This window comes from Aythya fuligula, chromosome 23, assembly GCF_009819795.1.
Source record: "Aythya fuligula isolate bAytFul2 chromosome 23, bAytFul2.pri, whole genome shotgun sequence".
Classification (NCBI taxonomy): domain Eukaryota; kingdom Metazoa; phylum Chordata; class Aves; order Anseriformes; family Anatidae; genus Aythya; species Aythya fuligula.
The window spans coordinates 4,269,286-4,337,063 of NC_045581.1; the positions used below are offsets into that span (position 1 = coordinate 4,269,286).

At 51.5% G+C, this 67,778-nt stretch overlaps 4 protein-coding genes across 8 annotated transcripts in view; 3 read left to right on the top strand and 1 right to left on the bottom strand.

Moving 5' to 3' along the window:
* Positions 1-13,555: 13,555 nt before the first annotated feature.
* Positions 13,556-18,118, bottom strand: UTP11 (UTP11 small subunit processome component). Its single transcript, XM_032202192.1, has 8 exons — positions 17,944-18,118; positions 17,781-17,842; positions 17,243-17,345; positions 16,990-17,103; positions 16,162-16,255; positions 15,743-15,873; positions 14,382-14,492; positions 13,556-13,790 (listed from the first exon to the last, which is right to left on the bottom strand). The coding sequence occupies exons 1-8, from the start codon at positions 18,004-18,006 to the stop codon at positions 13,707-13,709; spliced, it is 762 nt and encodes a 253-aa protein (XP_032058083.1). The 5' UTR covers positions 18,007-18,118; the 3' UTR covers positions 13,556-13,706.
* Positions 18,119-18,833: 715 nt separating this feature from the next.
* FHL3 (four and a half LIM domains 3) lies at positions 18,834-46,573 on the top strand. Of its 3 annotated transcripts, none has more exons than XM_032202066.1 (6): positions 18,834-18,922; positions 43,264-43,448; positions 43,529-43,703; positions 44,310-44,479; positions 44,801-44,987; positions 45,357-46,573. In XM_032202066.1, exons 2-6 carry the CDS (start codon positions 43,293-43,295, stop codon positions 45,506-45,508), a joined length of 840 nt encoding a protein of 279 aa, XP_032057957.1. In that variant the 5' UTR covers positions 18,834-18,922; positions 43,264-43,292; the 3' UTR covers positions 45,509-46,573. The 3 variants fall into 3 exon arrangements, with proteins under 3 accessions (XP_032057957.1, XP_032057956.1, XP_032057955.1); XM_032202065.1 differs by lacking the exon at positions 18,834-18,922 and adding an exon at positions 21,396-21,437; XM_032202064.1 differs by lacking the exon at positions 18,834-18,922 and adding an exon at positions 30,471-30,581.
* A 4,202-nt stretch (positions 46,574-50,775) lies between these two features.
* Positions 50,776-58,088, top strand: SF3A3 (splicing factor 3a subunit 3). The gene is made up of 17 exons (XM_032202399.1): positions 50,776-50,903; positions 51,004-51,051; positions 51,164-51,216; positions 51,692-51,797; positions 52,289-52,361; positions 52,757-52,848; positions 53,306-53,388; positions 53,734-53,872; positions 54,186-54,254; positions 54,601-54,668; positions 55,009-55,116; positions 55,424-55,493; positions 56,162-56,326; positions 56,436-56,546; positions 56,957-57,047; positions 57,159-57,214; positions 57,825-58,088. Exons 1-17 carry the CDS (start codon positions 50,808-50,810, stop codon positions 57,900-57,902), a joined length of 1,506 nt encoding a protein of 501 aa, XP_032058290.1. The 5' UTR covers positions 50,776-50,807; the 3' UTR covers positions 57,903-58,088.
* Positions 58,089-65,471: 7,383 nt separating this feature from the next.
* Positions 65,472-67,778, top strand: part of INPP5B (inositol polyphosphate-5-phosphatase B) — a 16,992-nt gene continuing 14,685 nt past the window's right edge. For 2 of the 3 annotated variants that reach the window (XM_032202411.1, XM_032202410.1), the window contains exons 1-4: positions 65,494-65,551; positions 65,987-66,084; positions 66,472-66,501; positions 67,236-67,346. In XM_032202411.1, the coding sequence (XP_032058302.1) occupies positions 66,012-66,084; positions 66,472-66,501; positions 67,236-67,346 (214 nt within the window). In that variant the 5' untranslated portion in view covers positions 65,494-65,551; positions 65,987-66,011. Of the gene's footprint in view, positions 65,552-65,986; positions 66,085-66,471; positions 66,502-67,235; positions 67,347-67,778 lie in introns of all 3 variants that reach the window. The other variant, XM_032202412.1, reaches the window with a different exon arrangement.

The window sequence follows — 67,778 nt, forward strand, 5'->3', positions numbered from 1 at the left end:
GCAGCCCAGCAGGGCGCTTGTGCCCATGCCATGGTCCCAGCTCTGCCCGAGGACACCGGTGGAGGTGGAAGCAAGCACCTCATTATTTCCCAATGCACCATATAAACCACCCTGCGCAGCACCAGGACGTCCCTGGGGCGGACGGAGTGTCCCCTGCGGCGGTGGCACTGGGGACAGCGCGTGGCGGTCAGGGGAGCTTTGTCGCGTCTGGGCTTGGCAGAGCACAGAGATCCCAGCCATACATCATGGGGAAGAACGTGCGCTTGGGTAACACATTAGAATAATACATTATTAGAGCACTGTTGCCATGGCGATGTATTAGGGCAATATATCATTAGGTACCTTCCATCGATGATGTATGGCTCCAAACATGGCTCCTGCCAGCACCGGCACAAGGGCCACGGGGGAAGCCTTGGCTTTCTGCAGGAACTCCACCGCTTCCCCAAGGAAAAAAAATCCCATGTAGTGGCTTCGTTAAGGGGATGCGGGGTGGGAGCTGACCTGGGGCACCCCTTCCTCTCCCCAGGTCCCATACGGCAAGGGTCATGCTGAGCTGAGCTTCTTGCTGTGCTCACCACCGCTGGGTGAGCAGCGCCCTGATGGGCCAGGGCTCTCCCTGGGTGCAGGATGGGTGCAAACAGTCTCTGGCTCATGATTTCTGGGCCCACGGGATGTGAGCTGAGCGGGTGCTGCACTGATGCCCTTCCTCTCAGCTGGGGAAGCCTGGCCCCAGCCCAGCATGGCCCCAAGGAATAAAGCCCAGAGCACGGAGTCCCCAGATCTTGGGCACCCCCAGCTCCATGGGGCTGCACCATGCTCAGCCCAGCAGGTGAAACAAATTTCTTCAGTGCCGAAGATTTCAGAAAGCAGAGCAGGAACGCAGGCAGATCTAGCTGCAAAGTACGCAGCGCGCATCAGCTATAATTTGATTTTAATTAGCAGAGAAGAAAGTAGCAGAGTTAATAAAGTACGCACTGCACCTCCTTTTGCGGAGGTGCCAGCACCGAATGCTTGAAAAACGCACCCGAAAAGACAAGCACAAGGTGAGCAAAGGCTGGGCAGCAGTGGGGTAGGCAGTGTCAGGAGAAGTGCCTGGTGGTGTCCTGCTGCCAGGCTCACTGCGTGCACAGGTCCTGGCGTTTGCACCGGCAGAGCACGAGCTGTCACTCGGCGTGGCAACACCCCAGGGCTGCATCCTGACGCCCTGGGACACCAGCAGCACCCAGGGACTTTTTCCCCTACACTTGGAAGGACCTCAGCACCTGCCCCTTCCCTTGCAGGGCTGGTTGTGGTGGGACCGATCCTGCATCGCCCTGCTCCAGCAATACCAGGGGACGCAGCTGCTCGTACGCAGCTCGTGCTGGGGCTGCAGGTCTGCCGGGCACCGTGCCCGGCCGCGGGGGCTCGTGGTCAGAGCACTTCAGAGCCGGCTGCCCCCACACGGCCCCGCAGATGCACACTTCCTTCCCTTGAACTCTCCGTGGGAGCGCAGCCCGCCCACCGAGGGCAGAGGGGGCAAGAATAAGAGGTTGTTTGTGCAGCCTTCGAGGACGATAAATAATATTCCCCTGGAGCTGCCCTGCTGCTGGTTCCCGTTCCTAATAACGACGCGGGAGGCACTCTAAGGGAGCAAGGCTGAGTCTGCCCTTGGTGCCAATGCTTTTAAGGGTTCAGCACGCTGCCCTGCTCCCAGGCACCATCTGCAGCGCTCTAAGCCAGGGCTGCTTTTAGCTTCTCAATCAATCGGATTCAATTAAGCGAGAACGTGAGCTTTGGGCAGGAGAGTGCTTGCTTAGCCCTTAATCAGCAGCTCCTGCCCAGGTGGGGCCGGGTGCTTCGCCACCCAGAACCTGTGCAATTAGGGCTGGGAGAGCCCTGGCCTGCAGCCTCCTGCCCTGGTTGCCCCATGGGTGGTGGCACCGTGGCATGACACAGGCTCAGCTGCTGTTTCCCCTAAGGACAACCAGAGCTGGGCCCCGAGGTGAGCCCCGTGCCATCGGGGTGCAGCTGGGCAGAGCGGAGCAGCGGTGCCGTGCCCAGGCTGGCAATGCTCAGCGCTGCTTGCAGAGCCAGCACTGCCTCGGGAAGCAGGAGTAGGGTTATTTAAAGCACTCTCTTTTTCACCCTGTCCCTGGTGCTGTGTTTCGCTGGGAGATGCTGCCGGCAGCCTCCCCAACACATCTGGGAGCGAGCGTGTCCGAGAGGCCGTGGGCAGCTCGGGCGAGCAGAGCCGGCTCCGTGACCGCGGGATGCGCGGTGCTGCGAGGGATTTCAGCCATCAATAAACATCAGTGTCAAAAAGGACAGGGAAAGGTTATTTATCAGAAAGCAAGCCAAGGAACAGAGATGCAGCAGAGGTGACGTGGGCTCAGGCCACCCTGCCGGGGCCGTGCCCGGTGGCCGCTCAGGGGGTCAGAGCCGCCCAGCTGATGGCCGTGGCTCGCCCAGGGCCAGGCTGTTCGCTGCTGCCACCAGCCAGGACAGCAGCCCGATGTTTCTCGTGCTTCCTCTGGAGTAATTAGGATGCTGGAGGAGTGACAGTCTCCTTGGAGCAAGCCAGGCTGGGGGGACTGAGGTTTCAGAGTGAGCTCTGCAGCCCTACAGCGCTCTCCCGGCTGCTGGGCTTGGGGAGCTGCTGTTTCTGTTGCCAGCACGCTGCAGCAAACTGGGGGTTGGGGTGTGTGTGAACTTATTTAACATGATGGAGGGTTGAGAGAAGGGGGTTTGGCCCAGCTGGTGGTGGGGAAGACCTTGCAGACCTTGGCTGGGGAGCAGTGCAGGGCGCTAGTGGCACTCCTGGTGCTGGTCCCTGCAGGAGCACGCATTGTACTGAGGTCTCAGGGATGCAGCGAGCAAACCCCTGGCACAGCAGGAAGGCTCTGCATCCTCCAAACTTGTCCCGATGCCACAATTCAGGCCAGCAGAGCTAGAGGTAAATGTATGGCCCCAGCGCGATCCCCCCCGCGCCGCCCTACATCACCGTCCTCTGATTAGAGCCTCGGAACAAACCTGCTAATGCCTTTCCCAAGCTCTCGCCCCCACACTTTTGCCATATAAATCACTGTAATTAAAGTGTTTGGAAAATGCTCCGGGAGCCCAGACAAGCATCCCCACATGCTCCACACCCAGCTCGGCAAGCCCGACTTCCTGCTGCACCCACCCCGCGGCCCCGGGCGCTGCATCCTTCCCTCCCCAACGCCCGGCGGGACCGAGAGGGGACAGTTCCCAGGCTGGGCTCGCCCAGCTCCCAACCTGTCCTCACGCCCCATGCCCTGGGACAGCCAGGAGGCTGGGGCACGGCCGCAGCTCCCCAGCTTCAGCTCCACGCTGCAGGCACAGGTCCCAGCCCATCCCGAACCGAGGTGTGAGGAGCCTGCAGGGTTTTGGCCCCTGGGCTTAGCTCGCAGCACGAGGGTCCCTGGGGAGCTGTGCGAGCTGCTGCCTGCAGGAGGAAAGCCATCGCTCAAGCCACGGGCAGCAACGTCCACAAAACATTAATTTTTAGCAGCAAGCCCCTGGAGGGAAGATCAAAGCAAGTGTGTGAGCAGGGAGAGGCAAAGGGAGGACGAGGAGCAGCCGGCGTGGAGATGAGAGCTGCTGGGGTGGGCTCAGCACGGTGCTCAGCCACGTGTGGGGGCTCAGCCTTGGGGAAGGGGCTCTCAGGGAGCCCCAGGAGGCAGTGTGGGCACATAGGGGGCACTTCACTGGCCCTGGCTTGGTGGCTGCAAAGGACCTCGACCCTCAGGCAGAGTGCAGTGCTCTGGGGGCTGTACGCTTGCTGAGCCCACCTGCAGTGGCTGGGCTTTGCAAAGCCCTTTTCTTCTCTCCCTCTGGACCAGGAAAAGCTGCAGCTCCTGCTCTCACCTCTGCAGGACCCATCGCTGCCCGGTGGCCCTGTCCCCAGTCCCCTGGCTTCCCACGGGTGCTCCCAGCCCCTTGTCCCCGGCTGCCCCAGTGGGTCCCTGCCCGCGGGCTCTTCTCCAGCTGCACTCACTGGGTTCCACTGCTCCCATGCCAGGAACCTTTGAGTCACCCAGACTTTCCTGTTCTGTTCCCAAGGGCCCTGCTGCCAGCACTGCCACCTGGGAGGATGCCACAGCAGGTCCCGGGGGATGCTGCGAGCCACTGCCCACACCAAGGGCTGCCCTCTGCTGCTTTTTTCCCCTCCCCAGCATGAAGGGCTCTGCAGCCCTGCTCTCCATGCGGGCAGAGCTCAGCCTCTGCTTGTGCTCAGCGTGTGTTTTTCACCTTTTAATGAAAGCAGCCCAACCGTCTGAAGTTGCCTCTCGACTCTTCGCTGGGGCTTGGGCTGCCAAGAAATGATTGACGTGTTTAATAGAGGCAGTGGGTGCAGAGGAATTTGGCAGCAGCCCAGCCTCGTGATACACAAAGGACACTGCCGATCCCGCTCAGGTTTTTAGGAGCGCTCTCTCTCTCGGGACAGGCTGTCCTGAGCACCCTCGTGGCTCTGCTTGTGGCTGGAAAGCAGCCCCAGCAGTGGGGCAGGGGCTCATCCCCAGGGTCAGGGGTTAGCCGGGCAGAGGGAAGGTTTGGGGAAGGCAGAGCTTTGCAGGGGCTGCGGTGCTGAGCATGGAGTGAGGAAGCCAAGGCTGTGCCTGTGCCTTTCTGTGCTTTTTTACCACTGCTTTGCAATGTCAGAAATCCTGCATGGCCACGTGTGATGGATCCCTGTGTGGTTTCGCACACATGTGTTGTGCATTAACCTGTTTTTTCCTTCACTTCATGGTAAGAAGCCTCCCACCCAGCACAGCCCAGTCTGGGAGCAGCCTTCATGGGCTGTGCCCAGCACCCATCCCCTGCCTGCATGCTCCTAAACACACTTGTGTGCACAAACAGGCACAAGTGCAGGTGTTCACCCTGCACCCAGGTAATTGGGCAGCTGGGACGTGTGGTGTGACACTCGCATCCATGCACGTGTGGGTGCCACCAGCTTGTTAGGTGGCAGTAAATGGCAATCGGTCCTTGGGGCAGGCAGGTTCCCTCAATAAGGACACACTAAAAGGTTTAGGGCCAGTAGGACGTGATGGCTGACATTTCCCCAGCCTTCCAGGCAGGTATTGGAGGGTGACCCTGAGCCACGAGAAGAGCCAGGACCAAGGCCACAGGATCTGCCCCCGGCTTAGCTTTGTCCAGTGAGGCACCACGCAGCCAGGGCTGGTGTTGCTGAAATCCCCCTGCAGCAGAGGATATTTCCCGGGACATTTCCCTGGGGTGCTCAGAGGGGCACCCCCGGCACCCTTCTCGGCTGCACCTAGTGAGCAGCTTGGAGGAGCAGGCGGGGTAATGGGTTTCCTGTGCGTTCGCTGCGTACATTGCTCATCCCCTGGAGCTTCCCATCTCCTACAGATATAAAGGGCAATTTGTGAGGCTTACACAGGCTTATTAAAATATCATTGTGAAAGGGTGACATAAGTACCTGCGCAGGAAAGAATAGAAAAGATTTGTTCCATTAACCGGAGACTTACGAGGTGTTTCCTCTTCCTTGGGCCTCCTTCCCACCGGAGTACAACAGACATTGATTATCACGTGTGGGTACAAAACAAAAAAAAAAAAAATTGGCTTTTTGGAGGCTGTGCTGGTTTCTCACCACATCTGACGGGCGATTTGACGCAGGCAGGCTGGCGAGGAGAGCGTGCCTGGTGCTCGGCTGCCCGGCACATTCCTTCAAATAATGCCAAATGAGCAGCATTCCCCTGAAAGCCGCACGGCCTGAACCTCGTTTGTGTGGCCATGGCGAGTGTGGGCTGGAATACAGCTCGGGCTATTATCATGTAATGAACACAACAATTACTCTGTAAGGGGGAGAAGGGGTTAGGGCCAGATAGGGCCTTAAGAATAAAGGCTTGTTTGGGGGAATTATTCGCTGGGTCCCTGCTGTAGGTGGACGGCAGCAGATTAGAAGGAAACATTATCTCTCAGGGCAAGTTCAGAAGGACAAATGAAGCCAAACTGGCACGGGCTGAGAGTCTCAATACATTATTCTCTCTGCTCTACAAATCTGGGAGAACAAAGTGCTCAGTGTAAATGCTCACCAGGGCCTTTTCTTCCCTTGCAGGACCACAAAAGTTCAGCATGAGACGAAGGGCCACGTGTTGGCTATTAGTCCACTACAAAGAGCGTTTGAGGCTAGAATTTAGAGTCTCATAAAAACATTATTGTCTGCATCCTGGGACATTTGTTTGCTGGGGCAACACAGGACTGAAAAAATGTGACCCCCCGCGCAGCTGTGCGCCTCACCGCGCCTGTCACACGCCAACCCACCTAAGGGCCACCTTGGGCCACCTGCAGAAGCCCCCAGGTCCCCTTCTGCAGCACCATGGGGACCTCTACAGCCATCCCACCTGGCCATGAGCTCAGTGGCTGCCTGGGCTATGATTCTTCATCGAGCAGCCCTGTGGCACTGCGAGGGAGCAGGGAGCTCTGCCTTGCCTGCAGCAGGAGGGCAGAGTAAGCCCATCTCCTGCTCTGGGACCCTGTCCTGTTGTCTCCACAAGTGAGGATGGATTTTTGCCCCAGTGAGCTTGGGTTTTGGTGGGATGGGAGGCTGTACCTCACCCAGAGGCTTTCTGTGCCAGGAAGCAGTTCCCTGAAGCCTCCATCCACCGCTCCTGGATGCTGCTCACGCGGCTCCGTGGTTGAGGTGCTCACCAGGTGAGAGGCGAGGAAGGAGGCTATGCCCAAGTGCAAATGCCAAGCACTGGAGAGGCTTTTCCTTTCTCCACCCTGGAGGTCACGGTTTGGCTGATGGCATCGTTCCCTCAGTGCAGCAGGAGATGGGGGCTCAGCAGGGCTGCCCTGGGATGGTGCCGTGGGCTGCAGGAGTGACCCAGAGCCTTCTGCCTCCCCCCAGACCTTTCCACCTGGGCTCCCAGGGCAGCCTGCACACGGCAGCCACCGCTTCCCCCGCCTGCGCTGCGAGGAGGAGCGCCAGCTTCTTCAAGGCAGAAGAGAGAGGAATATATTATCTGTTCACAAAGTCAGTGTAAATATTAAAAAGCCTGAGAGGGGAAATGTCTCTGATGATGTCTTCCCAGTCAAGCGGGTGAAAAAAAAATCCATCTAAAGGCTCTGTTGAGGGCTATGGCCAAAAGGCAGAGGCAAGCAAGGCTTTGAACTTGCTCAAAGCCCCAGGTCAGCAGACTTCGTGGGGCTGCCATGGGAAGCTGCTGCCCACCTCTCCTCGTAGCCGGCAAAAAGGTCACTGCGGCAAATCCACAATTTAAATAAAAGAAAGCAAATCCCAGAGAGAGCCATTTGAAAATGAAAGGCGTCAAACATGAAGATAGATGTGGCACGGCCGGGTGGCAGGGGACAGGGGGAGCGCAGGAACCTCGTCCCTGCTGTCCCGGGAGGGCATCGGGAGGGCATCGGGAGGTGTCTGGGGGGGACTTGTCCAGAGGTCTCCTGGGCTGGGCTGGGGAGAAGGACATGGAGGAGATATTTTGATTGATAAAGGCAAGCAAAACAGTCCGTGGTGTTATGTAATGCAGCGCTGTTGAAACTGTGCAGGAAAATCGCCGTGCGCCAATAAATCAGGCGGCGGCCACGGAGGAGCAGATGTGAATCACACCTTGCTTCATATGCCCCGCAGTGTTTTCACTTATTGTTCCAGTTTTAAAGATTAATGGCACTCAGAGAGGAGTATTATCTATGCTTCCATTTCATCCTCGTTATCAGAAGGGCTCCTTTCAGCATAATTAGCGTGGATCAAATTTTCCAAGTGGCTCGGCAGCCTCGCAGGGACGGCCTGCTGCTGCCACAGGGCGTGCTGACCCCAGGATCCCACAGCACCCTGACCCCACACTGGGGATGTGGGTGCTGGGGGCACCCATGGGATGCAGCCCCCACCTCACTGCCAGTCCCACAGGGGCAGAGGGGCTCTGGCTCAGCAGCAATGCCCGGGAGCACAACGGGTGCTGCCTGCACCGGGGACAAGGACAGGCAGGGTGCCTCCACCAGGACACGCATCCCCCATCTCTGTCTTCAAACAGGAGGAGAAAGGGAACCCACAGACCTCCTGGGCCAGGTGCTGGCACTTACGAGCCCCAGCAGCCCAATCAGCCAGGGCAGCAGAAGCTTTAAAGCCCCTGCCCTGGGTGCTGGGATCAGGTAAGGTGTAGGGAAAAGGGGTTTATTTATTTATTTTTTTGTGGTGCTTGAGGTCTGGTTGCTCTGCAGAGGATTTGGGTGTGGGGTGCCTGGTGTAATGGTGCTGGGTTCCTTGTGCTGGGGATGGGGATCCTGCTGGTATCTCCCACCTGCCTTATCTAGGGCTGTGGTTTGGGGTTAGTGCACCCCAAGGGGCTGCCTGCAGTGTGCTGGGGGCCAGGGGGAGCTGGGGGTGCTGGGGGTGCTGGGGGAGGGCTCCCCCCGGCTGTGGAGGCCCAGGGAGCACTGTGCAGAGCTCCCTGCTCCCTGCGATCAAGCTGTGATCGTTTCTATCATGAAGATAAACTGGCCATTGTTGCCAAAAATAAATGTTAGTGTTCCAAATCCACACTTCAATAGCACCAGCTCATTAGAGATGCATATCATTTGGCTCCAGTCCCACACCTTCCAGCTCGTTATAAATATGCAGTTGCTGCTGGCTCTACCCCAATCATCTCTGCAATCAGAGCTTTTAATTAGGTTAATTAAATTGTATCAAACCTCGCAGGGACGCAGTTCACTGATGCTGATGAGGCAGCCAAAACAGACCTTAACTCTAGCTCTAATGAAGGCCCTGCTGCCTGCTGCAGCTAATGACAATGCATAATAAATTAGAGCTTCCCTAGAAAGGTGCATCAGGGCTTGTGCTTCGGTAAATGATAATCTATATGCACTAACTTACTATTTCAGTCCTTAGGTCTGCCAAGCCAGGGACATCCTGGGAATATGTTCTCACTAAATAATGGGCTCCTTCCTGCTCAGAGCGGTGCTGCTCACCTGGCTTCTCTCGAGGCTCTGAAAGCTCTTGGTACGTAACCGTAGAGAAGGCAAAGCAAATATTTGCTGTTTTCACCTTGGAAGGGCTTGGCCTGTTCTTATGCTGGGCTTCTCCCAGCAGAGGCAGCAGGTTTGTATTTAGGTGATCCCCTCTGTAATTGGACTTGGGGAGGGATGCGGGGGCTGCGTGCAGGCTCTGGGGCAATGCCTCAACCAGGCAGGGATGGTCTGGGTGGGCAAGGAGCCTCTGGAAAGGAGAGGTTTAGGTGAGCTGCGTGGAGCAGCAATTAGTCCTTCCTGATTTACATCCTGCTCTTCCCACTCCCTGCTGTGAAGCTGCTCCTGCTGGGCGAGGAGCTCCGCCACCCTCTTCTCCTTCGTTCCCTTGGGCCAGTCACCTCAGCTGAACCTCGCCGTGGGACAGCAGAGCCTGGTGGCAGTCGGGGCAGCCGGTCCTGCCAGCTGGAGATGCCCACGTCCCCACGCCTGGGGCACCATCCTGCAGCAGCAGCACCTGGATGGGGCACGGGGCCAAGCAGCTTTGAAGTGTTGGAGCTTCGAGGGACCCCATCCTGCCTGGTGGCTGGGCACAAGATGGGTGATGCTGCGTGGGACGCACCAGTTGGTGTGGGTGGTGGGGTGCTGGGATGGGAGCCTCCTTCCTGGGAGCTCAGAGTAGGGCCCTGGGGTCCGAGCATCCCTCCAGATGCTGCAGAGCACCACTGCTGTCACAGAGCCATCAGTAGCCCCGCGAGCATGTTGGCTGCTGGCTTTGCTACCTTGAAAAGGGTGAGACCCCACCATGCTGCTCCCCAGTCTGCTCCAGGCCCCAAAATTGGGACCTCCGGGAAACAAACCTTGAAGCTGAAGGGCTGCTGATAGGCCTCCTGCTAGTAATATACTGTTGCAGCTGCCTAGAGATAATTCTACAAGCATTTTAATGTAGCCTGCTATTAACTTTTATAGACAGTCATTATCAATTGAGTTCTTCAGCATGAACAAGGAATTACATGAAATTATTATACGGCACAATATTATCCTGAGTCACCTGGAACCTGGGCTGTGAATCTGTGGGGTATTTTGATATCTGTATCTTGCAAGCTGCGGGGAATCACCTTGCTAAAGAACCTGTTGGTTTGGCTTTTGATACTGTAATTACCACAAGCAGAAAATAGCTGCAGGCTGTCCTGGTCATCACCCACCGGGGCCCCGCTAGAGGACGGTGGGAACCTGTGGGGTTCTTCAGGTCTCACGTTGTGGCCACGTGGGCAGAGAGTTTGGGTAAGGTATTGGGTTTGGGTCAGGTACTGGCTCTTCCCAGTCACTTGCGGAAGGATTTCAGTGCTTTAGGATGACCAAGGGGAGGGCTTTGGGTGTCATCAGGAGCAAGATCCCGGTGGGTGCCCTGTAGGGCAGGGCTTGGTCCGCTAGGGCAAGCTGCTGGGCCTGTGGCTGACCCAAGTGTCCCATAAGCCCTCATCACAAAAGATGTGCTTGCTTATCCAGAGGCTTTTCCAGAACTCTGTGAAAACATGATTTCCAGCCCAAATTTGTTCCTGGGCAGTTCCAACATGCTTGTGTCGGTGACAGGTCTTCTTGCTGCTGTACACTTCATGCTGTTTGCTTCTTAAGGCACATGTATTGCCTTTACCTTGCTTGGCTGAAAGAGCCAAGCCCTAGCCTTGTTTGTAAGGCATACCCACTGCCCCCCTGCATCCTAGCAGCTCTTTCATCCACCCCAGTGTGAGTTAATCTTGCCTGAGTCTGGACAACCTGCGTACTGTGACCCCAACCAAGTGTCATGATAGGCCTATAAGATGTTTCTAGTATTGCCTGCCTGATACATGGATTCTTTTTTTTTTCTCTGGCAGCCTGAAAAAAAAAAAAAAAAAGGTCTTGGCACCAAAAGATAGCATTTAATCTGCGATGCCATTTTCAGCAGTAACAGCCTGAACGTTTCTCTGGACACTGAGCTACAGCACTGCTGTGAAACACAAAGACAACTGTTGGATGCCCATCATAAGAGGGTTTGCTCTTTGAGATTAGTTTATTTTTTTGGTGGGAAAAGATGGTAGGCTTTGTGGGGCAGTAGGTGCGGGTCAGCCCTATCTGTTGAGGTGGAAGCTCTCTGGTCATCACCCACAAAGTCCTGCAGGCAGTCAGTGATCTGTTCATACACTGGAGCCAGCATCTCCTTTCAGTCTGTGACCACACAATGATGAGCTGCTCTGCTGGTGGCTGCGTTTGTACCCAGGCTTTTGTACTCAGGGTCCATCAAGAAGTCTGCTTGGATGTGACAGTGCCGGAGTTGCTTTTTAAGACTTTCATAGTTTCACAGGGAAAAGGAACCCAGAACAGGCACCACTTTTACTCTGTAAATCCTGTAGAGACCATGAAGTTATTGCATTTTTACCTAAAGCTTGCAGCTCCTGCATGCTGGCAGGCAGAGAAGGAATCGCACCAGAACTAGGGTTATGGCACTCGCCCTAGGATTTGCCATGGTGAGGACTGCTCAGAGCCTCACAGCTACCTGATGTATCCTGTAATATCTCTCTCCTTTACTGGGAGGCGATGGCTCTCTTCCAGGAATTAGGTCATTTGTGCCCATTGCAACACTTGGTCTACCAAGGGGATCAGAGCACAGCAGGCACTTGGAGCACCAGGACAAGCACCAGGGCATCAGCTGTTCCCCTTGCTGCTTTTCAGCTCCTGCCTGGCAGCAATTCCTTCACTGTCTTCCCATGGAATTGCTATTTTTCTTTCCCATCCTTTTCAGCAACTCTCTCGATGTAGGTAAAATTAATCAGGGATAAGGATCAAATGGTTCTTCACTTAAATCTCAAAGATTTTACTTCAAAGACCCCCAGCCAGTGTACTCGGGATGCTGGTGTACATTTTCAAAATAACTAACAGGTCCCAAAACCATAGGTGAGCTCTATTTTTATTATTTTTTTTTTTAATCTATCATGCTTTTCATTCCTCTGAATTTTAACTTAAATTTTCAAGGTCAAGAAATTATGCTTATAAAACCTTCAGATTTACCAAAAATAACAAAGCAACTAAGCCTGCTCTTCTGTTAGCTGCTCTGAGTAGGCTTGGAGTCTGGAAACCTTAAAATAACGAAACCCGGCTGTTCTTTTGCCAGCAGCAGCTGGAACAAGGTGTTTCCCTTAACTCCGGAGCAGGGCTCGCAGCTCCGGGCAGGCACCTGCTGGAGCAGGCACCGGTGGCCGGGGGGAGCCCGGCCCCTGCCGCGGGGCGCTGCTGCCCTCTGCCGGGCTCCCCCTGCTTCCCTTCGCGTTCTCCCCCAACGAAGAGACATAATTTTCAAGGGGGAAAAAAAGCTCCTCGGCTCTCCTACGGGTGCAATTTCTTACGAGGAAGGAAAAGGAGAAAGCTTTTTTTTATTTATTTATTTTAGGGGTGTAGTGTTTGTGGTTTTTCTTCCTGCTCGATGCTAGTCGTGTTACGGTGTTATCAGTGAAACTTCATGTTCTGTATGGAAGTGTCCTAGCTGCTTTTAAAGAGCAAAGCGTAGCCCTTCCCAGACTGCTTCCCTGGGGAAAAAGAATATTACCCCACGCTTCTCACTAGCTTTGGAATCTTTGCAATGGCAGCAACAACATCTGCTGCTGCCACACCGAGGCTGTATTTCAGCACCTAAAAACTAGTCATGGTTAGCTAAGGGAAGATAGGAGAACTCCTGAATGGGAAGGGCTTGAGAAGAACTTTTTTTCTGACCATCTTGCATGGGCATGTGCTTATTATTGGCAGTTGTACCACAAGTGAGAGAGATAAGAAAAGGAATGTTTACGCCCAGGCTCTCTTAACTTGCCTGAACTGCTCCAGGACACTCAAGGCTGTGTCTTCATTGTTCTCAGCTGAACCCCCCTTCTAACTACCAGCATTGCAATAAGTGTAACATAAACAAACAGGACAAACTTTTGTCCTACATTTGGCTCTTGTATTGTCTCTCCCTGTGTATAAATCTCAGTATTGCTTCTCTGGTCAGACTTAGTAGTCACACTTGAAATCTGGCGATGTGCAGGCACTGCCCTCTTGTAAGGTACCAGAGAAGATAATCACAGCTATGTGCACTCAGCTACAAAAATTGTTCATCGAGGATGAGTTGTTTTTCTCTTTTGTACACTGCAAAACCAATTCCCTGCTTCTAGCATCATTCCAGAAGTCTTTGGCTAATAATGGTGCCTAAAATTAGCAGTGCCTTTCACCTCCTAAGTGAAATACTTTGTGCAGGTAGATAAAGCAAAACAAATCAAAGCAGGATGTGGGGCAAAAATAGTGATTAAAAAGATAATTGAACTTTAACCTGCTTGAAAAGATAGCTTTAAGAAAAAAGCTGTTCTGAGATCTTGTGGTTTTGGCCATGCCATGGTCCACCGGCCCAAGATGTGAAAGTAACAGAAATCCTGGCACACCGTTCCTGTTCATGTGCAGCTAATTTCCTGGTCTCTTCATTTTGACCTTGACTTTTCAAAGATTGTTTATGGTAAGTATTACTAGAACTGTTAGGCACCTCTTGTGGCTTCCCATTGTAAATACCACGAGAACAAACTCCTTGATTTATTAATCAATTAATTAGATAAAATATATTTATGGCTACTGCAGGCCCACAGTAATTTATTTTAACAAAGCACTAGGCTGCAATGAAAACCGAACTGATACTGGCAGTATATCAGTACTTCTTCTTATGGAGAGTCCTCTTTCTAACCAGAGACTGTAATTTTTCAATGAAATGGTTAACGTTTCCGTTGATATTTGAATTTGTAAATAGCTGGACTATTCGTTGTCTCTTTCTTCACCTTTACTTTATGAGTTTTGTCCTGGAAGAAAAAAAAAGGGAAAAAAAATTACTCGATCTGCTGTCATGTAACAAGGGAAAAAAAAATCCTGAAGTCCCTGTCTGGGACTGACAAGTCATTAGTTAAAAATGGTCACTTCCCACTGTTTAGGTGGGAATTTTATTTCCATCTGCTCTTTCTGTCTCTAGTCTGTCAGGCACAATCTGTTTTGTTCACAAGCACCAGTGAACAGCAAGCCCCATTGAGACAAATAATTTTTTTGGTCACTGGGTTTTTAAGATCTTGTAACCTAGAGAACTGCTTTCTTCCCTCTGCTGCTTTTTAATACTTGAGAGGTGACAACAACAACAGTATTTTAGAAGAGACTGTACATCATTTCAAGAGCTGAATCTTTGTTCTTGCTGATGTGATAGAGCTGGACTAGCAAATACATCAGACATGTCACAACTGGAATGCTTCATGGAATCATCTCCTTGCTTTCTCCATTTTAAAAGAAGATTGCTTATTTTTAGGAGTTGCCTAAAAGTGTCAGTATAAATAAAAGAAACTCAGGTATAGAGCTAGACCTAGCAACTTTAACAAAAGATCCAAAGAACCAGTTAAATCCCTCACCAAAAGATCTTTACGCGTCTGGATTTTCTGTGCAATAACGAACATGCTCTTTTCTCGCTCAATGCGCTGCTTCAGGAGGTCATACTGGTTCTTCCTTTGCTGGTCTAATTTCTGGAGAAGAAAAAAGCATTTTTAAGAGAGAGGAACAAGACGCTACAGTTTACAGCTGACCTATTCTGAGACCTCACAAACATTTTTTACATTTCAGCCATATAAAACAATTCTGCTTTAGTTCTGTGGTCAGATTTCAGCAAACCATATAACATCTTGATTCTCATACTAGCTGTTTTCTAGTTAGGACTTCATTCTTCATACTTCTTTTAATCTCCTAAGTCCAAACTAAAGAAAAAAGCAAGCAAAGAAAACCCACCACACATCTTTTAACTTAGCTTTGGAACTCTGTTTAGTAAGCAGCTGGAATTTCAGTTTCATAACTCCTCTTAATTTCAGTGTTGAGTGCAAGACAGCACTTAGCTCCATAAGGAAAAGCCACAAATGTTTATTCAGAGGAAAAAAAGGCCAGAGACCAATTCCTGAAGTGCTTAGAAATTGCACAGAGGCCTCCCAAAATGCAGCTTGTTTGATCATGTTTACCTACTAAGAGCTGATGGTTTTCCCAGCACAAAAAATGGTATTATTGCAGGTGTGATTTAAGTAATTAAATTAAGGAGAACAGATCCCAACATGCTTACAATATGACTCAGACATTTAGAAGAGAAAACTCGTCAGCCTACAACTCGTCCAACTGCTTTACTGACAAGCCAAACCAAGAAAGTTGGCAAAATGGAAGGGACCACAGGGTGTTTGTTATCTGACATCTGATTCAGAAAACAACAGGTTACAAATTTACCAATCGGCAGTTTAAGACAAGTTTATTTTTACCTTACACACACTGACTTCAGCTTAAAGAACTGCCCAATATCTAAACTAATTAAGATGTATTTATGGTGTTAAAGCCAAGCTTAGCTACTTCTAGGACAGAGGTGCTGTAATATTAAAACATTAAAACCAAAGCTGATTGTGTAAGCAGGAGGTAGGGAACTACCTCATCAGGTATATACCATGCTGTTCTGGCCCAACCTTCGCAACTCTTGACTTATAATCCACAGTGAGCTGGGATACAACTGAACAAGTTCTCTGCATTGGTCCAAGAGAAGATTCGACTGCAGTCTCCCGGTACTTGATGGTTAAGTGATGTCCACTACAGCCTTGTTTCACCAATAAAAATTGGTGAAAGACAACATGTTTTTTTTCTCTTGCACAGTGGTCCAAATAACCCTTCTTAGTGCTTATTGTATATATATATAAAAAAAAAAAAAAAAAAAGATGTCTGCAGTAAAATAGTGGGTAGCACAAACTACCTTTAAATGGACAGGATCAGTAGCTCCTTTCAGTGTCTCTTTCTGCAATGTTGCAATGGTCGGTCGGTTGTAGACTCTATCTACTAGTTCTGGAACAGTGTTCAGATGAGTTGCAATATCAAACTCTTCAACTATAAATAATAAAAAAGGAATAAACTCAAGACTTTTTGGACTGATGCTCAGCAAACCTTCCCAGCATGTAGCATATGTACAGTCAGCAGCAGAGAGAACCCCAGCAACATAGCTCCTGCAGAACTGAGGTCTTCTCTAGGTATCAATTTACAGAGCACCTGAAATATTAATCCTGAAATAAAAAAATCTTTTATAATAATAGCATAAAGAAAGCACCTTACTGCTTTATACTTTTTACACAGCCTGAAACAAACAAAAACGTCCAGTAGAGCCCATTTAAATCTTACCTTCTTTTTTAGTATCAAAAAAGAACACGTGCTTGTTGGGCTGCTTCCCCTCAGCATCCAGCAGATGGAGCTCGGACTTCAGCCTTTCGATTTTCTGCAGGAAAGAAAAGGTAACCTCAGTTTTGCCAAACATGTAACAAGGTGAATGATATATCCTTGAAGTGAATTCCTGTTTGCTTCTCAAGTTTACGAGCATCTGAATACTTTAATACTTCTTAAACCAGATGCATTTAAAAAAAATTTATATACATGTCCTCTTTTCAAGTCAAGGTAATTTCTGATATTGCCCAACCAAATATGTACAAACCAATTTTCAAAACAACAGTATGTTATCTGTATGGCAGACAAAATTGAAAGGATTTCAATTCAAGGATTACTTTGATTTTGATTAGCGAAGATATGAAGGAATATCCCAAGCTGACTTTAATTCTTTATTTGTAGTGATAGCGTATGAATCAACATTAGAGCATTGTTTAGAATGTTTAGCTGTTTAGAAGTCAGATTTCTACTGTTTACCCACTTCAGCAACAATAATCCTCAGCTCTATATAGATGAGAAACAAGGTACATGTTTAGTGTCTGAAATTTACATTAAAAAATGCCATGTTTTATAATAATTTACAGTATAGTTTTTAGTAGTTTTCTGTACGTTCTATACACCAAGCTCCACTGACATTTCCATCTATAATTTCAAGTATTACATAACCCAGACTTCTCTGAACATAAACACAATATCTATCACCATCAGCAACCCCTCCCCAAAGGAAGGAAAAAAATAGTGAAAACAATTCTGGGCAAAATGGAAAACATTGAAAAAGTGAAGTATTACCTTGGCTTCTGCCACTCTTTTCATTTCCACATACTTAATATCCTGTGTCTTCATCAATTTTGCCTGTTCAGGAGTCACTTCATCCTTTGGCTGCTTAATTACATGAACTCCGTCCTAAAAACAGATGGAACACAGTACTTAAACTTCCATGGCACCAAGGTAAGTCTGTATTTTGTTTACTAATTTGTAAATTAAAAAACATAACTTGTCCCTTGGAGCCACAGTGTAATCCCACCTGAAGGTAGTTTCTTACCTTGAGCCGTGTGTTTATCATCTTAAAATAAAACTCATCAGGATTCTTGTCCAGAGCTTTCTTCTGAAGCGCTCTGAGGGCATTTTGCTTCTTGTGATAGTCCCTGGAAAAAAAAGCAAGAGCAGTTCAGTGTTTCCCGATGTCCACGTTCCCTGAGGAGATGCTGAGTCCCTCAGAGCAACGCTCAGCACTGTGATACAGCAGAAAAGGCTCCCTGTACCAAGCTGGACACCAACAGACTTCAACCTGACAACTTATTCCTCAAAAAAGCTGGAGACAAATGGTGTTGAGCAGCAAGTGGTGGAGGAATAACAGGAGCACATGCTGCCCAACTGTCCAGCTTAGCCCTCCTGGGCCTTCTGTGGGGTCAGCCATTAAAAACAGAAAACAAAACTTGTAATTCCTTTGTCATGTGCAGGGATAACGACGTGAGGACTTGCCACACGTCTCACTGCCTGTGTGTGGAGGCTCCGGCCACCGTGCAGCCCCCGGGGGGCTGCTACCCTGGGGGGCTCCCTCCCGGCTCTCCCCGACTCACTCCGCTCGCAGCTTGTAGTCCTTCTTCTTCTCCAGCAGCCCCAGCTTCTTCCGAGAGGCGGGCTGCGGGGAAAAACAGGGCAGAAGGTGAAGGGGCCGCCGGCAGCGAGGCCCGAGGGGCCGCACCGGTGCCCGGCGGCCCGCAGCGGGGGGATGGCGCTCACCTGGGCCCGCTCGCGGTGCTGCCGCTGCCGGGACTTGGCGGCCTTCTTGAAGGCGGCCGACATGGCGGAGAGGGGACGGGGACGGTACCGGGGGGCCGGTGGTGTTGGTGGCGGTGGCGGCCGCGTGAGGAACCGGAGCCGGAGCGGGCGGGGCAGGGCCTAGGCCGCAGGCTCCACGCGTCACGTAATGGCGGCCGCTGGCGCCGTCTCCATGGAGACAGCGGCGCCTGCCCGGGCCCCACGGCCTCACAGAATCACAGAATTTCTAGGTTGGAAGAGACCTCAAGCTCATCGAGTCCAACCTCTGACCTAACGCTAACAGTCCCCACTAAACCATATCCCTAAGCTCTACAGCTAAACGTCTTTTAAAGACCCCCAGGGATGGTGACTCCACCACTTCCCTGGCCCAGCCCGGTCCCGGGGCTCGTTTATTGCCCCCTCCGGGACTCCTCGCCCTCGGGCCGTGATGGCCGCAGCCCCCCCGGTTCTAACTCCTCGCTGCCACCGAGCTTTGCTTCCCCGCTATCACCGCCGCCACCGCCATCCCCGGTGCCCCGCAGGCGATCGGTGCCATGGGGGCGACCCCCGTGGAGGAGCCGAGCCTGGCCCGGGGCAGGGGGGGGCTCCGCGGGGCATCCCCCCGGTGCTGGGACCTCCCGTGCTCTCCCCGTCCTCCGCCTCCCCGGGGGGCTCCCATAGGTTCCGTAGGGCGCACCCATGGGTGCTCCCCGCCGGTTTCAACCGGGGGCAGGGCGGCTCCGTGCTGCTGAGCCCACCGCCCCTCGGCACGGCTCGGCTCACCGCCCCTCGGCTCCGCTCCGCCCCGAGCCAGGCGGGGCTGTGCTGGGCTCCGCCGCCGGTTGGGGAGCGGTGCCGAGCCGTGCCGAGCCATACGGAGCCGTGCCGAGCTGTGCCGAGCCGTGCCCAGCCTGCCCATCGCCGGGGCGAGCAGCGAGCGCGGCCCCGGGGCGCCGAGCAGGTGGGGAGAACCGGGGCTGGGGGGGCTCCGAGGGGCTCCGGGGCACCGGGGGAGGGCTGGGGGGTAAGGGGGGACCGGGACCGAGCATCCCCGCGGGACCCCGGCCGGGTTTGCCCCTGCCCGAGGTGGGTCCTGCTCGGAGATCTTCACTGGGTTTTGCTCGAGGAAGCGCAGCGAGTGTCGTTTCCTAAAAGAAATTAAAGAAAGAAAAAAAAAAAAAAAAAAAAACAAAACATTTTTCTGCCTTTCTGCCGTGCCTCTTTCCCAGCCTGTGAAGCTGCAGTGCTTAAGCTGTGTTTTATTAAAGCTCTGAAACTTTACCCGCCCAATAAACTCTGAAGTAAAGTTAAACCAAATGCGCAAACTTAGTGCAGAGAAGCGTTCAGCACGCCCTGGCGGGTTGCTGTGTGTCCAGGGAGTCCCAGGGTAGGTATGGGGTAAGGATCCTCCAGCCTTTGCTTTTTTTCTTCTTAAACAAAAGCTCAAACGTCACAGCTGGCATCTTGTGGCTTTGAAAAATAGCTCAGCATCGCTGCAAAATGTGTTTTACTGAACGCAGTTTGGTTTCAGATGGCTCTGTGCTCTCTTGCAGGTAAGGTTTTCTTTTTTGGTTTCGAGCTTTGTAGGTATTTTGCACCTGCGGTTACATTAATTGCTTTGTCTCTTTCATGAGAATGCATGGAAATGCTGGAGGTACTTCACAGTTCGCCTGGTTAAAGCCTGTTGGGAGGAATTGCTCTGCGCTGACTCAAAGCTGAAATAGATGGCATACGCTGGCGGTTACTTATCTCCTTAGCGCAGGCTTTGATACTGAGATTGCTCTACTTGGATTTGAATTCAATACATTCACTGTTTCTGTTTTGAAAACCATAAAGAAATGTTTCCAAATCAGAAAACCTATCACAGAAGCATAGGGAAGGCCACTCTGGACCAGACCTTAGGTCTGATGACCTGGTGGCAGCACCGGCCACCCGTGGACATTTTAGAAGTTGGATAAGATAGCTTTTACAGGTACTTCTCTGATCCCTCTACCAGGTGGTACAAATCTGTAGCTCTCCCAGCTGCCGTGAATGTGTGATTGTCAAATGATCCCTTACTGTTCACTTTTGAGAAGGATTTTCTTGGATATTTCCTCAGGAGTCTCCAGAATTTAAAAATCTGCTTTTTGAAACGAGTAATATTTTTATGATGTTCACAAAGGTGTTGAATCTGCTTAATTTCCCCAGTTTGCTTTATCAAAATGTGGTTTTACTTCCTGATGGGCAGGCCATCAGCAGGATGGCAGAAAAGGGGAAGTCTGCCATTTCTTCTGTCCTATTTTTGTGCCATTTTTTCCACTGCTCCAAGGATGCAGACCACAGGGTTTCCTCCTTCTCTTGCTAGCTTCTTCCTTAGAAGTTTTTTAATAGGCACAGAATTGTACTTTAGTTCTTACCCAGCTAGGACTGTAATTTTATATACTTTTAAGGCTGGTGACATAGCCTTGCCACAACTGAAGGCAGGGTGGTGCTCGGAAATATTCTGCTATGGAATTTGGGATGCCCTGTGAACAGTCCCATGGCCCCAGCTGCTGGGGCACCACTGTTGCTCCATACTGGATGTTTCTGAGGTGCCTCTCGATGGAAAACCTGGGCACCTCCCCTGCCTTGAAATACCACCCGGAGAGCTGAGCAGTGACTCGTGCAGCAAGGATCAGGATGGTTCCTTGGTCTTGGGGAGGATGGGAGGTCACTGCCGTTCCCTCTGCAGGATTTGCAGCCATCTGCAGCACGTCTGCTGTCAGCTCGGCTTCCTGTTTACACTGCAGTTCATTTTAGAACAGGCTCTGAAGCAGCCACGCTGGCTGAGGACACAGCCGGCAGCTGGGGGGCTCAGCTCTCCCAGGTCCTTGTGGGGAAGGAAGGCAGGAGTCTCCTTCCTGGCCCATGTCATTGCAGTTGCCCTGCTCACACACACTTTTTTTTTTTTTTTTTTTTTTTTTTCCTGTAGAGTAACAGCCTCGTGTGGCTGAGGACAGTGTTCAACGGGCAATGGATTTCTGAGGGGAGCAAGCTCAGTGATGTTCTTATAGGGTTTGCTTTTGCCAGGTCTAAAACATTAAATGATGGAGTTAGGAAAATTTCCTCAGTGGGCAAGTTTCTGGAGTTCCCAGTGCACCACTTTCGGGAGCACTTGGTTCAGTTCACAGCCAGGACTCGCGCTATTGCTTATGCTATGAGGCAAGATGCTTTCTGCTGGGTTCCCAGTTGTAGCTCGGCTGATGCCGTTACACGGCCTGCTGTTTTCTGCAGTACCAGCAGGAAAATGGAATAAATTGGTTATTCTTAGTGCTCAAGTGGTTCCTGCTCCCCTCTCCCCAGAAGAGGACTTTTACGGTAATCACAGCAGTGATGCACAAGGTTTTCATGGTGGCCTGCTGGGGTTCTTGCTCGTGTCTGCGGGATTTTTGCTGTGCTCAGCTTGCATGAGGTCATGCTTGAAGAACCCTAATTGCATCAGGAGCCTCCGGAGAGACGTGAGTGTAAACCTTTTTGCCTCTGCCTCACCTTTCATGTCAGAAAGTTTCCATAGACAAGTATATATATTTACAGAAAACCGGGGACTGACTGGCTGCCTGGTCTGAATAGAAGCCAAACTTCTTAACTGGACAAACAGTTTCATAATTTCTGGTAATTGCTCATATAAGGAAGCCACTTCTCCTCCGGTGTTTGGTATCCCTGGTCAACATCCACTGCTCCTGCCTGTGCCCACTGTCAAGCACCCAGCGTGGTCGGGCAAGAAAGCAGTTTGGGTGGCACTGGCTCTTGTGCTCAGCTTTCCAGCCCAGGGTGCGAGCTGCTACCTGCAGCTCGTGTCCCCTCATTCCTTACAGGACTTTGACTATTTCTGCTGATGTAGGTGCGATTTTGAGGCCCAAACTGGAGAAATGAAGAGTGATCTTCATGTTTTGCCTGTTGAAGTCGTCAGAACAAATGTAAAAGACAACAAAGAAAGAACAGCTATAACAATAGCTACCAGCTGCAGCCAGGAAAGGGAAAAGACCGATTGTTGGGGGGCAGAGAAACTTTACCAGTATTTAATCTTCAGATTACTGCCAAAAGTTTAGGATTGCTTTTAAAGGACAGGACATTCAAATGCGAGTGCTGAGAGTTTGCAAGCGAAGGGGTCTGAACCTGCACGGGCTGTGCTGGTTCCATTGGGATCTTGCCACAGCCAGATTTGGCAGCTCTGCAGCATACTCCGTCCTGTAGTTTGTTATAGAACGGTTTGATAGTGGCATTTCTTGCGATGACTGATGTGATATGTAGTTACTAGACTTTGTCCATTAAGAAGGAGTGTGTCTTTGGCTACTGTTGGAAAGAAAAATGTGCCATTCTGGGGAGATGCAGCTGCTGAGAAAAGTCCTTGCTCTTTGTTTTTTCTCTTCCTTCCGTTTTGCACTGGTTTTGCCAGGTGTAAAATGCGATTGTCAGCAGTTTACAGGGAGGGGGAGTGTCAGTTTTCCTGTTGAAGAAAATATCAAGGGTCTGGTTGTGAAAGGAAAGGGGAAACTGAAGAATGCCACATGGCTTCCACCTTCCTGTATTTCATCCTAGCAGAATTGCCTCTGCCGAGTGACTCACTTGGTGTCTGTTGGTGTCTGTTGCTAAATGGAGAACAGTCTTAACTAATGATTCTGCCCTTACTCAACAGGAGCCTGTTGAGATGATAGTGTTACTCTGGGAGGAAACAGAAAGACATGGCTGTTAGGATTAAGCTAATCGTGTTTAAACTCTTAATCAAGAGTTATTTAAAAATGTTTTAACACGGAATCCAAGTAGCAATGCAATAAAGATCTTGGATTTTATGTTCTTGTGCTTAGTGCAATCTCACTTAGACTTTATTTAGCCTGGGTTAATCTGACTGTTAACTCCTATCATTTCTGATATGGCTCTGAATATATTACTGTAGATGGTTTCAGGTTTGCAAATTACAGAGTTCTCATATATAAAGTATTTTGAACTTCTCAAATACAAATTAAAAAAAAATCTTAAATCAGCACCATGGATAAATATTAACTCTAGCCCCTTCTGATTGGAATCGTTGCTGGACAGAAGTTGGGTGATGTTTGTGCCCAGCCTGACCAGTGTCAGTTCTGTTCAGGAACATAAATCAGCTCCTAGCACCAGCCTGGTGGCCAAAGCCAAGGACGGAATCTTAACTGCTTCTTAATTGAGTCTTGAGCATCTAAGCCGTAAGCCAGGGGAATGTGCTGCATCCAACCTGGAGCTGTTGGCAGCCCCTGAAGTCATAAATCCAGCAAGGGGAGAAGCTGGTGCAGGTGACTGGGCAGCTGGAGCCATACTCTGCTCTCGGGGGGGAAAGGGACCTCTGAATAGCTCAAGGAAACGCTCAGTGTTGATGGAATGGCTGCAGATCTGCTTCCCTAGTGCTTCCTTCACCACATGTTACACTTGACCCTGCCAGTGCTAAACACCAATAGGAGTCAAGTCATTGTCCCCAGTGGCAGATTAAACTGCTTGGCCATTGTTGAGAGTCCAAGATTTTCCTCTCTCACCCTGGCTAAATGACTGCTTGGATGTGCAGCCAAGGTAAACATGAGCTAATAAAAAATGTAGAGATAACAGATACAGACTAGCTGTTATGGACTAAACAGTCGTGCTGTAGCACAAAGGCATGTGGGTTTTTCTTGCTTGTTTTCTACTTTAGCTTTTGAAGCTCAATTACCTGAAAATGAGGTTGTGCAGATCAAGTACAACCTCCTGTATAGAAGAACAGTACATATGTGTATGCTTTAAAGAAGAAAGCAATCTCTCAGGCTGCCAAGGATCTGTGGGGTGGTCTGTCCAGCTTGGGAGCCCTTTTTTGTATTCCCCCACAGTACATTTCTTTGTTGACAACGAGTCCATTTTCAATTGACTTTTTACTTGTTCATTTACTCGGTGCACAGCCTGTGGGGGCCATTGCTGTGAGATAACATTCAGATTAGTAGTCTGCGGGGGGGGGGCTGCAAAGAGGTGAGGTATCTGCGTGGCTATCACAAGTGCCTGAACTTGTGATAAAGAATGAGTTTTGGAGAGGATCAAAAAAACCTCTCTGTGTGAAACAGCCATGTAGTGCTAGGGGTTGGATTCTCCCCCGTTGAATTCCTGTGATTCCTGTTGAATGCTCTGTGATGTTACCAAAGGTGGTGTGCTGAAGTGAACAGCTGGACAGGTAGACTAATTGTTTGGACATGCATCTGTTTTAAGTGCTTGGATGCTGCTAGCATACGTAATCGCTTTGTGTCTGAAGCTGACTGAATCACCCAAGTCCTTTTTCCATGGCTTTTCTTTGCCTTCCTCTTTCTGCGGCCTGGGTTGGCATGCCTTCTGCTGTGGTGGGCCCCGTGCTCTGGCCTTCAGCCTCTTCTGCAGTGGTGATCAAAAGGTTCTAGAGAGACTGAGGGCTGTGAGAGTGATATGACATTAAAGGATTACAGGCTGCTGGGCAATAATTACCATAAACGATGCAGACAAGTCCAGAGCTAGGAGCAGCTTTTCCTCTTTCATCCCAAGCCAGTCATGGCTCATGCTGACAGCACACCTGGAAATGAGGTAATTGAATCCTCTGCCCACATTGTTCAGATTAGCTGGGGCTTGGGCACAGGCACAGTGTGTGTTTGCTGTGCTCCTGGGCAACCTTTGTTCTCCTGCAGCAAGGAAGTCTTACTGCTGAAATGAGACCAGACAGGGTGCTTCTTTTCCTCTCCTGGGAAAAGCACTCCTAAGCCACCTGTGGGGTGACTTTCCTGAGAAATACCCTTTCCAGATGTGGAGATCTTGCTGCTATTGAAGTCTGGGGCGGAAATACTTCCAGTGCTGCCTGAACATGTTATTTAGGTCAATTGGAAGGAAGATGGCAATGTGAATCAGAAAAGGGGTTGGAAAAGGAGGGAGGTCATTAGGTAGTGCCTTGACTTCCCCTGCCAATGCAGGATTTTTCTCTGCTGGTGTTAGAGATCACACTTGTTGTCTTTCGTGCTCTCTGTATGCTCCTGCAACTGTGAGTAACTGGGCTGGAAATAGAAGACCTCAAACAAAAGCCTTGCCTTTATCTCTCTGCATCAGTGTATCTCTTTCCTGATGTATTAACTAATCTCTCTCTGAAATGGAGAGATAAAGCAAGGTCTCCTTATTCCTCTGGAAAACAAGCTACATCAGAATAATCGCTCTGACAACATCCATTTTGGGTGAATGAGTCTCCAGAAGATGCTTTTGTGGAGGCACAGTCATCGCATTTTTGTGGCGACAGCTCACTGGTGGCGAGCTGGCAGGAGCAGCTCGGGTGATTTTCCCCCCAGGTAAGTGGCACCGAAGGGCACAGGGACTAAAGCAAAGCCAACAGCCTGCGTGTGTTGGGTCGGCTGTTGGGCTGAAGGGATGTCAGTGATGGTGGGAAACCTAAAAACGGCCTGCATGGGCAGGGCTTCGCTGAGTGCTTAGTTTCCCTTCCCAGAGGAAGCAGCCTGAATTTACCCGTTGCTCTGTAGAGACCTGTAGGCTAAAACAAATTATTCTTACGCAGTAGAAAACACTGGGACCAGCTTAACTGATGAAGCAATTTGCCAGCATTTAGCCTCAAGGTCCCTAGTCCCTAAGGGCTTTCCAGCGTAATGACTTGAGCTGGTTTCCCAGAAAGATTCTCTTGAATATGTGCTGTTGGCAATACTCGGGCTTATTACTGGCCTTTTTATTTTTCCAAGAGCCAGCTCTTGTTAGCTTCGTTCTCACAGTATTGTTTTTTTTCTAGAAGAAGCTTTTGCTGGCTCTTCCAAACTATCACATGGGAATTGCTTACTAGCTTAGATTTATTTTTTTTTGTTTTGACCCAAAGCTGCGCTTCACTCCCCTCTGTAACACTGCCAACATCATTTCCAGTCTCTTTTAAGCATGTGTTTTGCAATAATATCTAAACTCTTGGCTCCAAATAACCGCCTTACAGAGAGATTCGTATCTTTTAACAAAGGAATTGAGAAGCTAATAGTGAGAACAAAAGCAATATCTTGAGAGCCTTTAAGCCCATCCTGACCTTTCCCAAAGGCCTTCAGCCCAGGCTTCTGCATCTAGCTAGCAGATGGCAGAAATTGGGGTGGCCTTTGGTCGGTTTGTGTAGTCCTCTGCCCCGTGCCTGTGTCTGCTGGAGATGTGCACTGCGCGTTGTTGCCATCTGGGTTTGAGTTGCTATTCTTACGATCTCCAGGGAGCCTTCTCCAGCAGAGCTCATCTCTGATGGAAGTCCTCTTTGGCTGACCTCGCGCTGGGGCTCGCATTAGCAGTGTGGATTTTTGAGATGTGACATCAGCATTCTTCGTAGGAAGAAAGCTGGCTTGGGAGATGTTTTGTCATGGCTGGGAAAGGATGGTGTGCTGCTTGCCAGCTGGGCTCTCCAGGTATCCAGCTGGGTACCTGGCATTAAACTAGATAGTGAGGAGATCAACGTTAATGTTTTCAAAACTACAGGAGAAACAGCTACAGGAACGCAAAGTTCTTCACAAAACCAACTGAAGAACTGCCTTTTTGCAGTTGGCTGGATGATCCTTGAAGGTCCCTTCCAACTGAACTGTTGTATTCTTTGCTTTAGATGGTGAGAAAACTTGGACGTCTAGGGGGGAAGGAAGTTTTGCAGAGCCAGTCAGGAAAGTAGCAGCGGAGCTGGAAGCATGCACCGTATCTTCTGGCATTAAAAAGCTCCTCCTTGGTTTGTGTCAGTGCGTGGCTGGGAGGCTGTGTCTGATCTGCAGAAATAAGCTTTAATGGTTAGAAAATTGGCATCTTTGGGAGTGAAATTTCTCAAGTTAGCACATTGCTCAATTTGGGTTGCAGGTGAGCTGAGAGAAAAGTTGCAGTTGCTCCATGTGTTTTTATGTTTGTTGCTTGTTTCTATCCCCAGTGATTCTTGTTTGGTATTGCAGTAATAGCACAGATCTGGAGGTTGCAAATTTCAATTAAATTTGTGCAAAATGGCTCTGGGGCAGTTTCTGCTTGGGAATCTTTACTATTGTCCTCATAAATATAAAACCTGATGTACCAGACTAAAATAATGCAATTGGAATGGATTCTCTGCGTTTCCTAATCCCTCTGAACTATGATTCTTAAAACTTGTATGCATTCTGTCACAATGGCAGAATGAGGGCTCCGAGAGGTGTGAATAACAGCCCTTGGCAGTGCTGTTTACCAAAGTTGAAGCTCAGTTGGGTCCTGGATGTTCTGACCTGCCCAAGTCACAGGTCGTCCATTCGCACCAGTTGCTGTCGTGTCTGGCAGAATTTCCAGCATTGCTTTTTAAAGGCTTTGTTATGCAGGGACAAAAAACGGATCAGAAGATTCACATGCTCCGTGAGGATCCCTTCCTGATGTTACGTGCTGTGTAGCCACTTCTCCAAGCTGGCCTCACCTCTGAGCTGTCCCAAGGGCTTTACCTTTATTGCATGAGGGAGCCCGAGGCTGTGGTGTTCTCTTTCTGTCATCCTTTGGCAGGGCGGGAGGTTGGGATGTGCTGAACCTGGAGCTGAGTCTCAAAATGGCAATGAAGATGACTAACAAGTGGCCAGTTCAAGAGAGGGGAGAGCTGGGGGGGTCCTGGCAGGAGGCAGTGTCTTTATCTGCGTCTACATAAATGGTCCGATTTTCAGAGGAGCTGAGAGCTGACTTTCAAACAAAAGGTGCTTGGTGTTCCTGCAGCTGAGATGCCAAGACACCCACAGGCTGCCAAATACCAAAACAAGACAACAACAAACCCCAAATGCCTCCTGACCTCTGTTCTGAAGCTTTAAGTGCTCTGGCTTGGACAAGCAGTCGCTCAGGTGTGGACGGGCCCTCAGGCTGTGCTATCCCGTGGGGAGGCCACGTCCTGTACTGTGTGCTCAGAGGCCTGCGTTCGCTTCTAAATCCCAATTCTCTATGCTTCTGACACTTTGTGATGGATTGCCGAGCACTGAAACACCAGCAGCCGTTTGTCTTCGGCTCCCTCCTGCCTCTTTCAGCCCATCCTCAGTGAAAAGCCTTGCTCTTTCCTCAGCCTCTTGAACTCGCCAGCTGTGTGCTGCTAGGAGCTCACTTGAGGCTCCTTTTGATACCAAATCCCAGCAGAATTTGTGGGACGGACCCGAGGAGGCTGCTCTCCACGTCTGTCCTGCTGTCCCTTTGTCCTGGTGTGAGGGACGCCCGCCTTCTGCACGCCGGCCAGCCCTCGCTCGGCCGGGCTCTGAAGCAATCTTAGCGGAGTTAGACCTGGCAGATGGAGGCCTCTTACCTCACTCCACAAAAATGCTTTGTTATTGAGAAAATGGAAACTGTCTGAGGTTTGGGAGCTGAATAGAGTCATTGGTGTCTGTTTTAACCGCAGTTTGGTGGTGGTTGCTGAAAGTTCCCCTCGCTGAGCAGTACCCTTTCCTACACCCATAATCTTCAAGTCATCGGAGAGCTGCAATGATTTAACTCATTAGCTGAGCAAATGCTGAATACTGTTGCATACTCTGCAGAAACTTCACTAAAACCTCAGCATCTTCCAGCAAAAGAAACTTGGCTGGCCAATACATAACCCTTTGCAAACTGTTGCCCAGAAAAGTGATCCCTGTGTGTACTAAGCCGAATTCATCTCTCTTTTAAGATCTCAGCAGTGCCCTTGTTTACTTGATTTTTTTTTTAAAAGCATTAAGATTATGCGGGAGCTTTTTGGGGAGAAAAGGCATGCATGAAGGCTTGTGTCCTGTAATTCCATAACACGGGTATCTGAATTCCAGTTCTGAAGAGAAGTTTCCTTTCATCGGTGATTTTTAAAAGTAGATTTCGGCACTGGGAACTTAGGAGCCTAGGAGAAAAAAATATATAAAAGTAGGGATTAAGCTATTTGCAAGCTGGTTTTCATATTGCTCTGAATGACTTGGGTTAGTCAATACAGAATAGCATTAACCTAAATTCAAGACTTGTTTTACTTAACAGATATTTGTATGCATTTGTGAAACTGGTATCTAATACCTCCTGCAGAGAAGATTGCTTAAGCATTATTCACCAAGCACCCTAAGAGAACTGAAAGAAGCAGTGTTAGAGTTTTGGAAATAAAATGAGCACTTTATTTATGTGTTTTTAAACTAATGAATCTTAGCAGGCCAAACGAATGTCTTCCAGCTGCTACAGATGTTTTTTACATGACTAAATATTTTGGTGCATAGAAAAACCTAGAATACTGGAACCACAAGATATTAAATATTTAATTATTACCCTGGAATGTAAATATGGTCTTGATATTTTGAATTTGCTTACCTAAATTTCAAGTGCTTACTTAGAAACTCCTCAATTAATATGGTTCTTATCTTGTTATCCGGGAAGAAGAGTGGCTACTCAGCATCTCTCCAAATGTCTTTAAATATCAGAGTGGGTTTTAGTTACAGTAATTTGCTTAACTGGAGAAATCATCCCAGCTGTCTCAGGCAGAACCCAGGATCAGTATTTTAGCTGTAATGACCTGTTTCCGTTCTAGATCCCTGCTTCTGTGGGTTTACAGTGTGACCGTAAAAATCCTTTCCAGACTGAGCTCTGGCTCCAGAAGTCTCTGGGAGAATTTTTAACATAAAATGCAAATTGTAGAAACAATTAGCAGTTGACTTTTCAAACCGTATTTTACCAGATTGTAGCCCACTCTGGACATGTGTTGTTCCTGTAACTCTAAGGCAACCTTATTTCTCGAGTGATCCAATCTCACAGGATTTCCCTCGTGTGAGTATATTAGAGGTTAGGTAATTTCTGCTGCTGTTCAGATGGTGGCTGCAAATCATGCCCTTTTCCACGGAAATGGTGTATGTACTAACTCAGTACTGCTGGGGATAAATGTCGGTTTTGTTTTAGCTCTTCTAATGAAACAAAAGAAATTGTATAATAATACAAATGTCTATCTGGAAGGCATAACCAGCATGGCTGACGGCAAAAAATTCCTCTTTGAGGTCTGCAGCTGATGGCAGTATTCCTAGACAGTGCTTAGGGTGTGAGGATGGTGAAAAATCAAGCAGCAGCAGATCCTGAACTGTCTCTGTGACCAAGCACTGTTGTCAGAGTCGTGATCCCAAGTACTAGCTTAAACTGCTGGCTTTTGCCAGCCTTTTGACTTCCTTGGAATTCCACCGCCCTCATTTAAGGCAGAAATGGCTTTTTCTGTTCTTAAGAATTAACAATTTGAACTGGGACGTAGCTCTGGGTGCTCCACTGCAGTGTTGCCCTCCAGCTTTTCACCTCGAAAGCCCGAAGTTTCAACACCAGGAGCAACTAGCAAAGGCACAGTGTTACTTGGGCAAAAGATCTAGGGTCCAGATGAACTGTACATTGCAACTGCACAGTACTGGGTCTGTCCGCCTCTTCTTTTCTTTCTCCCCAGCTTCTCACAAAGGGTTCAGTTTGTGAGATCTGTTTGGACATAGGGCTGTAGCATGCATGAGTGGGCGTCAAAGTTTCCAGGCTGCTGCATCTCAGAAGGAGAAAGAAGCTTTCTGGCTTCAGTGCTGTCCAGGGACACGGATCTTGGTTCCATTTTTAGCTCTGCCAGGTTTGCCCTGTGCCAAAATCCTCCAAAGTGCAAATCCCAGGAGGGAGATGAAATAACTCCCTGCCCTGCAGGTGTTGTAAGGGTAAGTAGTGTTTCTGCTGGTGGCAGCTGTTAGGGAATCGATGAAGCAAAAATCCTGTGAGATGTACGGGATGTCAGGTCTGTGGAAACTGAACACTCTATGTTTATGGTCTTGCACTGGATCATCATATATATATTTGTGTTGTTGGCAATAGGGAGTCAAGGAGCTAAAGTACTTTCTAAAGAAAGCAAGCTAATCTTCAGTTCGTGTCCTGGGTGAGTATTATTTATTACCTGCCTCTTTTCCAAGCACGTAGAAATTTTCAGAGAGAAATGGAAGCTATTAAATTTTAAGGCATGTCAGTGGCTACCTTTAACTCAGTAAACACTTTTCTACCAAGAACATTGCTGTGATGGCTAAATCAGAGGGATCTGGACTGTGTGGGGTAATAGAGGTACTTACTAAAGAGTCCTTAGTAGCAGAAAGTACGCGGTGTTGCATCTAACTCAGCCAAGGGAACTTTTATTTCTAGTATTTCTCAACCCCGTGCAAACATCATGTAACTCATGGGAAGATTAATTCTGGCCCATTGGGCATGTATAGAAGGCTTGGATGTGTTGCTTTTGGAGAGCCTGAAGAGCTGTATGTGGAAAATCACAAACGCACTTCAGGTTGGGGAAGGAGTCGGACCGTAAGCAGAATGCATCGTGCTTCATGCTCCGAAACAATGACTCAACCAAGGAATGATGAAATGTGTGTTTTCAAATCCTTGATAGCTTTAATTTTAGAAGAAGAGGCAGAGCAGAACTCTGAATAAGTAGGGAAAAGGGCAGTTTAGACGTTTTTGAATAATTGTGCCCCAGACTGGGCTGTTGGAATAACACCGACCCTTTCCAGTGGAAGTTTGGCTGCTCGCTTCGTTAGCACCTGGCTTGGGAAATCAGGCTAATAATGGTGTTTGTTAGCATTTGACTTTCTGTTAGGAGTGTTGCTTGGTTGTTCTTTTCTGTTGTCAGGTCATTGAGAAATAAAGAGAGTTTGGAAGTGAGTTTTATCCAACAAACTGGAATCAGGGATTCCTGTGCCTCTCGTGAAAAGTTGGAGTAACTCAGATCGTACGAGTCCAATTTCCAGTCACAAGCAATGAAATTTGAACCCGCGTAGGAAATGCAATCCCTGTGCTGATGTCACCCTCTGGTTTATGATGTGACTGCTTTTGTTTCTGGGCAAGCACTCGAGCGTTTTGCTGGCGAAGCGCTGATTTACTAGCGAGAGCCCCTCACTCGCCGCACCTGCTCTGGCTGTCTGCGGTGGGAGTCAGCCGCAGAGCCGCCCTCGCGCTGCTGCTGCTCCTCCTGGGCTGGGATTTGGGCTGATCCATCGCGGCCAGCAATGCAAGGTAACAGAACAGCTCTGAGGATTCGCTTCCCTGCGTTCGCCAGTTTGGGGCAAATAGTCGGTGAATAGATCGGGTTGGGTCTGGTGGGTTGGGGGAGCAGAGGAGGGGTGTTTGCGTGTTGGTGTTTTCTTGTTGCAGGGAAGCCCGGGATCTCTGAGCTGCAGGAGCATGCAAAGAGCTTTGGAAACTCCTTAAATCTAGGCAGAGATTTGCTGTTGCTTCCTTCGGTGAATGAGTGTGGGGCATTGCCTCTGCAGCTAAGAAATGGGGCGTTGCTTCGTGTCCTCTGCTTCAGGGGCTGAAACAACTCTTCTTGGTCTTTGCATGAAATTCTTGGTGAGAGGGACTTCTGAGAGTTACACTTCTGACCTTTCTGTTCCGTTGTTATCTGTGGCAGATCTGTTCCACCTTGTTCTCCTCATATATCTCAGACTTAAATTGGAGGATGAGGTTCTGTGAATGAGCCACAGGCCTGGAGCAGGGGCTTTCTGCTGTTGTTACTTATTGTTCATGGGTGCTTTTGTGTGTGAAGGAGCACTCCTCATCTCTTCTTGAGTTTTCGGGTGGTCAGCACGTGTGCTTTGCCCTGCCACCTGCCAGCAGCAGTGCTCGGGGTTGTGCAGGCTGAAGCCAGTGTGGTGGGCACTAGTTCTGAGTTGGGCTCATCCAGGTATTGGAAACTCGGTGTTTAGCTGCGTGACACAAAGGCACTCACACCTGATTTTGTGAGCATTTGTGCCCACAAAGTCTTCTGGACGTGGAAAGTTTTCCCTTTCATCTGTACCTCCAACTATTGCAGCAGGGCAGAAGCTGGAAAGCTTGTTGCTTTCTGCAAATTTCCTTCTGGTGCGTGCAATGACACGTTCCTTGGAGATTTTATGTAAAATACATGATAATTACAAGCGATGGTTTCTGTAATTTAAGATGTGCAATAATTAAGAGAAATTTGTAAAGGTTTCAGCGAGAATTTACCAAGGAGACTTGATTGCATGACCAGGGCTGTGTGCTAAACCCAAGTGGCACCCGAGGAGCAGATCACCTAGCAGAGAAATCGTTAGCCCCAGAAGACAGAAACTTGGTTCACATCTGCGTTGGCAAGACAGTGGCTCAACGAGATCTTCCTCTTCCTATGGCCCCTGCCTGACTCCTCTCTTGAGGGCTCAGCTGCTGTCCTTGGAGAGCTCTGCCTTTTTGCTGGACGGCTGCAGCTGGCTCACGCAGCATCTCCCAGGCAACAGGGGATCCTAGTTGTGTTTCGGGCCACGAGCGAGCAGTTCTCGGGACGGTAACCTGAGACAATTTGCCTTTGCCAGGATTCAGTCCTTCCCCAGATTTAGAAGCGCTCACATGCTGCGGGTTACAGGGCTGTAATTGCCTTTGCTTTGCAAGGGACACCAGCAGCTGTAAAAAGGGCTCCAGGCAGAGGCTGCCCTTATTTCTTATTACAATATCCTGCAGAGGCAAAGGGGCCCACAGTTGGTGATCAGACAGCGGGAAGGCAGCTGCGTGGCACACGAGTGACATGGCAATGTCTCCCGGGCACCTTGCTGACTTTGGCTTCGCTCTGTTGATTTTGCATGCAGGTGGAGAGCCCTGAAAGGGCAAAACTGCAGGGGTCACGGTGCAGGCTACCTTCCTCTGATGTTAACTACAAATGCTGGGGTTTGGGAGACAAGGATTCGACTGAAAAAGGGAATATTTTGACCAATTTTGGTGAAAAAATTCATATTGCCCTTTAAGTAATAGGCACTCATTAAATAAAACGTGTCTGTTTTACGTGTCTTTTCCTGCTCCTGTAAGTCAAAGTTACTCTGTTTCCTAAAACAAGAAAAAAAAGCACACAACAAATTGAAATTGAGCTGACCCTTAATCAAGAAAAGAGCTGCCAGGCTTTCTGGAGGGGGCAGTTAATAGGGGATGGGGCTCAGCACACACAGGTCTGCTTTTCAGTGTGTGTGCACCGTGACTGCACGTGTCCCGTGCAGTCTGTCCACAAGCCCCTGAGTGTGCTTGCTTAGAAGCAAGCTCGAAGCAGCCCCTCGATTGCCTCTGTGTGCAAAACAGAGGTGTAATCCTGTAAGTACCTTTTAGTCAGGCACTACAAATGGCTTTGTGAACACCAATTTAAATGATTTATCTGCTCAGAAATAAGAGTGGCTTAAGCCTCAATTTAAAAAAAAAAAAAAAAAAAAAGCAGCTGTTTCTGAGGGAAGCAAAAGGAAAAACTACAGCATAAGGCTAGAATTGTAAGAACTTCAGGGAAAGAAAGCAGGATTCTTTCATTTTGTAGTGATATCTGTGCTGAGATGCACTGACCCTCAAAGCTAGCAACTCGAGCAGTCAGATTCTTTTTTCTGCGTGGAGGCTGCGATGTCTGTTTGAATTGCAAGATCCTTGTGTGCTGGGCAGATCTAAGACGAAGGTAAATTGGCTGCAGCGCGCACTTAGTCATTTCCTGCCAAGCTTTCATGTTTGAATTCTCGTGTACTGGCTATGACCTTTATTTCATGGGGCGAAAAGGGATTTTGAAACCTTATTGCCGGAGCCCTCGGCTCGTGCAGCTGGCTGAGCCGTCAGGCATTTGTACGGCCATAGACCAAGTGCTGGGGTTTCTGGGCATAAATCAGCTCAGTCCAAAATTAAACTTTCATTGCTTAGATAATAATCCTAACAACATGCCTTCTCTCCGGGACTCCCTTTTTGTTTCTGTCACAGCCAGGGCATTGCACAGATCTCCCTGGGTTGCCGCATTTGGAAGATTTAGGACGTCCTGGGCTCCGAGCAGCGCAGCGCTCTGGGGTTTGTGGCGTGAGCGTGTTTTCCTGTTTGCTCTTTGTGGGCACGTTTGTTATAGGGTTGTTTTGTGGAGGGGGCCCTGTTCCTCGTGCAGGGCTGTAATCACGGCGATGTGCGGTGGGATGAGGCTGCAGAGCACAGAGCAAGAACAACACGCTGCAGCAGGGCGGTAACATGAGGCCCCGTGCACACAGCTTGCAGTTTCACGTGCACTTATATATACTCCCTTCATGACTTTCTTGGTGAACCCTCATCCAGTTACGGTCCCTTCCCACCACCTTTTCTTGTCCATCACTTTCTAGTGACAAGGGCAAAGAAGGTTCACAGATAAACTAATCCACCTCTAAGCAACAGGCACTTTCCAGATTAGCTCCTGCCTAGACCTGGTATGAAACCTGGGCCCTGGAGGCCAGCCACTGCCCATTAATTTGTTTTGTATGGTCGATGGCTATCTTTAGGGTTTGTTTGCTTCCTTGCATTACTGTTTGTTGCCAGTAGGATGATGGCTATGAACGTATGGTGTCCTCAATATATCTGGAAGGTTTATTCAGCCCTGCGCAATAAATACGTTCCTTACTCTCGCCTGGCTTTCTAGTTGGAAAAGGGAAAACAAGGAAACTTGTGGATTTGCCACTGGCAGACTCTGCAGATGGGATTTGTCAGGCACCCTCTTGCTGATGGTGTTTTTGCTGGTGCTGTTGAGGCTCCCCAGGCAGATAGGAGTTGTGACTGCTCCTATGCTGGGAGTTTTGTGCCCAACGCTGGCAGTGCTGCTGCTGAGCTGGTGCGACGCGCACCGGCTGTGCCACAAATGAGGAAATCCCAAAGCTCAATATGCACGTTTTTGATATCAGTTGCCATAACATATCCTTCCCTTAAATGCAACGAGGGGAGAAGGGAGCAGGAGTGCTGAAACCAGTTGCACGCTTGCTCCTTGCTCCGTTTGAAGACCTGCTGCCAGCCGCTGCCACTTCCCCAGGGCACGAGTCCCCGCTGCTCTGACCGCACCAAAGCTCCCGCGCTCGGTCACGCTCCCTAAAACTTGGCTCCAGCACCTTTCTTCCAATTATGGTCACCCTGGCCATGTCTGCAGCTGCTGCCCTGCAGCCGGTCACCAGCTTCAGCAGCGGTGTTTGGTTTGTTGCAAGCTGCTGCTGCCAGCAGCTCCTCCTGCTTGGTCGGTGTTGTGCAGGGCAGGGGAAAGTACCTGCGGCGGGGAGCTCGGGCCAGGCTCTCATCTCCCACACCTCTTGGGAGACCTGCCAGAATCTCTTCTGGCACTTTCTGAAGCCACCATCTAGTAAACGAGACTCGATTTGGCTGGGGAGAAGTTTGTGTTCCTATAAAGCTCCTCTGCTCTTGGACTCCTTTCCTGGAGTGAAGTGGCCAGCCTGAAGCGCGACGGGTCCGAGCTGCCCAAGTGCTTTCCACTCCTGACTTCCTGCTGCCTGTGCAGAATTTGCTTACTTTGTATATGACTTTAAATCAAATTAACAGCCGATCTCTTAAACAAAACTCAGTCTTCATGTCAGCAGAGTGACACGGCGTGATTGTTGCGAACGCAGCCCAACAGCTCTGCTCTGGTAGCTGTGCCCTCAGCCCAAACCATCTGAAGAGGCAGGATTTTGTTCAGGACCGTTTTCAGGGCCATTAGTTTGTTCTAATACAATTAGAACTGTACTACTAAACACCTGTAAGGATTAATTAACTATTCATGACCATTAATTAATCCTTACAGGTGTTTAGTAATACACTTCTAGCTCTGAAATTGTTCTCTTCTTTCTTCCTGGGCAGAGTTTTTCATTTTCTGGTTGTGTAGAAGGGACTCTCAAGCCTCTTTCTTCAACCCTGGTAGAATTAACTTTCCCTGAAGAAAATAAGCCTGGAGGAAGGGCTGAAAGGGGTGTTGCCTGTCACCTCGTCAGCCTGCTCTGCTGTCCTTGCTCACGTTTTGGAAGGTGGGTAGAGGCAATGAGGGTGGGCACCCCCGGGAAGCCTGGTGTTTCTCACTGGGATGGATCTTCTCTTTCCCTGACCCCAAAGCCCAGGTCTCCGTGCTCAGCCCTGTGGATGCTTCCCCTTGTGGCTGGGCTGAGTGGATCTGCGCTGATAGGAACGAGCTGGGGAGGAGAGGGACAGAAGTAGCTCAAAAACAAGTGCAAAACAAGGTCCCGGCCCTGAGAAATTACAGTTTGAATCTCAGATGGGCAATCCCGCCTGCTTTTCCACCGTGGTATGGAAAGTTGGAATCCCTTGCAAATGTGGCCTCGTTAAAGAGGTTCTTTCTTTAAAGGACAAATGTCCCAGTGTGTACAAACACTAGCTCGGAGCTTTGTCCCATTACCTTGTATGGGGATGCTGCTTTGTGAGAGCCTGACTTGCTAGCAGCAGGTTTCCTTTCACACAGGAAAAGTTTTGTTTTCTGTGCCCTTATCTTTGGAGAAAGAACGAGGAATTTACTACCAGGGGATAAAGGTCTACGAACTCGTTAGTGTTTTGAAACCAGAGTTTTGGAGTTCCTTCGGACCCTGCTCTTCCTGACAGCCCCACCACGTCCCATCCATGGGCACGGCAGCTCGCTTCTGGGGGTACCAAGGTTTTGGCAGACCTGGCCGGGTCTACTGGAAAGTCTGGAAGCACCTCTGGGCCAAAACTATCCCCGTGTGCAGTTTTCTGACTCGGTGTGCAGTCTCTCTAAAGTTTGTTGACTGGGCAATTCAGAAATTTAACGTAAACTTTAAGAAATCGTTGCTGCTTTCCAGGTCTTTTGAGTGTATCTGGTCGGGCAGATACCGGCAAATACTTAGGTCATTTTGCTCCCAGAATTTGCTTCTGGCTGCTGTTGCAAGAAAGTGTGAAAGCACAGGAGGGAGCCTGGCCTCCTGGAGACGGTGCCAAGCTCCTGCAAGCTGCGGAGATGCCTCTGCTGTAGCTGGCTGCGAGGTGACCTCCTGTGTCCCTTCTCCTCCGCTTCCGTGGAACGATGCTGATAAGGACCATAAAAATTGGCATGCAGTGTGCCACGTCAGTAATGTATAAAATGACACAGGTGCTTCCTTTCTGGTGTTGGAGGCAGGGGCACCTCTTGTTGTGCCTACCAGCATCGGGCTTTCACTCTCTGAGGTCTCCTCCTCACATTGTATGCCTTACCTCACTCTTCAGCCTCCTGTCTTTTTGGGGGGCTGTGTTTAGGCAGGATCGGGCCCCGTGCACCCTCCTGGCACCCTCCTGCTGCCTACAGGCAGCGTGGCACAGCGGTGGTGACCGTCCCCTGCACCACGGGGTCATTGCCACTGCTGAGCTGGGGCTGGGTGCGATGTCCCAGCCGCGGCTGTGCAGTGGGATCCTCTGGGCAGTGGGGGCTGCCGGTGCCTGAGAGTTTCTGGTAAGATCAAACTGGGTTGGGGATGGTTTTGCTTCTAGCTCTTATCTTAATCTGTATCTCGATGTGTTGGAGCAAGCCTGTGGGCTGTGGTTTGGCACTTTGAGTGGAGGGCATCTCAGATATTTTCTGAATGCTCAGAAACCTCAGTTTGCCCTCCTAAGGCTGTAGTAAAATGCAACAATTGAAGCCAGCCTCGTGCCTTCTCAGCTGCCTTCGCAGTTTCTGCTGCTGCTTCCTCTCCAAGTCTCAGAAGCTGCGTGCCGTGCCGAGCGAAGGATTCTGCCAACACTTTTCCACGTGCAGCACAGGGTGCAGCCGTCTCCATCGACCTGCAGCAGAGCCTAGAGCAGCCCTCGAGAGCCCAGGGCAGGCGATGGGTCCCCCCCGTGCCAGGGGAAGCGACGACACTGCAGCTCTGTCTGGCACAGACACGCACCAGGGCACAGCCGTGTGCCATACGCCCGGCTGAGCCTTTTGTCTCCTGCCTCCCTGCAGGCACGCTGCTCCTCGCCGCCGTGCCCTTGGGCTGTCTGTGGGGCTGGAAGGGAGCTCAGAGGTGCAGCCGCAGGCAGGAAATGACTCAGGGGTGCTCGGAGCAGGCGGGGAAGGCTTGGTGCAACAGCACTGCCAACGGGCAGGCTGGATCCGGCTGCCTTACCCTGGCAAAACGCTCGGCAGCGTCCTGGCAAGCTTCCCCCAACCTCTCACCTGAAAGCTGCAGGCGGGGATGCTGTGCCCGCCGTGCCAGGCTTGCAGCTCGTGGGGTTGGGAGCAGGGCGAGGGGGCAAATGGGGAGGTTGTGGTGCGAGGAGGGGCAGGGGAGCTGGCCCCACGCGGCCCCATAAAGCTGCAGAAGCGGTGTCAGGGCAGGGGAAGGTTTTTGGTTCGCAGCAGAACGCAGGGGCCAGCGCCGCTCCCCTGAGCGAGCAGCTGGTTTCCCTTTTAGGGCCGGCGAGAGGCAGAAACAATTTCGCACGGATTCCAGGACCCGGAATGGTTCTGGAAAGCCAGCAGGAACAAAAAGCGTTCTTCCCCTCTTCTGACCTTGAAGCACGCCCAGGACCGTCTTTCAAAGCCTCCTCCCTGGACAGTTTCGTCCTTACATGGGGAGCCTGGCCCGCAGCGCCGCGCCTCGCCGGCCGCGTGTCTGTTTAGGTGTGAAGTGAGACTGCACAAGGGGGAGGCGAGGATAGGCAGGAGCCTGGCACGCAGAGCCAAAGACAGGTCTATTCCTGTGCCCTGGAAAGATTAAGTGTTTCCTTTGGAATAGCCTCGTGCGCTCGGGTGGCTTCGTGGACGTGACCTGACAGCGACCGCGGGGCACTCGCTTCGCCGACCGCAGGAGCCTTCGGGCTGAAGGAGCTCCTGGTAGTGGGAACTGCCTCCGAAGGCTGATCAAACTCTGAAGGCTTTGCAAAAAGCCTGGCCCTGGCCCTATTCTTTGCATAACAGGACCCCAGTTCGTAGATTTTAATGTCACGATATCCCGGGGCTGTCGCTAAGCCTCTGCTGTCCCGCCGTGGCGTTACGGGCACGCTGCTCTCTAATTAGAAAGTGGCCTCTGCTGCGTGTCCTTGGCGGATCGCTGACCTTTCTCAGACGTGAAGTTATTCTGAGCTCTGTTCCAGACTGATCAGGTTTGCATCCCGGAGCACTCTGAATGTTGTTTGCGAGAGGAGCTCTTGTTGCCAAAGCTGTTTGTTCCTGGGCACAGGAGAGGAACCGAACTTCCTTCCCTCCGTGAGCACAGCTATATCGGTCAGGAGGAACGGGCAGGCAGCTGGCAAGCAGATATTTGGTGGTATTTTTGCCCTTGGACAGTGAGACAGCTGCGAGAACACCCCCTGTCCAGCTCCACCATCCCTGCTTGTGACGGACCTGGTCCTGCAGGCACCGCGCTTGTCCTGCGACAGGCGAACAAAAGCTCCCTTTGCAGCTGGAATCCCCTCGTTTCGGGCAACTCCTTGGCTAGCAGTGGAAGGCATCACGTAGTCAGCCTAGCTCCCGGTGTTTACAGGGTGGTGCAGGCTGCAGAGTATGAGCACACGCTAATTAGCACGCATAGTGACTGCCTATATTTAGAAGTGCCTGCTAAATCTGAGCATCAATTAAAGTTTTGTTTTTAAACGACAGTTTTAAAAACTCCACCTCTTTTCTTCATGAAAGGAGACAATTTCCAAGTCCCCAGTTCGTAAGAATTATGGGCTTTTTACAACTCCTTTGCTCTCTTTCTTTCCTCTCCCCTTCGCCATGAACTTGGTCCCCACGGTGCCGTGCCCGCGGGGGTGAAGATGCAGTTTGCTTTGGCGTGGGGCAGGGGTTTGACAGTGCATGCGCGACCAGAACAAAGGGAGCAAACAGATTGCTTCCTCGCAGCTTATCTAATGCAAATAACTCTGATCAAACTTCCTGGGGCTGGTCTTTATTCTCTGGAAAGGGCATCGTGAAGTCCGATCCTGTGTGCTCTCACGGCAGCCCCAGCCACGCGATGCTCAGTGCTGGCTCGTGACAGTCCCTGCACCCCCAGCCTGCTCAGGCTCTGGGGCTGGGCCAGCTGGGACTGACAAGGACAGTCTGATTTTGGGGAAAATCCGCTCAAAGCAGGGGCGAGCACAGCCCAGGAGGAGCTGGATGGCAGCAATGCCCTGTGGAGCAGCCCTTTGCTCCCAGTGCACCCAGTTCTCCCAGTTCAGGGGCTTCAGCAGGCGTCCTGCCAGCACGGTGTGGCTTCAGACGATGCTTTAGGGGCTAACCAGGAATATCATTTTCAGAGGGTTCGCCTGGTTTTCTCTCAATCCTCTCTGTCTGCTTGGTACCCTGCAGCAAAGGCAGCACCCGGTGGCACCCACGGTGCTGCCCCAGTGCTCGTGGTGGGTGCCAGCTGGCGGTGGCAGAGCAGGGGCTGGCACTGAGAGCAGCCAGGATGACAAACAGCATTTGGGATTGAAATGTTTCTGTCCTGTCACTTTTGTTTTTAAGCCCTCTTTTGGTCACAGCACTCGCTCAGCTGCCAGGGGGGAGCGGGGTCGTGCTGCAGGGCCGGTGTTGGTGCACCCGCTGCTTGCCTGGGGCTTGCTGGGTGGCACTGGGTGCTGAGGGTACGTGTGGGGCTGGGGGCCAGGACACTTTTGGGGCAGCAGCACCTGCCTCAGCACAGCGGGTCGGGGCTGGGGGAGCCCCCGCTGCCCTTAGCAAAATGCTGTGCCTTGCTTTGAGGTTGGGGACAGGGAAGGGCAGCCTCCAGGCTGGGGACAGCAGCGCTCAGGGGCTGAGTCTATCTCACCAGTAGAACCCAAGGCTTCTCCCACCCAGTTGTTTTTCCTCCCCGTGTGTTTTTTGCTGCCCTCTGCCCCCGTGTTTTAGGACCACGGAGATAGCACAGCCCATTGAGCAAACACGGTACCTCCTAGCCCCGACGGTATCGTGGCTCCCAGGGCAGGAGTGCTTATTAGAGGCCCTTTTATTACAGACACACCTTGGAAAGTTCCTCTCCTCGGAAGGGCTGGGAGGAGGAGGGTGGTAATTCAGTTTTCATTCTTCGCCAGCGAAGAGAGGTCCCGGGTGGCTGCAGGGAGCCAAGGCAAGCGGGGCGGCGGTGGGACGTGGATGGGGGGCGCAGGCACCGTGGGCACTGTGATGGGAGGGTGCTGGGAGGGCAGAGCTGGGACAACGGGGCCACCCCCGGCACCGGCACTCACCGGGCTCCTTTGGGAAAACCTCCCCGAGCGCCTGCCCCGTCCCCAGTCCCAAACTGGGAGCTGCCCAGGTGGGCTGGGGGCCGTGGAGCTGCTCCCACGGCAGGCGGCAGCTGGGCAGCGAGAGCATCTGAAGGGGGACTTTGTTCCCCGTCCGCCGGTCACGTAGCCATGTGGGAACACTCGATTTATTCCCCGGCAGCGCTATCAGCACATACCAGGCTTGACAACAGCTGGGAGCCGTGGAACTTGCCCAAGAATAGCGCTGGGGAGCTCGCTGCCTGAGTCAGAGCTGTCTGGATCAGCTCCTGCCCCGCGGGGGCCTCCCAGCATCAAGGGACGGCCGCTGCCACGGGGGAGACCTTGGGGAGGGGGCCACGGGGTGGTGGGGAGCTGCCGGCCCCACCGAGCTCGGGGCTGCAGACGGGGCCACGCAGCTCCTCCTGGAGCAGGGGGGGTCCTGGAGGAAGCTGCAGCGTGCGGCTCCGCCGCTGACTGCTCAGATGTAATTCCCTGGGCTTGTCTACACTTGACAGCGAGCTGGTATTGCAGAAGGGTGTGAATTTGCAAGCGGAGAATTCCATATTTAGGAATAACCAGGTTAAAGCAAGCAGCAGGAAGGTGCTCGCGCTCCGGAATCGGGGTTCCGAGGAGCGTGTGGTTGTTCTGTGTGCCGCTCATCCAAGGGGGAGAGAGGGGCAGCACGCGGGGTCTGAGCTGCCCCCAAAGCCCAAGCACCTCCCCAGCTCGTAAACCATCCATCCTCCTCAGTGCCTGCTCCCTGAAGAGGGTTTGTAGCTGGAGCAACACGTGCAAAGAGCTTTGCTGGGACGTGGCTTTGTAGCCGGGCACGGCACGGGGTGCCCGATTTCTGCTTCCCCACGGAGCAGCTGTAAAAAGTCCTGGAGAAGTTCCAGCACTGGAAACGCTGACAGCTGGATCAGGCGGAGCATCGGCCCACGAGCCATCCCCAGGAATCCTGCTCATGGTGCGGGGCCATGTTGGCAGCTCACGGGGGTCTCCAAAGGGGGCCGGGAGGCGGCTCTCCCTCACGGTGCCTGGCTCAGGTGTGACAGCGGTGCCCAGCGTGCACATGGGGCCGTTCCGGGTGCTAAATCAGAACTTCTGCAGAAAAATTCTTCTGGTTTCAGTCATGCTTTACCCTGTGCTTCCCAGCAAGGAGCGGGGCAGCGGGAAGCTCACCCCATGCCCACGTGTCTGGGTTTCTCCGGGCGGTGCCTCGGTGCCTACGTGCTCCAGGTGCCGAGTGCGAGCGGAAAACTGGGGCCAGATTCAGCCTCGGCCCTGACCGCCTGCGGGCGTTTTTGGAAATGCCTCTGACCTGTCCCGACAGCGGCCGGTCGTCGGCCACAAGCAGGGTTTGAGGTCCTTGTCCCGTAGGGATATCAGGGCTTATCTCGGCAGGGTGAGGCGGTGCTGAGCGAGCGCCTCTGCTCCTTCTCCCAGCAGGTGAAGGAGGCCCCCAGACCGGCACCATGACGGAGTGCTTCGACTGCGACAACTGCAAGGAGTCCCTCTACGGGCGCAAGTACATCCAGATGGACAACGGCCCGTACTGCATCCCCTGCTACGACGCCCACTTCGCCAACACCTGCGACGAGTGCAAAGAGCTCATCGGCCACGACTGCAGAGTGAGTACGGGCCCCGTGCTGAGCATCGCGGGCTCCGGGTGCTCGTCCCCAACCCCACCTCACCTCGCTGTCCTCCCCAGGAGCTGTACTACGAGGATCGCCACTACCACGAGCACTGCTTCCGCTGCTTCCGCTGCGACCGCTCGCTGGCCGACGAGCCCTTCACCTGCCAGGACGAGGAGCTGCTGTGCAACGACTGCTACTGCAGCGAGTTCTCCTCCAAGTGCATCGCCTGCGAGAAGACGGTCATGCCAGGTAGGAGCAGGAAGGTGCCAGGGTTGCGGTTTGCTCCCGGTTCCAGCAGCACTGGACGGGGCTGCAGGCTCCAGCGCTGGGGCAGCAAGGGAGAGGTGGATTTCTGCCCTCCTGCTGCACTGTCAGAGCACAGCACGGGCTGGGCGCCGTCTGGCAGGACAGCAGGATGCCGAGATGTGATCAGCACAGCCCTGTCTGTCTGTTACCCTTTTTTTTTTTATGGGGAAGTGAGCCGGGGAGGAAATAACAAAGGGTTTCCTGGGCATTTTCTGATGTGTGCTGACAAGAAAGGAAGGAATGGCTGAAGGTGCGTCTCTGCGGATAGCCCGAGGCAAAGGAGTGTCTTTGCTTGGCCATTTTGGCACCCTCTTCAGCTATGGGTTACAACAGGCTTCTCTGCCGTGGCCTGTGCTGGTGCAGGGGGCATGTTGCCACAGCCCTCCCTCTGCTCGTGGCTGCCAGCTGGACCTGGGGACTCCTCCCCAGCCATCTGCGTGGCCCCGTTTGCCCGTGCCACGGTGTGCAGGACCCCGTTTTGTCCTGCACAGCCTCCTGTGTGAGTGCGTGTGCCCCCTCCTGCCTCTCTGAGCACAGCTCTCCTTGCAGGGTCCCGCAAGCTGGAGTACAACGGACAAACCTGGCACGAGCACTGCTTCATATGCAGCAGCTGCCAGCAGCCCATCGGGTCGCGGTCCTTCATCCCAGACCAGAAGGATTATTACTGTGTCCCCTGCTACGAGAGCAAGTTTGCTCCTCGCTGCACTCGCTGCAAAAAGGTACGGCTGGACGGGCAGCCCAAAACCCTCGTCCCGCGGTCCAGGGCTGTGTTCCCTGCTCCTGCCACGAAGGGGTGGTGGGATGGTGCTGGGGTGGGCCCCCATCACCCCTGGCTGGGAGGAGAGGACAGGGGACTTGTGGATGGCCCAGCTGCTGCGTGTCAGTGGCTGCTCTGCTCCAACAGTGCCAGGGCTGTGCGGGCTGTGCTCCAGCCCTCGCCAAGCCCCATCAGAAAAAGATTTGGGTGCCATAACCCTGGCTGACAGCACCTCCTGCATGGCCGTGCCCGTGTGTCACCCGTGTGCTCTCTCTTCCTGCAGACCCTGACCAAGGGAGGGGTGACCTACCGGGACGAGCCGTGGCACAAGGAGTGCTTCGTCTGCACGGGCTGCAAGACCCCCCTGGCTGGCCAGCAGTTCACCTCCCAGGATGACAACCCCTACTGCATCAAGTGCTTTGGAAACCTCTATGCCAAGAAGTGCAGTGCCTGCACAAAGCCCATCACAGGTGAGTGGGACAGCCCTGGTGACAGGGCGCTTCCTCCAGGCAGGACGTGGCCAAGTTCCCACGGGAACTCCTTGGGGCGAAGCTGCCCTCTGCAGCTCACCCGGGTCCATGTGATGCTCACCCATCTCCACCCCACAGGCTTGTTCAAGTGCTTCTAGGCGCTTCTGCAGCCCAGCAGAATCTGCAGTAGAATCATTTTGCTCCTCTTCACCTTCTGAGAGTGGAGATCTGTATTTCAGATGTGTTCAGTTCTGCAGGGTGTTTGGTACCCTGGCAGCTGGCCTGGAGATGAACCAAACCCCACGTCTGTGCAGACAGCTTGTCCGAGTGTCCCAGGGGTTTTAACGCTGTGCTCTGTCCTTCCCACAGGCTTTGGTGGAGGTAAATACGTCTCCTTTGAGGACCGTCACTGGCACCATAATTGCTTTAACTGCGCCCGCTGTAACACCTCGCTGGTCGGGAAGGGCTTTATCCCTGACAACGATGAGATCCTGTGCCGCGACTGCAGCAGCGACCTATGAGCCTCTGACGACACCGTGGGGCAGGGGCTTTCTCTATTCTTCAGGGTCTTTGTGCCAGATCCCCCTGACAGCATTTCAAGGGCCGGGCACGAGGCGTAGGAGATGAGGGCTGCCCCCGAACCGCGGTGTGTTCAGGAGGTTCCTTGTGCCCCTCCCTGAAGGCTAGAGTATGCTACGCTAAGGCTCTGTGCAGAGCCAAAGCTAAATAAAGTCGAAAAAAAGGAGCTTCAAGATCCCCCCATTATTTACTCTTTCCTTTTGCTTCCTGTCTGACCGGGCACGAGCTGAGCAAAGGGCAGTAGCAGCAGCTTCAGCGCTGGGCTGCTGGGTCTGCACGCTGGCAGCATGCGTTCGCTCCCCTTGGCACAGCACCAAGCCTTCTCTCTTCCCCGGGTGCTCCCCTCGCTCTGCGTGCTGTAAGGCTGCAGCTCCCTGTCCACGCAGCTTGGCCCTTCAGCCCGTGCCCTGGGTGGCTTTGCAGCACAGCCTTCCCCTTGCCCCTGCACAGCCCATGCATGCAGGGCTCTCTGCCCTATTTTGGGAGGTTTGGGGACACCAAGGCTGGAGCGTGGCCAGGAGCAGAGCATGTCACCCAATGAAATCCACCTCCGGATGTCCCTAGCCACCTCGCTGCCTGCGTGCCAGGCCCTTTTCTCAGCATGGCTCAGTGGCAGAGCGCTCACTTAGGAGCAGAGAGGGAGCTGGCAGTGCTCACAGGTCTGGAGAGCTCTGTCCCAAGCCCCAGGGACACTCAGGGCTCTGTCCCGGTGTCCCCAGCCTGTTCCTGCCAGTACTGAGCATCCGTGGTGTGCATGGGGCTCCTGGCAAGGGGCTTTGCGTCTCCAAGGCCCTGCTTCGTCCTAACTGCATACAACAGGACGCCCTGAGCTCACCCAAGGGCTTCTGCCATCCTTGCCTGGTGCTGGGCTGGCCCTGGGCCCTCCCAGAGCCCCTCTGCAGGGGGGTGCTTGTGCCTGCCTTGTCTCCATCCCCTCCGCTCTGTCCTGCTCGGGGTACTTGTCCCAGCCCTGCTTTTCTGCTTAGACCGCCACATGCTTCTCTGAAGGCATCTTCTTGTGTTTTTCTTTGTGTTTTTTTTTTTCTTTTTTTCTCCTTTTGTACTCTTCTGTCATGAATATCTGTCATTTTGTAACCAGCTGCGGGATGAAGGGGCTAGCCCCCCTGCCCAGGATTCACGTAGGAGTAAAAAAAAAAAGAAGTTATGCATGTTGAAGTGTTATTAACTCTATAAAGTGTATTCTGATCCCCGTTGAACCCTCGTTTGAAAGCTTTGATGCAGGCAAATCAGAGTTTGTGTGTTTGCTATTTTGAGGTGCTTGGAGCAGTCTCTAGAAGGAAGTGTCCTCAACCTCAGCCTCCTGTACGTTTCCTACGGCTTTCTATAATAAACTGTTTTAGTGACACTCGCTCCCGTGTGTTTCTCGAGTGGCAGGGCTGCCTGACGGCCTTGTCCTTATCCCAAACCCCACAGAGGGACGGGGCTGCACCCTCCCCATCCTCCTGCTTCCCCTTCCCCAAACCACATTGGCTGTACGGGTCCTTCAGGGCCAGGACAGAGGAATGGCAGCTCCCTCACCCCGCTGGGGTGCCTGTCTGTCTGTCCAGGCAGGCTGTCCTGTTTTGGGGCTGGCTTTGGGGCTCAGCAGCAGCCAAGACACGGGCTCGTACCCCACTACACCGAGCAGCTTCCCCATCCCGCGCCCCACGCTCCCGGTTCGGGGGGGGCTTTGCTGGGGATGTGGCTGCGGTCTCCAGCTGGGGTGAGCGGTCTCCTCCTGGCAGCCTGCCCCGCAGCGCTGTGTGCTCATTACTCACTTTTTATCAGCTGGGGAGCCAGTTATTCCCCGAACATCTGAAACTATTTTCCGCAGATTCCTTTTCATTTACTAACAGCTGCCACAGCTTCCTCCACACTCAATGGCCCCCTGCACCCCTCTCCATCCCCCAGCACAGAGCCAGCAGCTCCCATGGGTGCTGCAACGGGACCACAGCACTGGTTCTGCGTGTGCGTTCTCCTGGCTCCTGCAAACATCACCTCTGGCAGCTCGTGTTTTGTTTTTTTTTTAATTATTTTTTTTTTTTCACGTAAGATTTTTGTAGCTGTTGCTGCCCTGTGACCTGCGCTGGGCTCTGGTTTTGCTGCCACTCGGCCTCAAACAAGGAGCGAGCAGCTCAGGCCCTGGAGGTTTCCAGCTGAGCCTGTCCTGCAGCAGCAGCACCGCAACTCCTTGTTTCTGCAGCGCTGTTTCCAGGGATTAACCACAAAAGGTTTCTGTACAAAGGGCCCCCGGGCTCCTCTTTCAGTCAGCCTCAAGAGCCTCACGTTTTTAGCCAAAAAAGGAAATGACCCAGCTGCACGTAGCGCTGGAACATCTGGATTTTATCCCTGTCATGAATGGGTCATGGCTGTGCACGGCCCCGTGCCTGATTTACGGGAGGGGGAGGGTGATGTCATGCACAAACGTCCCCTGGGACGCCCAGAGCGCGGGTCTGAAACAGGCATGAAAATATTATTCAGCCAGGCAAGCAGTGCTGGGGCTGGGGGGGGAGCAGGGAACCTCGCTGGGAACCCAAGGCAGCGCTGGGGGTGCAGGAGGAGCCCCTGGCACCAACCATGTGCCGGAGCTGGGCTTTCCTGCACCGTCCTGATGGGCACAGCCACCCCAGAGAGGCACACAGCGGCTCCTGCTCCGTGTTCCCGCTCAGGCTCGCTGCAAGCTTCATTTTTCCCTGCCCTTGGGCTGGTTCTCTCCCTTTCCAAGCAGACTTTTCGGCTCCCGGCTGCCTGCTGGCGTTCACCCCTCTCCCAGCCTCGTGCATGTTCGGGCAGCGTCGGGTCATGGCGCCAGCACGGCCTCGCCACTGCTGCAGGTCCTGGGGTAACAGCAGAGCTGGTGCTAAAGGGCGAGCTGGTCTCGGTCTCCTTTGTCTCTGTTGCTGGAGGGTGGGGATGCGGCTGCAGTGAGGTTGGACCCTGCAGGCATCCTGCGTGCTTCCCCAGCTCCCGTCCCTTCTTCCAGGCATGCAGCGCAGGGCTGGGGAGGTAGGGAGGCAGCAGGAGCTTGCAGAGCCAGGTTTGCTCCCACCGTCCCACCTCTCCTTGCAGGAAAATCGCCCCTGCTCTGTCCCCCCATCAGCGCCAGGCGCAGCGGCTGCTCTGACTCTGCCTTCCCAGCACCAGCACAGCTCATCCCAGAGCCTGCCTTCTCCCAAGGGTGCTGCTACTGAGGGTCAAGGAGAAGGGGCCAGGCATCTCTGCACCCTCCCACCCAGTGCCACAGCCCCCGACAAAGACCCATGTGGCTGGGGGGAACCTTTCTAGATTTCAGCTCCTTACCTTTCCCGGAATGAAGTTTCATGCAAAGGGAAAGGGAAGAACTCTAAGTTCGGAATCTTATCTCCGTTTTTATTTTTAGATAGGCATTCATGAGGAAGAAGTGACGTACTTAGGGGCAGCCTGTAGTGCAAGAGAGTAATTAAAGACAATATTCCTACCACCAGGATCATTCTCGCCTCAGCGAATTGACTGTTCCCAGGGCAGGATCATGTTTGTCTGTCATAATTAAGCCCGATTTTTTGTTGTTTCTTTTGGCTTAAAGTAATTTATTATGCATGGTAGAAAAAAAAAATGAATAATTTATTTATAAGTTAAAATTTAATTATAACTTTGCATTTGGCAGTGGGGACAAAGCACTGGCATGCTCTCTCCTTGGCATTTAGGGTGGATCTGAAGGGGGTAATTAAAATCCAAGTAAAAGTGGAAGGTCACAGCCGAGGCCTCTATGGGAGAACTTCCTCCAGGATCATGTCACTTGGGTGCAGTCACGCTGCTGAAAGCCTGCCGGGCTTACAAGCCCGTGTTCGCCAGGTAGTAAGAGAAAGAACTGTGACCCAAGGCAGATGGGGAGGGAGGCTGCATACCGGACCGGACACGTTTCATTCCTTCAGGCCTGTTCTCGTTCGGACTGTGATTCACAGCTGTGTAACGCTGCCCCAGCTGCTCTCAGGTTGGAGGCTTTCGTCCCGGCCGCGGGCAGGGATGGGCTCGCACCTGCCTGGGGGCACCCATGGTGCTCATCCCATCCCCAGGCGAGCCCTGACGCTGCCCAGGAGCTGCCTCCTGCCTCCAGAGACAGGCAGGGGCAGAGCTTCGGAGTGCTCACAGTGATTTTGAGGAGGGTAATTCAAGCCATGACTTCTCCAAGTGCTCTTTCCTGCCTTCTCTGTGGTGTGGGCTCCACAGCATGGTGGCAGGGTGGATACGTAGAGGGCAGTGCGTGGATGTGGGGCTGACAGATGCTGTGGTGGCGGAGATGGTGGGTGGGCTCAGGGATGGGGGCTGTGTGTGCTGCCCCTTCGTGTGGGGATACCAGCGGGCTCAGCAGTGGGTGTCTCTGGTCAAAGGGACTTTGTGCAGGTGTCCTGCCAGGGTGGACATGGTGCTTACACCTGTGCTGAGCTTCTGAGAGGCTTCAAGGCTGCACCTGTATGCACAATACGAGGAAAGCAGCCCTGCTGGCAGCATTTGGGGCAGGATTTTTTGGTGCTCAGCCCTCCCTCGAGCACTGTGTTCAGCTTTGAACCCCTACAAGAAGGGGTTCACTACACTACAGTACAAGAAGGACACCGAGGCCCTGGAGTACGTCCAGAGAAGGGCTACGAAGCTGGTGAGGGACCTGGAGCACAAGTCCTGTGAGGAGCGGCTGAGGGAACTGGGGGGTGTTTGGGCTGGAGAAGGGGGGCTCAGGGCAGAGCTCATTGCTCTCTGCAACTGCCTGGAAGGAAGGGGTGGGGAGCTGGGGGCAGCCTCTGCTCACAGGTAACTGTGCCAGGAGCAGAGGGAACGGCCTCGAGTTGTGCCAGGGGAGGTTCAGGCTGGAAATGAGGAGACATTTCTCCTCAGCAAGAGCGCTCAGGCGTTGGGACGGGTTGCCCAGGGAGGTGGTGGAGTCCCCGTCCCTGGGGGTGTTCAGGGAGAGGTTGGACGTGGTGCTTGGGGACATGGTCAGGGGGTGGTGGTGGTGGTAGGGGGCGGTTGGACCAGATTAGCTTGGAGCTCTTTTCCAACCCTAACGATTCAAGGTTTCTGTGATTCTACAGAGAAGAACAGCTAAAACCCAACGGTAAAAAAAAACTTCTAGCGGCCGGGCACGGGGACCCCGGGGGCCGGAACCTTTCCGCCCCCCCCGGAACCTTTCCGCCAGGCCCAAGGCAGAGCCGGAGCCTTTCGGCGCGGCGCAGGCGGGCCCGGAAGAGGAGCGCAGGGCGGGCAGCGACGATGGAGACGATCCTGGAGCAGCAGCGGCGCTACCACGAGGAGCGGGAGCGGCTGATGGACGTGATGGTGAAGGAGATGCTCACCAAGAAGTCCACGGTGCGCCCGGGGGGCCGCGGGGGAGGGCTGGTAGGGGGTTGGGGGTTGGGGGCAGCCGGGGGTTGTGTGGGCCCCGCTAACGCCGCCGCTCTGCCCGCAGCTCCGCGACCAGATCAACTCCGACCACCGCACCCGGGCCATGCAGGACGTGAGTGCCGCCAGCGCCGGGTTTCTGCCAGAGCAGCCCCCAAGGAGTGGGTGCTGGGCGCCCGTGGCCCTCTCGTTTTCATCCTGTGGTTTCTTTTGTTGTTTTTTTTTAGAGGTACATGGAAGTGAGCGGCAACCTGAGGGACCTGTACGATGACAAGGATGGGTAAGTGGCGGCCCGAGCAATGAACGCCTGAGGTGTGTGTCCACGCAGGTGTGTTTTGCCTTGTGGTTTGTAGGTGAGGAGCACAGGGGCTTCTCTGAATGTGGTGTAAACAGACGAGGAGTAATGCTGTTCCGTGAGACACTGCGCCATGGTGACACTAAACCTGCTAGAGCAGGACCTGGGCTTCACGTTAAATATGTTTATGTGGGATATAAACTTCTCATTATATCATTGGATTGAGCCACCTGTCAATTGCCTCAAAGGTTTGTGAGTTTACTGCATTTTCAGTGAGAGACACAACCTGGACCACCCAAGCATAAGCCCAGCAGGCTAAAGTGTCTTTGTGAGGCTTTGCAGTCAGTCTTGCTGGGGTTTTGTATAATCAGAATGTGGCGCTGGACCTTGAAAAAAAATCTAGGAGTGTAAACGTGTTCTCCTTTTTATTTGTAACCTGATCTTTTTCATGAATTCTTAGGTTACGAAAGGAAGAGCTCAGTGCCATTTCAGGACCAAATGAGTTTGCAGAGTTCTACAACAGACTGAAACAAATTAAAGAGTTTCACCGGAAGCATCCAAATGAGGTAAGTAGTTAACTGCTTCATAAGAATAGCTGTTTTGTGGTCTGTTGGACCTCATCCCTGCAATAAACAGACTTTTGTTGCTGTTCTGTTTTCATTGCCTTAACATATAAGTATGAAGTATATTAAAATGTCATTCAAGAAAAGAAAATATTCAAGAACAGATGGTGCTTTGGAGGCTTTATATAAGCTCCTGTGAGATCTGTATGAGTAGGAGAAAATGCGAGATGCTGACCATGGCCCTTGCACACTGTGTTAGTTTGGGAGCCACCTGCAGCTGAGCGTTCAGTTTTGCCTGTCTAATGTTGGCTAAAGTCGAGGTGACTGGGTAGTACTGCCTCTTTCTTTGTGCAAACGTGATGTTGCAGAAATGCTTTGGATACCTTTCCAGTTACTGCTTTTATTGTTTACAATATATTTTGATTTTGTATTAATTATTCTGGGATGTTAGCTGAAGTAATCACTTTTTCTGTAACTTCTGTCTGTTCTTGCAGATTTGTGTTCCGATGTCGGTGGAGTTTGAGGAGCTGTTGAAGGCCAGAGACAACCCGAGCGAAGAGGCTCAAAGTAAGTCTGTATTTTTTTTCTGAGGCCGGTTTGGGTGAGAATACCATGCTTGCTTGACAGGTATTATTTAGTGACCTGTCCAAACTTATGTCTTTCAGAGCTGTACTTCTCTTTTACTCTGCTACTTCTGACAATTCTTATTTCATTTAAATTCTCCTGAACTGTAGCCACCCTGGATTACTCCACAGTTGTGGTGCTTCTCTTGGGGAATGTTCTGGTGTATTGCCCAGATGCCTTGTTGCTTTTCTGTGTCAATAAGTATTCCACTTGCATTATAAATATCTTCCTGAAGCATAAATTAGTACACAGCTAATTCTTTTCAGGTTCCAAAGCACATGTATAACACGAAGAGAATATTAAGGTCATAATGAAGCACTTGATATTCTTTCCTACAGATCTAGTGGAGTTCACAGATGAGGAGGGGTATGGCCGATACTTGGATCTGCACGATTGCTATCTCAAATACATTAACCTAAAATCCTCAGAGGTAAGTGGCTGAGTGAGCCTGGGCGATCAGCTATTTCTAGTCTTCTGTGCTTAAGGTTGAGGTTTCTTTTCCTTGCTTGTTTCATTGGTCATTTGTTTTCTTGTTGTTTTGAAATGTAACATAGTTTGTTTCTAAACAGCTATTTCAAAGCACTTTTTTGCACATACAGCTTGACAGCGTATGAATTCTGAATGCTGCTTCATGACTCTTCTTTCTTGTTCTCTTCAATTTATTGTCTCTGTCCTTAATGTAATGACGGCCTCGTAAAAATCCTGTCTTCTGCTACCAAGGTATCTAAGGCCATGTGTTAGAAAGCACATGGAAAACCCCAGCACTAAGCAGTCCATCCAGAATAAAGGCATGAGCTGGTGCTTTTCTCCTGGTCTGGTAACTGGAAATGGGTTGCTAATTTGGCTGCATCTGTATAAAGTCCGACTCTAACTTTTTTTGTTCATAGAAACTGGATTACATCACTTACTTATCTACATTTGACCAACTCTTTGATATTCCCAAAGAGAGAAAAAATGCTGAATATAAGAGGTAAACCTTTTTGCCTACCTGCTTCATTTATGACACTTGATAAGAAGGAATTTGCTTCTGAAGTGTACAGCTGTTAAGACTGTAGTTTACATCAGCTTAGCTCGATGGCTCATTGGGTCACTAACCCATACTAATGCCGTTGTATATCTGATGAGCCCTGAGGAGACGTGAAGCATAACAAAATAAGGAAAGCCATTGGGGTCTTACTCTGTAGAGATACTTCGTCATTGTGGCTGTTGCATCTAGAAATCCTGTGTTTAAAAACTATCCTAATCTTGATGACTTTCATATCGTTATATCACTAATTAGATATGGAATTGTCTGTGCTAATGATTACTCCGGCAGGTACCTTGAAATGCTTCTTGAGTACCTACAGGAGTACACAGATCGCGTGAAGCCATTACTGGACCAGAATGAACTTTTTGGGAAAATTCAGACTGAGTTTGAGAAAAAGTGGGATAACGGAACTTTCCCTGGTTGGCCGGTGAGCAGTCATTGAGTCCTTGTGAATGCTTCTGGATTTGGGATAGGTTTTCTGTGAATCAGTAGTGTTAAGTCTCATAGCAAGCTGTGTAGCTGTGCTTCACAAAGATGCAGTTTGAAGCTAACTTGAATTTAAAATGAACCTTCTAAAACACTTGCTTACTTTGAACCTCTTCCGTTATTTCATTGCTCACTCTAGTGGTAGATATTTTTTTCCCTATGTGAAATAAACTGCCTTTCTTGAGGTTGGGATTTTGCATTACACCAAATCTGAGAGGGTGTCACACAGATTTTGATGTGTCTTTTCTTGGCAGAAAGAAACCAGCAGTGCGCTCACTCATGCTGGAGCCCACCTGGATCTCTCAGCATTTTCCTCTTGGGAGGTAGGTTTTCAGTGCTCTGCACCTAATTGTCAATTTTGAGCAGGTGGAAGTTTAGCCGTTTGTGTTTGTTTTTTTTTTTCTATAATTTTACTTTATGAGCTTTCATTTCTGGCTCTGCACTCTCTGGATAAAACTTCACGTTGGTGATTTAATTTCTCCCACTAGAGGGCTGTATCTTGAGGGATCTAGTTAGATTGTCGCATTTGTCACTCCTTCAGTGAGGAGTGGCATGTCATTCGCTCTTTTTTTTTTTTTTTCCCCCTTTTTGATGAGTTAAAACAGATGTACACCCATATTGTATTATTTTAATAGCTTCTCTCTTACTGTGATTTACTTTATTGAATAGGAATTGGCTTCTCTGGGGCTGGACAGATTAAAATCAGCTTTACTGGCCCTGGGACTAAAGTGTGGCGGGTAAGACACAGTATTTTTATAATTTCTTTTCAGTTTTTGAGGTTGTCTTGCCTTGCATTTCTTCGTGGGATATGTTTTGTGGTCTTTATTGTACAAGAATTACCTTGTGATGCTTAAAAAGACAACGCAGTGAGAACCAGTCAAGGAATTTTGTGATGCAGTTTTGAGCAGTGTGTTGTACTGAAGTATCCTGTATAGAGAACTTGGTCAAAAGAATGAACACAAAAATCAGGAAATTTCATGATCTCTTAAAAGCTAAATTTATAACTTTGCTGCATGAATTCAAATATTTTTTTGGCAATATAAGCTGTGATCTCATCTCCTCTCTGCTTCTCCATAGGACTCTGGAAGAGCGTGCTCAGAGACTTTTTAGCACTAAAGGCAAATCCCTAGAATCACTTGATCCTTCCTTGTTTGCTAAGAATCCAAAGACAAAAGGAAGCAAAAGGTGAGCTCTTAAAGATAATTTTTGGGTGAGCATTAGCCCCTTCACTTTTATGAAAAGTGACTATAAACATCACCCCTGTGTAGATGTGATGCAGAGGTTCTTAGAGTATTAGAAGCCTTTCATGTCAGACAATATGGTCCTGAACCAGGTGGAAGATAGCAGAGCTGAATCCCACAGCTGAATGAGCTGTTAAGTACTCGTTTCTGTTTTCTTGCTGCTTGCCAGTCAGATGTGCCCTTAGGAGCTCAGTGTACCCATGGTGTTTGCAGTTCTGGAATGATGTTAAAATTTCCTTATCTGTTTCCAGAGACACTGAAAGAAATAAAGATCTCGCATTCCTGGAAGCTCAGATATATGAATATGTAGAAGTTCTTGGGGTAAGAATTCTATTTTGTCTTTGAGCGTTCAGTTGCAGACCTGTCAATAGTGGTGATGGGAAGGTCATCCTTCACAGACAGTGTGTGCAGAAGAGCTGGTTATATTTCCAGAGTCATGATGTTTAAAAGTGCATGTAAGCAGATAACTCATCATATTCTACTTACTGACAGAAAAGGCTATGTTTTTGTTTCCGTTAGTTATTTGCAGCCTCCTGTGAACAGACAGATCTTGTGTCTATCCCAAGCCAAATACAGAGGCTCCCTTTGGGGGAGCCTGCCTTTTTATTATATATTTTTTTTTTTCTTCCAGGCACCATATCAATGTAGAGAGTTTCTATTTTACATCTAAGCTATTGGATGTTGCAAGCTTTTACTTTGTCTGCCTTGATACTTGCCTCAAGTCCTTACTTTTGTTTTGGGCAATTGCTTTTAGCATGAAGGCTGCTGCTGTTGGCTTGCTATCTTGGAAGAAGTGCTCATAGTATTGCAGGTTCTTAATTCTTTTGAAGTAACAAATGTTACACTAAAAACTTTTAGGTTGTTGGGCTAAGGTAAATGAGTGCTGTCATTTCTCTCTCTCTTTACACTGGGGAATTGTTTTGCATTGCCATAGTTTGCCCTTAGTTTGTTGCTGTTGTGTGAACAATTTTCTCTTTTCCTCCATCTAGGAACAGAGACATCTTACTCATGAGAATGTGCAACGTAAGCAAGCACGAACAGGGGAAGAGAGGGAGGAGGAGGAAGAAGAGCAAATCAGTGAGAGTGAGAGCGAAGATGAAGAAAATGAAATCATTTATAATCCTAAAAATCTGCCTCTTGGTTGGGATGGCAAGGTAACTGTCAATGCTGGATGAGTGGGAGATTTCACCTGACTCCACGCTACTCTTCTGTTTGAATCTGCCTTGCCCTTTAGCCTAATCTTTGTTTGTCTTTCCTTCGCAGCCAATCCCGTACTGGTTATATAAATTGCATGGTTTAAACATCAACTACAACTGTGAGATTTGCGGTAACTACACCTACCGAGGGCCCAAAGCTTTTCAGCGTCACTTTGCGGTAAGTAACGCCTTGCTACAAAAACATCAGTAGTACGTTCAAATAATCTTTATAATGAGTAACTAGTAAATCACTGGAGCATCTGAGCTGCACTTACTCCACTTCTAAAACATGTCTGCAATGATGCTGCAGGGCCATGATGTTGGAATTGTATGTTCAGGGTATATGAAGATCTCTTCTGTCGATTTCTGTAGTCTCCTGTTGTTTGAACACTAATTCCAGTATCCAGTCCTGACTGGTACAGTGTGTTTATTGCCTACCAGAGTTTTGTTACCATCTAAAATGCAGAAAAAATATTTCTATAGGGTTGTTCAGGACTGGTAGATGTGTATTTTGATCTTCGCTGTTGTAGTCTCTGGCGTTGTGGCTGAGGTGGCATTCTGTCTTACATACTGACCTCTTGTCCCCAGGAGTGGCGACATGCTCATGGAATGAGATGCCTGGGCATTCCCAACACTGCACACTTTGCTAACGTCACACAGATTGAGGATGCGGTCTCACGTAAGTGTTGATGGCATTTCTTTGCATAGAACAGGAAACATGAGATAAGAATGTTCATATTAACTAGTTCTGTCCAAAACATTCAGATCCTTTATGACTTTGTGTTTACAGTGTGGGCAAAACTGAAACTACAGAAAGCTTCGGAGAGATGGCAGCCTGATACAGAGGTGAGATGTTACAGAGCATTTGGATATTTCTAGGCCTGTTTACTTGGGACTCCTCATTTATCTTGCATAACTGTCAGAAGAACTTCTAAGGTAATCCCTATGCTGGAGGGTTAGGCAGGAGCCTATGCTGCTAGGTGTACAGCTCCTGTTGGTGATACATGAAAAGCACTTCTTGTGCTGGATTGCAAACTCCTTCTGATAGGGTAGACCCATCTCTCTGCATAAACATCTTTTAATACATTGCTTTACAGTACCAGCGTTGTCTTTGTTTTGTGAGAAGGGCAAGGAACTGTTCTGAGCAGTGTGTTCACTTAAACTAGTGCCTTTTCTTGAGCTCCGTCTCAAAACGTTTTTCAGTAGTATAAAGGGCAATCAGGTAAGACTGGAGTGCAGTGGGAAATGTAGCCTGTAATACAGCTTGTGATTGTTCTGAGTAGGTAAGATCTCTGTCTGGAGCTTGCTGGTAGATCCACTGCCTGCCTTCAAGTAGGGAGGTTCTTGGCAGGGCGGTTTTGCTCAGCAGATGAGGCTGGAGCTAAAATGTGAATGCTGTAACACAACCCAAGTCAGGCTGTGTGCGGGTGTCTCTAAACTGTTCACTTCATTCTAGGAGGAATACGAGGACTCCAGTGGGAATGTGGTGAACAAGAAGACCTATGAAGACTTGAAACGTCAAGGACTCCTGTAACTTTCCCAAGTGAAGGATTTCACATCTGAAAAAGCAGCGAAGTGTCAGCAGTTCTGACTCCTCTTCAGTTTCTGGATTTTGTATTTGCATGATCGTAGATTTCAAGGATACTTTATAGAATCTCTTTCTAGTAAGCCCCTTGTGAAGCGCAGACCTGTGACATTATTTTATATTAAAAAAAAAAAGCTGAAAAAATAAACTGATTTTAACTTAGGAAGTGCTGAAAACTAATCTCCTTTTGTATGTTGGAAGGAAGAGATTTGATTATGGTGTTTTTAAAAAGCTTTCTGCACAGTATGAGTTGTCAGAAATTATTACTTTTTGTTTCTTCCAGTTTGGATGGAAATTATTTTTGTTGAGGATTGACTGTTTTAAAGCACACATGAACATGCTGCCAATGAGTAGTGGTCCTGTACTATATCTTGCTGTAAGCATATGATTTTCTTAGGACTTCATTGCAGAACAAACTTACGTGGCTTGCATTGCTGCTTTTACCTCAGCTCTGCCTCCCTTTTAGGGTGCTAGGGTCCCTTTTAAGCTTTTTCCAGGGAACAAATAACTGGGATTGGTTTAGTTTGGGCCGTGTGTGCAGTTTGCTTTCATTTCTCCAGCATTGGTGTTGACTTCGAAGGCCTGGTAGATGCTAGGGCAGATCCTTTCTTTGGTGGCTCTCTTGAGTAAAACCACCACAGCTGTCTGTACATAATCCAGAACATTCATGCTGCCACATGAATTGCAAGTCCAGCAAGGAGAAAAGGGGCATCAAGCAGAGGCTGTGTTCATCCTTTGTGGCAGTCCTTGTGCTACCTCCAGCGGGGTTTCATTTTGGTATAGAGTTGACTTGTTTGACATCTCTAGCCTTTTTTTTTTTTTTTTTTTTCCACCATGCAGAGACATTTGCATCTCCAAATCCAGCGGAGCAGCAGGTAACAAACACCTCTCCCTGGGTGATGGTTTGTGCAGCCAGTGGTTGGCAAGGGTGGGGCTGGTCGCTGGCACCAGGGTGCTGCAGGTACCGCAGCTGCTGTCGGTGCTCGGAGGCGCAGGCAGCTGCAGGATTTCGCTGGTGCACGGGGGCTTCGGGGCGCAGACAGACAAGGGTGAGTCAATGCTGGGAGCTTTTTCCTTCCTCTGCTCTGGGGAAACGTTGCTCTCCTCAGGATGAGGCTGTGTGTGGTGGGCGTTTGTTCTCAGCCTGTCCTGGAGCTGGGTCTGGCTGTGTTGGAGCAGCACCCTGTTCAGTAAGGGTTGGCCAAACCTGGTCTGGGTGGGGTGGCTGCCCTGCTCTGGAAGGTGAGGGCCTCTGTTGCTTTCTTTCACTCTGCATGAACCCCCACAGCAGCTGCTACGCAAGCTTCAGCCATGTCAGGTCTTTGGGCAATGCTATCTGAGCCTAAATCATAAGTTGGGAGGGAAGCATTCTAGTTCTTGTTGCACTTTTTGGAGTCAAATCTCCACTTTCCATAGCTAAAACAGTAAAGATTTTGAATGAAAGCAGAGCTTTTCCTCTAATGGAAAGCAGGGTATCAAAAAAGCACCAAAACACACAGAGCTTCCCAAACCAGGGGGTGAGCAGCAGGGCAAGGGGCTGGGTGATGAGAAGCTGTGCAGGCACCTCTGAATTCAGAATCCCGTGTGCCAAGGATGGGGCTGCCACCATCCTGGGCTGGGAGGCTCCTTCATTTGCAGCAGCGTCAGCAGACTGCTGCGTGTTGCCAAGCATCGGTAACTACCCCACGCTGGTGCTCCTGCTCACAAATCTGCGTTACCGTGGGGCTGGAGGGTTACCACACCAACCAGCAGCACGTGGCCTCCCCAGGGGGCTCCTGCTCGCCAGCAGCTGTGCCAAGCCCTTGGGATCCATCGGCAGCAGCTTCGGTGGTTTCGGAGAGCCTCCACTGGCTGTGGGGGTGCCCTGGATCTGATCCCATGGGGAAGAGCACACTCGGAGGCATCGGCCTTTGGGCAGGCAGCTCCCGGACTCCATCTGTGCTTGTTCAGCCTCCTCTGGCTGCAGCCGGGACTGGAAGGGCCCGACTCTTGCTCCCTGACGCCCAATAAGCACGGTGATGGGGTTTGCTGGAGCACCCAGAGCAGGGCTGGGTGCTGAGGGTGCCAGCAGCTTGCAGAGGAACCATTGCTGGAGAGACAAAGTGCCTGGCAGGGAAAATCTGCCAGCCCAAACCCTCAGCAAAGCGGCTTCAGTGCTGAATTACTCAGTTATTTACACGCAGGATGACTTCTGGGTGGAGAGCCTGCTGAGACATCCTGGATTGCAGTTTTCAGAGGTGCTGTTGGTGGGTATTGTTTCTGCCAGGCACTTTTTCCTGCCTGAGGAGCGCGTCCTACAACTATGGGGACCAAAACAAGGTGCCGAACTACTTGGAAAACAAAACAAACAAACAAACAAAAAAACCCAGGGACAGCCTCTCTTATGTAGCTTGTCCTGATTCTTTCCCCAGGCTGTGGCTGGGCAGATGCAGGGATCTTGTGCCACTGTGACAGCAGCCGCCTCTGGAGTGGGGCCGTCCCCTGGGGCTGCCCAGCCCTGACTCTGCCTTTTCCTGCCAGGTCTCGGCTGAGGCTGCTGGTGGGGACGATGGCAGGTCAGCGACAGCTCGTCCTCCCCCTTCAAGGTAACGGGGGCTCTGCTTCGGCAGCGTCCATCCTGGGGAGGTCCATCAAGGGTTCCTGGTCTCCTGGGGAGGCTGCTGGAGCTGGATTTGGCTTTTGATGGTCTCAATTATCTCCTCTCAATTCCAGGCCTGCTGCTCTGCATCCTGGCTCTGCACTTTGGCACCTGGGGCCCTCTGGCCACAGCAGGTGAGCTCTGCACCCCAGGGAAAGCTGAGGCTCCCGCTGGGAGTGGGGCAAAGGCTGTGACTATGTCCCTGTCCCCTCTTGGCTGTAATCTGTAGGATGGAGCTGCACTGAGGGACCTTTTCTAGAGGTTTTGCCCACAGAAAAGACTTCCTCACGTGTGATGTGGCTGGAAGGGGGAGGGAGAAGCTCTTGAAACATGTCCCTAGTGGGCTGTTGTCTGACCTGCAGCTCCCTCGTTGCTGGCTGCAAAAGCCCTGTTTGAGTTTGTCCCTTGTTTGGGACATCCTGCCACTTGCTGCCATCCCCATCCCAACCCTGATGTGACCGATGTGGCAGTGGCTCAGCAGGGAATGCAGGCTTGCTGAGCATGTGGCTGGGGTTTTCTTCACCAAGATGCAACTTGCTGTTTTCCAGAGCACAAAGCAGCCCCTAACGCCTCCTCGGTGGTCTCCAATGCCTCCTTGGTGGCCCCCAACGCCTCCTCGGTGATCTCCAATGCCTCCTCGGTGGCCCCAAACACCTCCTCGGTGGCTCCAAACGCCTCCTCGGTGGCCCCCAACTCCTTCTTGGTGGCCCCCAACGCCTCCTTTGTGGCTCCCAAAACCTCCTCAGTGGCCCCCAACGCCTCCATGAACAGTACAGAAGGAACAAGGGTAAGGAAAGGGAAGGGGGATGTTGGCCAGGCTGCTACAGCCTCAGGACCAGGCTTTTTACCCACCTGGTCCCTCGTAGGAGCAGGAAATCCCTTGAGAGCATCTCCTGGGGGAAGGGAAGGGGAACTGTTCAGGGAGGGATGATGGTGGTGGTGCTGCAGGAGGAGGCTTTGCTGCACGGTGACCTCCTGGCGTGTTCTCCCTCCAGCTCACCTGCCAGAGCTTCCAGTGCTCTGGGGAGAGGTGTTACCAGGATGCAGCCCACGCCAACGAGACGGCCGCCTGCCACAACGAGACTTTCTGCGAGGTACGGAGCTCACCGAGAGGGGGGTGGAGGGCTGTGACCGTACCAGTCTGTTTTCCTTTATCTCTGCTGCAATCTGTCAAGTCCCTTTGACACCTTTGTGGTGGCATCTTGTCACACTTCTAGCGTTTTTTTTTTTCCCTCTGGCTCTGCTATTGCAGCTTTATCGTTTCTCCAGCACAAACTACATGGCCAGGTGCAGCAGCGCGTGCGGCACGGAGCCGTGTAGGACCAACAGCAGCGTGAGCTTGCAGCAGTGTGCCCTGGAGTGCTGCAACACCCCGCTGTGCCTGCAGCTCAATGCCAGCTCCTACGGTAACTGCCCATGGGGCTCCCCGGGGCTGGGGGTCCGGGGTTAATCCTGCTGCACGTGAGGGAAATGGGTGCACAAAGCCCGCTGAGCTGGGCTGGCTGCGTCGCCACGATTCCTCTGCTCTGGGGTTCCACTCCCAAGTGGCTCCCGCATGGGCTGTGTCCTCACGGGGCTCCTCTCATGTCTGCAGGTGACCTGCCAGCCACCACCGTACCGCCCACGACCACCGTCACCACCACCACCCCCCGGCCTCCCCCCCGAAATGTAGGTACTGCCCCAGAAGGTCCACGCAATGCTGTTTTTCCAAAAGCTGCCTCTGGAAGGGGAACAAATCCTTAACAAGCTTTGCAGGGACAGAGCCCATAAGGGTCCCAAGCCCAGCCCTTGTGTGTGTTCAAGCAGCCTGAGCTGACTGTACAGCACCCATGGGTGCAGGGTGTTGCTGGGGCACCCGAGCAATGGGGAGGGGAAGATGCTCATCTCTGCAAAGCCTTGCGAAGAGGAAGGAAAAGGCAGCTTGAAACTTGTTTGCTGTGGTGGTGTTTCAGTGAGGTTTCCTGCAGTGTCAGATGGAAGGCTTATCTCTGGGTGTGAAATGCCTGAGATGGCACAGATACTGAAATGCAGCGGGGAGGGGGGTGGGTGGGAAGGGTCCTCAGGAATAGGTCTAGCTCCTGTCCTGGGCGTCCTGCTGTCTGCACCAGCAAGCACAGCGTCTCCTCTGGTCCTGTCTTGTAGGGGAAAGTCTGTGCAGCCTTCACCTGCCACGGGGACGGATGTTTCAAGGGGAAGAAGACCACTGCGAGATGCATTGTTGGGTATGATTTCTGTCAGGTACGGCCTTGCGGGTAAGAACAGGACGGCTGGGCTGTGCCCAGGAGCCTGTGTGCGTCCCCACCACGTGAATGCTGGAGGGCAGGCACGACCACCACCATCTCTTCTCCTTCCAGATGAAGAAGACAGGCCTGGATTTTGTGGCAGGATGCAGCAAGGCCTGCAAGGCTGCCAAGCCCGTCTGCGCTAAAGGTGTGAAGGCTGCCTGCTACCAGGAGTGCTGCCCCGCCATGCCGAAAGGCAGCTGCCTGAAGCTGGATGGCAAAATTCACCTCAACGCTGCTGGGCAGCTGCCTCTGGCCCCCCTCCTGCAGCTCCTGGCATGTGGGGCCGCTCTTCTCCTGAACCGTGGGGTCTCTGCTCCCCTCCGGCTGTAAGCAGCAGGCGGGGGCCCCCTCTCTGGCTTCATCCACAGTCACCGTCCACCACCCTCAGCTGCGTCCCTGTGCCAGGAACAAGGGGGCCAGAGCTTGAAGACGTTCCCCTGCCCTGCTGGGACTACAGAGGCTGGATGGAGGGACCTTGGGTGTAGGAGCAAGAGGGGGCTACGCTGCCTTAAAAAGCAGAAACCTCTGCTTTGAGTGAAGACACGGGGGCTGCTCTAGTTAATAATTGCCTTTCTGGACACCCCCTTAGCATTTAGTTTGTACCTAAAGCCCCCTGTCTGTTTAGGCACAACTCTTAACTGTTTCATCTCCACTTCGTGGCAGGAAAATGGGACTGAGCTAAAAGTGGCTTGTGGTTTTAGATGGCCCTGTTTCATATCTATGATTCTCTATGCGTAAAGATAGAGCAGAGACGGGAGCAGGAGCCCGTGCTGTGACCTTCTTGCATCACAGGCAGCGGGTGGGTGGCTCTGTGGTGGCAAGGTGCTGCCACTCCTGCAAGCGCACAGTCTGCTGTCCTCTCTCACTGCTCTCTTTTAAGGGGGAAAAAAAGCAAAAATAAAAATAAATAAATGTCTGTCCTCTGGGTCAGTAACTGGGGGGGTTCTGAGTGCCTGGGGGATGGGGGGGACCCCAGCCCGCGGAGCTGGGCCCTTTGTGCTTCCAGCAGCAGGAAGGCTTCGCTTCAGAAGCCCTTAAGTGGAGCTGCACGCAGCGGATGTGGGACTGGACGAGAAGAGGCTGCCTGAAGCGATAGCCGGCCCCTTCCACGTTGCAGGGCTGCCTCCATCCGCCTGCAGTTCTGCTGCCTCCAAACCGCAGCACAGGGGCTGGTGTGTGTGTGTTGTTTCTTTTTTTTTTTATTTTTCAAGTGTTTCAGGCCACACAGGCAGTGTATCGCTAGAAAGTGAAAACAGGATGGAGCTCAAAGCTTTTTTTCTGCTTCAGAAACAACACGCCTCCATCCTTACGAGAAAGGGCATGGTGCTTGGAGTTCGCAGCACATATTTTGGGCTGTTTGCCTTTCGTTTCCTCTTTGCAGGCTCCCGTCCATTCTGTACTGCTGCAGGAGTGCAGGGGAGGGAGGGGAGAGGCAGGCGGCGGAGCGGTGGCTTTAGCAAACACCGCTGCTTTTTTTCATAGCTGCTAGAGTTCAGCTGTCACTTTTACAGCTGGGGGAAGAGCTGATGTAGACCAAACTCGCCTCTGTTTAGTATGCAAATGACTCTGTCTGGTGACATTTCCTAGCACCTGCTTACACACTCCGCAGTAATTAATTTGCATAATTAAAGCAGGAGCTCAGAAGTTGGCTCATGCCGGCTGGGGCTTGAAATTTAAGGAAAAATAATTTAAGGTGCTGCTGAAAAAAGAGCCCCTCCCCTTCCACGAGGAAATCAGCCTCTCCATCCCACTAGCGACCCCAAAGCTTCCTCCTCTCCTTTTCTCCCGTTCCCTTCAGGACGCTGAGGGAAGTTCCTCGCCCTCTTTTGTTGGCTGTTTTTCATTGCTCCCGCTCCCTCCCCTGGCTTTTCACCCTCTAATATCGGCGCACTGTGTGCGGCCAGCTGTAAAAATCGTTTGCAGCGGGGCCGGAAAATGAGGCTCGCCGTGTTTCCTGGGGCTTTGGGACCTGGCTGGCCGTGCTCTGCTTTGGGTGGGAGCACTCTGGACAGTGTCACGAAGCCCCCTGGCACCCGGGGACCCCCGTGGCCGCCTCTCCGGTGACAGCGGCGCCCGAGACGGGAGCATGCAGCTGGGCTCAGGCCCTTCCTGGAGCTAAGGGTTAACGGAACGCCTGGGGCAGGCCGGGAGCGGGGCGGGCCTCGGCCACCTCCGGCCCCAAGAGCCCAGCTGGGAGCTGGACAAGAAGCGAGGGGTCCCCAGGAGCCTCTGTGGGACCGAGCGTGGCCGCATCCCCGGTCCTGGTCCCAATCCCGGTCCTGGTCCTGGTCCCAGTCCTGGTCTGGCCTCCCTGAGCTGCATCGCGGAGCTTGGCATCACCCCAGGGCTGCTGCTGCTGCTGCTCTCCGGCTGCTTTGGGACCTGCTTTGGGACCGCTGGCTCTCGCCTCACGGGCACGGAGCATGGACCAGTCGGTGGCCATCCAGGAGACCCTGGCCAACGGAGCGACGTGTCGAATCATATCCTTTGCACCACGGTGTTGCTGGCTTTCCTCCCTTTTCCGGGCCCACCCGGAAAGGAGGAGGCCCCGCCGGGATCCCATCGCTGTTTGCTGTTCCTTGACCCCAAATGAAGGCCGTGCAGGGAACCCTGGCTGGTGGGGAGAGCGTGGAGAGCCGGCTGCTGGGCCTGGTGGAGAGCTGCGGAGAGCACGCGTAGGTGCCGGAGTGGGGAGGGCAGGGGGATGCTGCTGGCAGGAGGAGAGGCTGCAGCAGAGCCAGACAGTTTTTTTGTAGGCCTTGGGAAGTGCCTAAAATCCCTTCCTACCCCCAAGCACTTTCTACCAGGGTGAGGTCTGGTAGAGCACAGCTCGGAAGGAGTTGTGCCTTGATATTTCTCCTGCTGTGCTGTATGGATGGGTAACGAGGCGAGCCCGGGCCCTACAGGTGTGGGTTTGGTGTGTGTTGCTAGTAACACAAACACATCCTTATTTAAATGACAAGCGGGATGGTAGGTGTGTTGTGGAGAGGTTGTTTGGGGATTTGCATGAGGCCACGCTGGCAGCTGCTGCTGGATGGGATGGGGTCTGCCCACACCTGCAGAGATGCCAGAGGGGAGGCATTACCTCTGTGTCTGCTCCATGCTTGCAGGATCTATGTATACACACACCGGCGGATGGCCATAACCGCTGAGGATGTCTGGCTGGAGAAAGTCATCCCCATCAGAGAAGGGTTTGCAGTGGAAGAAGGTATGGATGCACTTTGGGAGCATAGTGACCACCTCCAACGAAGGGGGTGAAGGGATATGGAGTCCATATTTTGTTGCTCTGATGGCTGAAACTTGAGATCTATTCAGCCCTTCCTATTTTCTCTTCAATTTATAAACCCTGGTGAAGTTTATGAACATGACACAGCTGGAAGGGCCCTGCCAGATTAATCGTTTTGCAATCCAGAGTGCCCTGTGTCCTACCAAGCATCACCCACGGCCTCCTGCCCTGGCAGATTCTGCCCATCCCTGTGCTTGCAGAGAACACTTGGGGCCCGATGACCTTGTTGAGCTCCCCAGCCTCAAAGTATTTTTGTAGTCAGCACTCCTATTGCTTTGCTTGTAACTGAACTTTCTTTTGCTTTTGCAGTGATACTTGACAGCGACCTTCATGTCATCGGTGAGTTTTGTTGCTGTTTTAGTGTCAGTGCTGTAGAAATCCCTGGGCCCTGCACCAGCTGCATGCAGCGGGGCAGAAGGACTTGCTTTTGTGCTCTGGGCTGTAGGAAGGGGTTACTCCTCTGTAGGTGTATGCGGTGGAACAAGGGGATCTTGTCTTACTGGGTGAGCTGTTTGCCATTATTCTGCTCATGCTGACAGAGCACTGTCACCCCTGTTCAACCAGGGTAACCGTTTCTCTAAATATTTTTAAACAGCTGCTGAAAGATCAGTTATCGGCCCTCTCAGGGTTTCTTTCAGGCACAGCTATTTGTGTCTGTTATCAAAATACACAAGATGTAACTAAGGGGTGACCAGCAAAACCACGTGTTAGTGGAGCATGCAGAGACTGTTACATGTCTTCCTGCTAAGACAACATCTACAAAACGTCTTGGAGGTATTTGGGTGGGATGGTACCAGAGCAGTGATGGTTAATGCCCGGCATCAGCAGCAGTTTGAGCTGGCATCAGTGGACATGGTGCTGCTTAGTGAGCAGAACAAAAAGTATTACAGTGATTTTTATATTTTTAATTGCCGTTCTCATGTAAAACGTGAAAAATAAATGCTAAGACCCGGGGAGACTTGCTGATAGAGTCTGCATGTGTGCACCAGCTGCTGCAGAGTGCAGAAAATGCTGGGTGTTTCTGAGTGCTCGGCAGCACCAACCATGAGCTCTTCTCCTCCCGTTATTGACAGGCTCCGATGTGACGGTCCAGATCAGTTCAGAAGACGATCAGCTCACGGTGCGGTTGCCCTTTGGCTCCCACACACGCACGTTCCTGCAGGAGCTCAGCAGGTGCAGCCCAGGTACGAGCTCTGCCATGTGCTTGGGGTTACAGGCACAAGGAGCCTGGCTGTGGCTTGTGTTTGTAGGCTCGTGAGGAAGAGCAGCGCCAGCCTCTGCTGCTGAAACTGGGGCTGAGCTGCAATGCTTCACAAGGGTAACAACTGTGCAGCATCAGAGAGCTGAGCAGCACTTTGAGCTGTGAGCAACCCGTGCACTCAGAAGGCCATGGAAATTTATTTTGCATGCCCTGAGCGACCGCAAGCTGTCTCCTCAGACGCTCTGCATCTGCTCACCCCCTTCTTGCTTTTTCCACCAGCATCTTCCTCTGTGCCCTTTATCACACGTGCTGAAGGCGTGCACTGCTCCAAGAAGGACGCAAGCACGCAAATCTCTGTGCCCAGGGCCATCACCTTTTGCTCTGGCCAGGAAGGCAGCGCCTGGGGAGCACTCCA

What these genes read in the sequence shown, in the direction of transcription:
- UTP11 (XM_032202192.1), bottom strand. Translation starts at nt 18,006, where the DNA reads ATGTCGGCCGCCTTCAAGAAGGCCGCCAAGTCCCGGCAGCGGCAGCAC. An exon ending in AGCACCGCGAGCGGGCCCAG is followed by an intron (nt 17,843 to 17,943) that starts GTGAGCGCCATC and finishes TTTTCCCCGCAG; the next exon opens with CCCGCCTCTCGGAAGAAGCT. An exon ending in TGATAAACACACGGCTCAAG is followed by an intron (nt 17,104 to 17,242) that starts GTAAGAAACTAC and finishes ATCTGTTTTTAG; the next exon opens with GACGGAGTTCATGTAATTAA.
- FHL3 (XM_032202066.1), top strand. Translation starts at nt 43,293, where the DNA reads ATGACGGAGTGCTTCGACTGCGACAACTGCAAGGAGTCCCTCTACGGG. An exon ending in TCATCGGCCACGACTGCAGA is followed by an intron (nt 43,449 to 43,528) that starts GTGAGTACGGGC and finishes TGTCCTCCCCAG; the next exon opens with GAGCTGTACTACGAGGATCG. An exon ending in CTGCACAAAGCCCATCACAG is followed by an intron (nt 44,988 to 45,356) that starts GTGAGTGGGACA and finishes TCCTTCCCACAG; the next exon opens with GCTTTGGTGGAGGTAAATAC.
- SF3A3 (XM_032202399.1), top strand. Translation starts at nt 50,808, where the DNA reads ATGGAGACGATCCTGGAGCAGCAGCGGCGCTACCACGAGGAGCGGGAG. An exon ending in ACCGGAAGCATCCAAATGAG is followed by an intron (nt 51,798 to 52,288) that starts GTAAGTAGTTAA and finishes CTGTTCTTGCAG; the next exon opens with ATTTGTGTTCCGATGTCGGT. An exon ending in GAACTTTCCCTGGTTGGCCG is followed by an intron (nt 53,873 to 54,185) that starts GTGAGCAGTCAT and finishes TTTTCTTGGCAG; the next exon opens with AAAGAAACCAGCAGTGCGCT.